Consider the following 72089-nt stretch of genomic DNA (forward strand, 5'->3'; position numbering starts at 1 on the left):
GTAAAGGAAGCAGGTGTGGACAGAGGGAGAACTTGAGCTGCTAAGACGTTCCACAGGGAACTCTGGAGCATCACCCCAAATTGCGAGGAAATGACCCAGGCCTTTGTGCCCCACATTAACTAGTCATAGGATGTGATTTGCCCCATGGAGGGGTTGAATTTTGAGTAAGTAAAGATTCCTTTGGGAGCAATTTTTGAACAGGAACTCAGCTGTGTGCTACCATGAAGCAGAATTCCCTGCAGGAGCAATGAGGCTCTAGATTCTTAAGGAAGCCTCTACATCACAGAATCTACCATACAGGGAAGTTGATAAAACTGGGTTTCATGTTTTCAAAATCCTGATTTTCAAGTCTATTTTTTAAGGAAAATTTCCCTTCCCTTTCTTTTCTATGGTGGGCTAAATAAGGAGTTCAAATCTTTGATGTGTCTCTAATCAAGAAGTGAAAGGCTCCCTCTTTTGGAATCTGGGAGTAGCCTCTGACTGCTTTGACCAATAAAATACAGTGGATGTGACACCCTGATGATTCCAGGCCCAGGATTTAAGAAGATGGGCAGGTTTTGTCTCGTTTCTTAAGCACCTAAACTGTCATTTGAAAAGTCTAACTCTCTGAGGAAAACCTCACAGAGATTTTCTAAACGTACTCTTAAGCAGGGTTTCCCCAACCCCCAGGTTGTGGACAGGTACTGGTCCGTAGCCTGCTAGGAACCAGGCCACACAGCTGGAGGTGAGTGGTGGGTGAGCGAGCAAAGCTTCATCTGTATTTACAGCTACTCCCCATCACTTGCATTACCCCCTGAGCTCTGTCTCCTGTCAGATCAGCAGTGGCATTAGATTCTCACAGGAGCACGAACCCTACTGTGAACTGCATATGGGAGGGATCCAGGTTGCACACTCCTTAGGAGAATCTAATGCTTGATGATCTGAGGTGGAGCTGAGGTGGTGATGCTAGCACTGGGGAGTGGCTGCAAATACAGATTATTATTAGCAGAGAGGATTGACCACACAGACACCATAATAAGTCAATTGCTTGCAGACTCATATGAAATCCCTATCAGTAGTTGGGACCTTAAAGATGGCAGAGGAGTAAGATGTGGAGATCACCTACCACCCCACAAATACATCAAAAATATAGCTACATGTGGAACAACTCCTACAGAATACGTACTGAATGCTGGCAGAAGACCTCAGACTTCCCAAAAGGCAAGAAAATTCCCATGTACCTGGGTAGGGCAAAAGCAAAAAGAAAAAACAGACACAAAAGAATAAGGATGGGACCTGCACCTCTGGGATGGACCTGTGAAGGAGGAAAAGGTTCCACACACTAGGAAGCCCCATTCACTGTCAGAGAGAGTGGGTGGGCTGTGGGGAAGATTTGGAGCATGGAGGAGAGCACAGTAACAGGGGTAAAGAGGGCAAAGAAGAGAGATTCCCACACAGACGATCATTGCCAACCAGCACTCATCAGCCTGAGAGGCTTGTCTGCTCACCCACTAGGGTGGGTGGGGGCTGGGAGCTAAGGCTTGGGTTTCAGAGGTCAGACCACAGAGAGAGGACTGGGGTCAGCTGCGTGAACACAGCCTGAAGGGGGCTAGTGCACCACAACTAGCTGGGAGGGAGTTGGGGAAAAAGTCTACAACTGCCTAAGAGGCAAGAGACCATTGTTTTGGGGTGCATGAGGAGAGGGGATTCCTTCCCTCTCTGCCCACAGAAGGCAGAGCACTGCCTAAACGAGCTCCAGAGACAGGTGTGTGCTGTGGCTATCAGCTTGGACACAAAAGATGGGCATGAAATGCTAACACTGCTGCTGCAGCCACCAAGAATCCTGTGTGCAAGCACAGGTCACTATCCACACCTCCCCTCCTGGGAGGCTGTGCAGTTAGTAACTGCCAGGGACCCATGATTCAGGGACAACTTACCGAGGAGAACACACAGCGTGCATCAGGCTGTTGCAACGTCACACTTGCCTCTGCTGCCACAGGCTCACCCCGCATTCTGTACTCCTCCCTCCCCCTGGCCTGAGTGAGCCAGAGGCCCCTAATCAGCTGCTGTTCTAACCCCCTCTTCTGTGGGCGGGAACAGATGCCTGTTCTGTATGTAGGGCAACCTACATGCAGAGATGGGGCCAAAACAAAAGCTGAACGTCAGGAGCTGTGCGAAAAAAGAACATAAAGGGAAATTTCTCCGTGCAACCTCAGGATAAGTGGATTAAATCCCCACAACAAACTTGATGTACCCTGAATCTGTGGAATACCTGAATAGACAGTGAATAAACCAAAAAAATTGAGGTGGTGGACTTTGGGAGCAACTGTAGACTTGGGCTTTGCTGTCTGTGTCTGACTTGTTTATGATTTTTAGGTTTATCTTAGTATAGTTTTTAGCTCTTTTTCTTGCTGGTGGATTTGACTATTGGTTTGGTTGCTCTCTTCATTTTTTATTATTATTACATTTTTAAGATATTTTTATTTTAATAATTCTATTTTTAAATTTATTATTATTTTTTCTCCCTTTTCTTCTGAGCCATGTGGCTGACAGGATCTTGGTGCTCCAGCCTAGCGTCAGGCCTGAGCCTCTGAAGTGGGAGAGCCAAGTTCAGGACATTGGACCACCAGAGGCTTCCTGGCCCCATATAATATCAATCGGCGAGAGCTCTCACAGAGATCTCCATCTCAAGGTAAGACCCAGCTCCACCCAATTGCCAGCAAGCTCCAGTTCTGGATGCCACATGCCACACAACTGGCAAGACAGGAAAAAAATACCCTACCCATTAGCTGAGAGGCTGTCTAAAATCATACTAAGTTAACAGACACCTTGAAACAAACTACTGGAGGCAGCCCTGTCCACAAGAAAGATAAGATCCAGCCCCACCCACCAGGGCACCAGTCCCCTCCATCAGGAAGCCTACACAAGCCACTGAACCAACCTTACCTACTGGGGGCAGGCACTAAAAACAATGGGAATTACAAACATGTGGCCTGTGAAAAGGAGACACCAAACACAGTAAGTTAAGCAAAATGAGAAGACAGAGAAATATATAGCAGATGAAGGAGCAAAGTAAAAACACACCAGACCAAAAAAGGAAAAGGAAATAGGCAGTCAACCTGAAAAATACTTCAGAATAATGATAATAAAGAGATCCAAAATCTTGGAAATGGAATGGAGAAAATACAAGAAACATTTCACAAGGACCTAGAAGAACTAAAGAGTAAACAAATAATGATAAACTACACAATAAATGGAATTAAAACTTCTCTAGAAGGAATCAATAGCAGAATAAATGAGGCAGAAGAATGGATAAATGGCCTGGAAGATAAAATAGTGGAAATAACTACTGCAGAGCAGAGTAAAGAAAAAAAAAAAAAAAAAAAGAAAGAAAAGAATTGAGGACAGGCTCAGAGACCTCTGGGACAACATTAAACACACCAACATTCAAATTATAGGGGTCCCAGAAGAAGAAGAGAAAAAGAAAGGGACTGGGAAAATATTTGAAGAGATTATAGTTGAAAACACCCCTAATATGGGAAAGGAAATAGTTAATGAAGTCCAGGAAGCACAGAGGTACCATACATGATAAATCCAAGGAGAAACATGCCAAGACACATATTAAGCAAACTATCAAAAGTTAAATACAAAGAAAATATATTAAAAGCAGCAAAGGAAAAGCAACAAATGACACACAAGGGAACCCCCATAAGGTTAAAAGCTTATCTTTCAGCAGAAACTCTGCAAGCCAGAAGGAAGTGGCAGGAAATATTTAAAGTGGTGAAAGGGTAAAACCAACAACCAAGATTACCCAGCAAGGATCTCATTAAGATTCAATGGAGAGGGCTTCCCTGGTGGCGCAGTGGTTGAGAGTCCGCCTGCCAATGCAGGAGACACGGGTTCGTGCCCTGGTCCAGGAAGATCCCACATGCCGCAGAGCAGCTGGGCCTGTGAGCCATGGCCACTGAGCCTGTGCATCCGGAGACTGTGCTTCATAACGGGAGAGGCCACAACAGTGGAGAGACCCACATACCGCAAAAAAAAAAAAAAAAAAAAAAAAAAAAGATTCAATGGAGATATTAAAAGCTTTACAGACAAGCAAAATTAAGAGAATTCAGCACCACCAAACCAGCTTTACAACAAATGCTAAAGGAACTTCTCTAGGCAGGAAACACAAGAGAAGGAAAAGACCTACGAACCCAAAACAAGAAAATGGTAATACATGTATACATATTGATAATTAGCTTAAATGTAAATGGATTTAGTGCTCCAAACGAAAGACATAGATTGGTTAAATGGATACAAAAACAAGACCCATATATATACTGTCTACAAGAGACCTACTTCTGGCCTAGGGACACATAAAGACTGAAAGTGAAGGGATGGAAAAAGATATTCCATAAACGGAAATCAAAATAAAACTGGGTAGCAATTCTCATATCAGACAAAATAGACTTTAAAATAAAGACTATTACAAAGAAGGACACTACATAATGATCAAGGGATCAATCCAAGAAGAAGATATAACAATTGTAAATATTTATGCACCCTACATAGGAACACCCCAATACATAAGGAAAATGCAACAGCCATAAAATGGGAAATCGAGAGTAATACACTAACAGTAGGGAATTTTAACACCCCACTTTCACCAATGGACAGATCATGCAAAATGAAAGTAAGTAAGGAAACACAAGTTTTAAATGACACATTAAACAAGATAGACTTGATTGATATTAATAGGACATTCCACCCAAAAATAACAGAATACACTTTATTCTCAAGTGCTCATGGAAAATTCCCCAAGATAGATCATATCTCTTGTCACATAACAAGCCTTGGTAAATTTAAGAACTGAAATCATATCAAATAACTTTTCCAACTACAATGCTATGAGACTAGATATCAATTACAGGAAAAATAACTGTAAAAAATACAACACATGGAAGCTAAATAATATGCTACTAAACAACCAAGATAACACTGAAGATATCAAAAAGGAAATCAAAATATACCTAGAAGCAAATGAAAATGAAAACATGAGAACCCAAAACCTGTGGGATACAGCAAAAGCAGTTCTAAGGGGGAAGTTAATAGTGATAGAATCTTACCTCAAGAAAAAAACAAAAATCCCAAAGAAACAACCTATAGTTACACCTAAGCAATTAGAGAAAGAAGAACAAAAATACCCCAAAGTTGGTGGAAGGAAAGCAATCATAAAGATCAGATCAGAAATAAATGAAAAAGAAATGAAGGAAACAATAGCAAAGATCAAAAAAACTGAAAGCTGGTTCTTTGATAAGATAAACAAAATTGATAAACCACTGTCCATTCAGACCCATCAAGATAAAATGGGGGAAGACTCAAATCAATAGGATTAGAAATGAAAAAGGAGAAATAACAACTGACACTGCAGAAGTACAAAGGATCATGAGAGATTACTACAAGCAACTATATGCCAATAAAATGGACAACCTAGAAGAAATGGACACATTCTTAGAAAAGCACAACCTTCTGAGACTGAACCAGGAAGTAATAGAAAATATAAACAGACCAATTACAAACACTGAAATTGAAACTGATTAAAAATCTTCCAACTAACAAAAGCCCAGTACCAAATGGCTTCACAGGCGAATTCTATCAAACATTTAGAGAAGAACTAACATCTATTCTTCTCAAAGTCTTCCAAAATATAGCAGAGGGAGGAACACTCCCAAACTCATTCTAGGAAGCCACCATCACCCTGATATCAAAAGAAAACAAAGATGTCACCAAAAAAGAAAACTATAGGCCAATATCACTGATGAACATAGATGCAAAAATCCTCAACAAAATATTAGCAAACAGAATCCAACAGCACATTAAAAGGATCATACTCCATGAACAAGTAGGGTTTATCCCAGGAATGCAAGGATTCTTCAATATATGCAAATCAATCAATGTGATACCTCATATTAAAAAATTGAAGGATAAAATCCTTATGATAATCTCAATAAATGCAGAAAAAGCTTTTGACAAAATTCAACACTAATTTATGATAAAAAGTCTCCAGAGAGTAGGCAATAAGTTCACTTTCCTCAATATAATAGAGGCCATATATGACAAACCCACAGCCAACATCATTCACAGTGGTGAAAAACTGAAACCATTTCCTCTAAGATCAGGGGCAAGTCAAGGATGCCCACTCTCACCACTATTATTCAACATTGTTTTGGAATTTTTAGCCACAGCAATCAGAGAAGAAAAAGAAATAAAAGGAATCCAAATAGGAAAAGAAGAAGTAAAACTGTCATTGTTTGCAAATGACATGATACTATACATAGAGAATCCTAAAGATACTACCAGAAAACTACTAGAGCTAATCAATGAATTTGGTAAAGTAGTAGGATACAAAATTAATACAAAGAAATATCTTGCATTCCTATATGTTAACAAGGATAGATCAGAAAGAGAAATTAAGGAAATAATCCCATTCACCATTGCAACAAAAAGAATAAAATAGGAATAAACCTACATAAAGAGACAAAAGACCTGTATGCAGAAAACCATAAGACATTAATGAAAGAAATTAAAGGTGATGCAAACAGATGGAGAGATGAACCATGTTTTGGATTGGATGAATCAACATTGTGAATATGGCTATACTACCCAAAGCAATCTACAGATTCAATGGAATCCCTATCAAACTGCCAATGGCATTTTTCACAGAACTAGAACAAAAAATTTCACAATTTGTAAGGAAACACAAAAGACTCCAAATAGCCAGAGAAATCTTGTGAAATAAAAATGGAGCTGGAGGAATCAGGCTCCCAGACTTCAGACTATACTACAAAACAACAATAATCAAGACAGTATGGTACTGGCACCAAAACAGAAATATAGTCAATGGAACAAGATAGAAATCCCAGAGATAAACCCATGCACATATGTTCATCTTATCTTTGAAAAAGGAGGGAAGAATATACATTGAGAAAAGACAGCCTCTTCAATAAATGGAGCTGGGAAAACTTGACAGCTACATGTAAAAGAGTGAAGTTAGAACATTTCCTAACATCATACACAAAAATAAACTCAAAATGGTTTAAAGACCTAAACATAAAGCCAGATACTATAAAACTCTTAGAGGAAAGCATTGGAAGAACACTTTTTAACATAAATCTCAGCAAGATCCTTTTGGACCCACATCCTAGAGAAATAGAAATAAAAACAAAAATAAACAAATGGGACCTAAGGAAACTTAAAATCTTTGCACACCAAAGGAAACCATAAACAAGACGAAAAGACAACCCTCAGAATGGGAGGATATATTTGCAAACGAAGAAACTGGCAAAGGATTCATCACCAAAATATACAAACAGTTCATGCAGCTCAATATAAAATAAACAAACAGCACAATCCAAAAAATGGGCAGAAGACCTAAATAGACATGTCTCCAAAGAAGATATACAGATTGTTAACAAACACATGAAAGGATGCTCAACATCACTAATCATTAGAGAAATGCAAATCAAAACTACGTTGAGGTATCACCTTACACCTTTCAGAATGATCATCATCAAAAAATCTACCAAAAATAAATGCTGGAGGAGGTGTGGAGAAAAGGGAGCCCTCTTGCACTGTTGGTGGGAATGTAAATTGATACAGCCACTATGGGGAACAGTATGGAGGTTCCTTAAAAAACTAAAAATAGAATTATCATATGACCCCACAATGCCACTACTGGGCATATACCATGAGAAAACCATAATTCAAAAAAATGTCATGTACCACAATGTTCATTGCAGCTCTTTTTACAATAGCCAGGATATGGAAGCAACTTAAGTGTCTATCGACAGATGAATGGATAAAGATGATGTGTCACATACATAACAATGGAATATTAGTCAGCCATAAAATAAACGAAATTGAGTTATTTGTAGTGAGGTGGATGGACGTAGATCTGTCATACATAGTGAAGTAAGTCAGATAGAGAAAAACAAATACCGTATGCTAACACATATATATGGAATCTGAAAAAAAAAAAAGGTTCTGTTGAACCTAGGGGCAGGACAGGAATAAAGATGCAGATGTTGAGAGTGGACTTGAGGACACAGAGTTGGGGGAAGGGTAAGCTGGGAAAAAGTGAGAGAGTAGCAATTTCATATATACACTACCAAATGTAAAATAGATAGGTAGTGGGAAGCCACTTCCTAGCACAGGGAGATCAGGTCGGTGCTTTATGACCAACTACACGGGTGAGATAGGGAGGATGGGAGGGAGATGCAAGAGGGAGGGTATGTGGGTATATATATATATATATATATATATATATATATAGAGAGAGAGAGAGAGAGAGAGAGAGAGAGAGAGAGATGATTGACTTTTTTATACAGCAGAAACTAGCACAACATTGTAAAGCAATTATACTCCAAGAAAGATGTTAGAAAAAAAATAAAGAAGAAAAAAAATCCTATCAGTGAGTGGCAAGTGAAAACAAGCTCAGGGCTCCCACTTATTTTGCATTATGGTGAATTGTATAACTATTTCGTTATATATTACAATCTAATAGTAATAGAAATAAAGTACATAATAAATGTAATTCGCTTGAATCATCACCAAACCACCACCCCCCCAGTCTGTGGGAAAATTGTCTTCCATGAAACCAGTCCCTGGTTCCAAAAATGTTGAGGACCGCTGGTCTTAGGCACAGATGATTGTTTAATTTATCATGTTTTCATGAATTCTCTTTCCGATATTACTTAAGCAACACTAAATCTTTCTGAGCCAGGATAGCAAAAATATGCTAATAAGGATACATTATAATTATCCCTCATCTGCCCCCTTGCTGACTGACCCTCTTTTCTGCTGATCCAGTAAAATATATTGCTGAGAACTGTATTTTTTCTTATCAGTTAAACTGGAGCCCTGTGATAGAGAAAGAGAGGAGGAGAGAGAGAGGAATAAAAAGAGATAGAAAGAGATAGAGATAAATATAAATTGTATTCAGTGTCTCATTTTATTTGCTGATTCTTACTTATCCAGTCTCAATTTACTTTATGTGCTGGATACGTGGCCTAGCTCTACACAGCCATGTCTTCCAGAATCATATTGAAGTTAATTTATTTTCAAGTTGTCGTTTTTACATAATGTTTTCATAAACCTTAATGTGCAAGAGCAGTGATATTTCAAACAGAGTTTTACACAGCAAATTTTTTCTTTTCTCAATTTCTCACAGTTTTTCTCTTCACAGTGTATAGTTATCTAGTGTCCTAATTCCTACACTCTCTGCAGGCAGACTCATCACTGGCTCATGATTGGTATGAAACAGGGGTGTCCCAATGTCTTTGGGTTGAAAGCCAACTCTAATGTGTTGGAGACAAGAAAAAGAAGACTCACTTTTGGTAAGTATTTTATTATGCAATCCTTTTTTGAGATTTGAATATTTGATGATAGGATTTGATGTGTAATAATTATTGAGTTTAGTAAAGGATATATTACTAATGTTGCCAATAACTTGAATGCATCAAAATTAAGTGTGAAAGATTACTTAAAATTTTACTTTAGAAAATTGTATTTTAACATTTGTTATGGAAAATTTCAATCATATACGTTAGGAGAAAGAATAGGTCAATGAACTTCCATATACACATCACATAGATTTAGTAATCAATAAATTCAGCCATTCTTTCTCCTTTTTATGCTTAATCTGTTCTTCCTACCCCAGAGTATTTTAGAGAAAATCCAACACTTCACATCATTTCATACATGAGTACAATATTACAGCATGCACCTCTAAAAATAGTTCCTTCTTAAAATGATAGCCATAATATCATTAGTATACATAAAATAACTATATCATGTAATATCTAGGCAGTACTCATAATTTCTTGTTATCACATTATTGTTAGGTTTTTTGAATGTTTAGTTGAATCACGATTCACGCAGTTTAAATATATATTGTCTTTTAAATCTGCATATATCTCTCCTCTTTTCCTTTTTCAGTTTATTTGTTGATAAAATTAGATCAATTTCCTATAAGGACAACTCCTTTCCTAGAGGATAAAATAAAAGTGACTCAGCAGGTTTACATTCCAATCATCCATACTTTCATCTATCCATATATTAATTTAACACATATGTGTGAATGTCTTTATCTATCTTAGTTATTGTGTATCAATTAATATTTTAGTGTGCAGAGAAATCTATGACACAACTCTAAAGGCAATGGCAGATTTTGTTCTGGTGATATGATAAGGTTTGTGTTTGTGAGAGCAAAGCAATTATAATATAAATATTCCTAGGCTTTCCCTTAACCATGCCAAACAAGGAAGTTTCTGCCTTTGATTACTTAATATTTTTTCTTATTTCTCAAATGCTCAGAAAAGTTACCCTTGACAATTTTTTGAAGGGGACCTCTCTGATGCAGAAACTGAAAGAAATGATAAAGTGTAAAAATTAAGTGTTTAAAGTCTAAGGATCGAAACAGCATAGTCCAGGTGATGGATTATAGTTAGAAAATTATTAAATGCAGTAGGAAGCTAGTATACAGTGATAAATTGGTGAACAAATAAATACTGGATAAATAATGCTATTTTAAATTTCTAGTATATGAGGAAGAGCACCTCTATATGATGACAAAATATTGATTGAATGTGCATTTGAGAGATATAAATGGAAATAAATTGAAGATCATAGAATTTGAGCAAGTCAAGGATTGTGAGCTTCTACGCTGAATGAATCATCCATGGGAGAGTAAAGGCTCCCATAATGATGCACGAGCCAAGGATATAAAGGGAGACTGTAAAGATTGTAAGCCCAGATACAGAAGCTTTCCAAAATAACAAGTTGAGGAAACATTTAGAACCATGTGTTTCTATAGACAAAATGAAATGAGATAGAGAGTATGCAGCAAATGATATGAAAGTACAAAACAAAAAAAACAAATTGTAGGTAAGTTTAGGACAACAGATTAGGAGAGGAATGGAAAGATAAGTCAACTCTATCTCTTTGCTTCTGAGAGAAAATAAGTGTAGAGACATCAATGGATTCCACCTAAACTGAGATTTCAGAAGAGCCTATTTCTTCACACTAAAGGCAGGATTCAATTAAGGTAAGCAATTATAAGAAGCACCAATTAAGACACTGAAGATGTGATTAAATTTATGATGAAAGAATCTTAAGTCTAGCCCTTCCTGCATCATTCCTACTATCGTATTCAATTGATGAGCCCTGGCTGTTGTCATTTCACCAGAACAACAGTTCTCCACTTTCACTGTACCTTTGAATCATCTGATGATGTCTGATTCCCATTCTCAGATTCTGGCTTTAACTTATCTGGGAACAGCCTGGAACTCAGAACCACTGAACCATTGTGAGCATTCCTAGTGACTAATGTATGTCCTGAAGATCTAACATCAGCCTAGAATAAAATAATCATTAAATATATGTGTTTTTGAAATTATTACAGAAACCAAATCTAGATGAAACCCCAGATCTATTGTGTACTGAGAATGCAATGGTTATTATGATTAATGAGATTGTCACTTTCTCTTTTGGATTATATTGGATTGATTTAAGAGAGACATGGACATATATACACTACCAAATGTAAAATAGATAGTGGGAAGCAGCCGCATAGCACAGGGAGATCAGCTTGGTGCTTTGTGACCATCTTGAGGGGTGGGATAGGGAGGGTGGGAGGGAGGGTGACACAAGAGGGAAGAGATATGGGTATATATGTATATATATATAACTGATTCACTTTGTTATAAAGCAGAAACTAACACACCATTGTAAAGCAATTATACTCCAATAAAGTTGTTAAAAAAAGAGAGAGAGTCTTTCACTCTATCAGTATATACTTTTGAAACATTGCACTGAAAAATCTATTTTAGTACTTTCTGCCTAAAGCTAAAAGATTGGTTTCAGCTCCTAAGCTTTTGAAATTTTGAAAGATGCACACTGACTGTAACAGAGCTTGCCAGAAAAAAAAAAAAAAATGTTCATAGAACTCCAACCCAGAATCTAAACTATAATGTTCTAAATTGGATATAATTATTTCCAAATTCCACAAAGTATGGAACTTTTATTATAGAAAAGCTGGTGTTTACAGAAATTTAGGTTAAAACATAGTGGACATTTAACAAAATCACTAAGAATATAGATTTTGGAGTCAGACAAATCTATTTAAACTCAGCTGTGTTCCTTTCCAGGTGGAAAAGTATTTATCATATCTACATCTTTATTTCCTAGCTTGTAAAATAACAATATGAATACATCATTCATTTAATTGTTGTGAAAGCTAAATGATATATGTGAAATAAATTAGTATTTTGATTAATAATTATTAAATGCTCAATATTAAATATGTATACAAAAGTTAAATAAAAATCTAAGCGCTAAAAGCAAGTAACAAAATTACAGTAATATTTTCCGAAAGATTCCTTATTAACTCCAAAAACATTTATAAAGTACTTACACAAAATGTGCTGTTTTCATGAAGCTAAGTCCTAGTGAAGAAGACAGAAAGTAACCATAAAATCATACAAACACATGTATAATTATAAATTCAAGGAAAAAACCTTAATGTAAGAAGAAGAAAAGGATTTCTATAATAGAAGATAACAAAAGAACCTGAATTGAGCTATGTGTGGGTGAATGAGAAATTTTCCCCTAGGAGGTAATGCTCAAATTAAAGTATAAAGATGAATAAGAGCTCAATAAATAAGGGACTGATAGTGTGTGTTTGTGTGCGTGTGTGCATGTGTGTGTGTTTAACTCATTTAATTTTCCAGAAAGAACTTGAGACTTGTTTTCTGCAAAATAACTTTTCATAATCCACACAGACTCAGAAATAAAGTTAAAGAATCCTGAATTAGAAAATTTCCTATCTGAGTAATTTTCATGACTGATAGACAAAGCAGAGGAAGATAGATCATCAGGAAATGGAAATCTTAATTGGAAAATAATTGAGAACATTCACAAAGACAAGACTATGATGTGAATCTAAAGATAAGAAATATGAGGAGAGAAAAATAAAATGGTATTCACAATGGGAAAATACAAGTTAATATATAAGCTGAGGTGGTTTTAAATGATTTAAATTAATTCTCCCAAAGTGATGGAAACCAAAATCTAAATACTAGATAAGACTTACAAATTTAACTCTTCATGACTTGAGGGTGAATATCTATGCCCATCATCATGCAGATCTGACCATCACTTTCATCTAATCTTCATCTATGTTTTGAAAACCATTTAAAAAAAATTTTCCCCTACTCTTTGCCTTAAAAGAGACATATTCTCATTATATAATAGAAATCATTCATAAAAAGTACTTATTATTATTTTTAAACTTTACTGTTAAATGGCTTAGATGTTGCAGGTTTTGTACAGAAGATTGTCTGATATGCAGATGATTTCTTTTTCCAAGGCAGCTATTGATAGTATTGATTCCTATTAACTCTTCAAATAAATAAAGAAGAAAGGGCCATTTTCTTCATGACAGAAATTGCAGCCATCACTGGGATAACATATAACAGCTGCTAATAACTCTGCAGACTGGAAATTGCAGTTCAGGGAGAAACTTGGCAGGTGGAATGCAATTACCCAAAGTGGACCTTATCCAGATATGTAGGGTAAACACCCTCCCCCCCCCCACAGATTGATTTCAAATCTTTAACGGCCATAAAAAGACTAGTTATTTCATTTTTTTCTGTCTCACTCAAAATATATCTAGCTTTGTCACATTAAAATAAAATTAAACTTAACTGTGCCAAAAAAAAAACAAGCCTAATAATACTATTTCACTTTTGGAGTGTGCTCATATAATATTGACTTATTTTATGCTTTTAATTAAATACTGAATTTCTCTCTCATTCCATATATATATGATATGGAAACAGTATATGATGAATTACAAATAATTTTCTTTTCTTTTTTTGAGGTTGCAAAATAAGCTATTTAAATGAAGTCACTCTCCACAAGGGGTATATTTATTTACCTGATATTAATATCAAACTAATGTGTTAAAAATTACATATACATTTATTTTATTGTGGGACATTAGGTTTCATGACTTGATAGGTGGCTCATATTTTTACAATGAATTCTCTCTTCTTCTGTACCATTACCAGTTTAATCCTAATTTGGGAAATAAATATCTGATGACTGGATTTAAAAAAAAAACAAACAAACAAGAACACACACCTTGGTTTTGATCCAGCTTCTGTCACAATGAGTTTAGGGCAGACTTTTCAGATTCTTTTCTACTTTGCAATGTTGCCTCAGAAAATCTTTTAGACTCTCTCATTTTATGTACTGAATTCTATAATTTGCTTATTTTCAGGGGAATACAATCAATGTTTTTTGGTTTATTTTGATTTTGTGGACAATAGTTAACAAATATTTGTGCTCAACAGACTTTTTAATTAATCTTAGAAATTAAAACAATTAAAGATTTCATACAGATATTTGTCTCTCATTGGATTTAAAATCAAGTGTTCCTCTTTATTCTTTTTCTTTTTTTCCCATACACAGTATCTCATTTGTCTGACCATATCTCACTTAGATTTCTTTGGATGTTGTCTTGTCCAGCATTTGACCTTCATTTTACACTTACTTAAAATTTTATTTCACCTGATATATGAACTTGTACTTTCCCAGTATGAATTTCATTTTGTTTTCCTCTACTCATATTTGTTATATTTACTTTCATTGTATTCCTGTCTATGTCAGAGTTCTCAATTCTTCTCATTTTCTTATTACATGAAATTTGATCATTTTAAGTGCAAGTCATATTATCTCATCAGCAACTTCCTAAGATTTTCCTAAATTGACTTCATGTATAGGATTTATTATTTCTATTTAAGTTTTGAACAAATCTCTATCTCTAAGAGTACCATATATGAAGTAAATGTTATTTTAACATCTAGAATGACTACTGTAATGCTCACAGCAATTGCATTACAATATCATTAATATTACCATAACACAGACTTTTTCCCCATTAAAAATGAATTTGATTGTTTTCTTTCCTCTCAAGTTATGCTTCATTCTGAACTTTCAAAAAATTTTTAGAACTTTAAGTGGTCCAGGATGTTTACCAGTTCCCTTAATATCCAAAGGTGCCTGTCATCTAGATCTCCTAATTTGCAAGTATTCAAATTTCCCAAGTATACCCTTACATGTGTTTATATTCATTACTCTCTAATTGCTTCAATTATTTCTTATTGTCAGAAAATCAGATAGGCACAAAGTCATCATTCTTTCTAATCCTAACATCATTGAAATAGATTTTAAAATGGAATATTCCAACTAATTTATGAATAACTCTACACAGTAGTATTTTGTTTTGAATTGAGGACCTTTGAACAACGATGAAGGAAATTGATCTTCATGTTATCATGATCTTAATAAATGTTTTTAAGAATTAGCCAAACCACTTTGATATGAATTTTTTGTCATTGTAATATGGAATTACATTGTATACAAATAAATATCTCACTATCATGAAAATTTTTTATTTAAACACTTAAATTATGGTAAATTAAAATACACCAAATTCTCTGTTTATTATATCATAGATTGATGAGGATACTATTACTTATTTGGAAGAAATTGTTTTACTAAAGAAGGATTTAAGGAAGCTTTCTACTTATGAATATCAATGAGGCAGGGATTTATTATTAACTATTTAGTATATGATAGGCTTTCTACTAAGCAATAAAGATTCAATGTTGAAGAAGAGAGACTCCTTTTTTATTTCACCTGTAGCCTTCATTCTCTTGGATAAACAGATTATTAATAAGTAAATAAAATGACAATATGAAATTATGTATGTATCTATGTGGCATCATTACACAAGTGCTGCATTTTTATGACAATGTTAAAAAGAATGAGCACATTCTTTTCGATATGGTATCAGAGAAGGTCTCCCTGAAATCATGATATTTTCAATGATGCTTTAACAACAAAAAAAGGGGGGGTGTTTGTGATGTTGGGAACATACTGAATGTCCATGAAATAGGAAAGAAATTTGATGTGTTCTGGAAACAATGGGGACGTGGCATACAGATGGAGCTTACAGTGATTGAAGCTACCAATGTTTGGAAAAATAGGCAGACATGGATCAATCAACTGATTTATATTTTAAAGTTAACTTTAACTGCTCTTAGAAGATGAATACTAGGAAACAACAATTGCGAAAGGAAAAAAAAAAGAAAATGCTTAGTGAACCCAGATGAAAATTTACTGGGGCTTCTACTAGGATTAAAAACATATGGAAGTGAGTCAGACTGCAAATTCCCTGTGGCAATGGATAGGAGCAGGGTGGCCACTATCACCACTTTTATTCAACATAGTACTAGCAGTCCCAACCAGAGAATCAGGCAAGATAAAAAACTAAAAGTCATCCAGATCAGAAAGGAAAAAGTAAAATTGTCTTTATTTGCAGATGATGCAACCTAAAGACTCAACCAAAAAGAAAAAAAAAAAAAAGTTGTAACTAACAATGAACTCAGTAAATTTATAAGAAGTAAAGTGAGCATATATCAATCTACTGAATTTCTACATGCTAATAATTAAACATCTGAAAAGGAAATAAAGAAAACAATAATATTCACAATAGAATCTAAAACAATAAAATACTTAGAAATAAATTTAACAAAGAAAGTCAAAGATGGCAATGAAAACTATAAGACTTTAATGAAGGAAACTGAAGAACACACAAACAGATGGAAAAATATCCTGTGTTCATGTAACAGAAGAATTAAAATGACCATACAATCCAAAGCCATCAGTAGATTTAATGCAATTCACATCAAAATTCCAATTTTTAAAACAGAAAAAGAAAAAGTTCTGAAATTTGTATGGAATCACAAAAGACCCCAAATAGCCAAAGCAAGTCTTACAAAGGGCAAAGCTGAAGGCTTTGGTCAATGAATCTATGACAAAGGAGGAAAGAATATACAAGGGGAATAAACAGTCTCTTCAATAATTGGTACTGGGAAAACTGGACAGCTGCATGTAAAACAATAAGATTAGAACATTTCCTCACACCATTTACAAAAACAAACTCAAAATGGATTAAGTACCTAAATGTAAGACTTGAAACCATAAAACTCCTACAAGAGAACAAAACACTCTTTGACTCTTTTAATTGAAGCAATATTTTTTTGATCTATCTCCTAAGATAAACAAAATAAAAGGAAAAAAATAAATAAATGGGACCTAATTAAACTTAGGTTTTGCACAGCAAAGAAAACCATCCACAAAATGAATAGACAAATTATAGAATGGGAGAAAATATTTGCAAATGATATGATCAACAGGGATTAATATCCAAAATATATAAAAAGGTCATACAACTCAAAATCAAAAAAAAAACAACCAAGCAAATATAAAATGGGCAGAAGACCTGAACAGAGACTTTTCCAAAGAAGACACACGGATGGTAAACAGGAATAGGAAAAGATGCTCAACATCCATAATTATTAGAGAAATGCAAATCAAAGCCACAATAAGATATCACATCACACCTGTCAGAATGGCAGTCATCAAAATATCTACAAATAACAAATGTTGGTGAGGTTGTGGAGAATAGGTAACTCTTGTACCCTGTTTGTGGGAATGTAAATTGGTGCAGTCACTATGGAAAACAGTTTGGTCATTCCTCAACAAATTAAAGATATAACTACTATATGATTGAGCAATTCTACTCCTGGGTATATAACCAGTAAAATGAAAACACTAATTCAAAAAGATACATGCACCTCAATGTTTATAGCAGCACTGTTTACAATAACCCAGATATGGAAGCAACCTAGGGTCCATCAACAGATGAATTAATAAAGAAGATATGATATCATATATCATATACATATATATATACTCATATACACACACAATGGATTATTACTCAGCCATATAAAATAATGAAAATCTGCCATTTGCAGGAATTTGGATAGACCTAGAGAATATTATGCTTAGTGAAATAAGTCAGACAGATAAAGACAAATACTGTGTAATATCACTTATATGTGGAATCTAAAAAATAATACAAAGGAGTTATATAGCAAAACAGAAAGAGACTCAGATACAGAAAAGAAACTAGTGGTTACTAGACGTGAGAGGGAAAGTGGGAGGGTCAAGTTAAAGGTATGGATTAAGAAGATACAAACTAATATGCATAAAATAAATAAGCCACAAGGATATATTGTATGAGACAGGGAATTATAGTGATTATCTTTTAACGACTTTTAATGAAGTAAAATCTGTAAAAATACTAAATCACTATGCTGTACACTTGAAACTAATACCATATTGTAAATCAATAAAATTAAATAAATACATAAATAAATAAATCATCTTTAAAAGTAACAAAATTAAAAAGTTGGAGGATGGACTGAGGGGCTAATGGTGATTATCTAACGTACAAGCCAGCAATCTGACATCTCTGAGAAATTTTAGACAAATTTTCTTGTGTATAGAAGGGGAATAAAACCTCTCATAGGATGTGGAGAGAGTAAAACAGAATGAACCCAGATGCCTTATTATTAGTTTTCTGAACCTGGTAACTATTTCTGCTTCCCCCACATTTTACCCTCTCTGTGTAGCATAAAGCAACACGATAGAAGACCTACTGAAAAAGCTCTACAAATAATATCCATTTGATAATGTTGTAATTCATGATCTCAGTGTAGTTATTGGATTGCTCCCCCTTTTTCCTGAGTTATGATATTTATTTATTTCACCAATCATTCCTAATTCCAAGAATGATCTATAGGTTGTTGATTGACTTTGGACATTACCACGTAAACCTTGACACTTCTGGCAGTGTTACCTTTTATTACTGAGTTCTCAACAGGTGGAGACATCCTTTCCTTCTTTTTTTCCTTCATCTCTTTCATCTCTTCCTCTGCCTTTCTCTCCACCTTTTCTATCTCTTCCTTTCTCTGTCTTACCTTTGTTTATCAAGCTGAGAGAATAATGTTAACCATAAGGAAGTGATTGAAAAAGTTTAAATATTATAGGACTCTGAGAAAAAAAATGAGACTTTTTCTCCCTGTAAGCCTGTCAAACTACAGCTTTGGGAGTAATAGAATCCAAGCCCTCCTATTTTTTTTAATGTACAGCCATTTTCTGATTGAACTAATGGAGACATTAGAGTGATAGCTTATCAGGTGAGCATATTCCTGCTGTGTGTCAAGTCATTTTTCTTCTCTAAAAATGCTATGGATTAGTCCTGCAGTTTCATTTGTAAAATCAGTGAGAAGATGAATAGTGATAATTTTGATTCATATAAAGAGAAAATGTTATAAATATTTAATACAGCAGCCTGTGAAATCTCCCCTCAAAAACAAATATTGTGAATATGAAGCAGTCAGATTAAGGCTCAAAATAAATTAATTTCAGCCATATTAAATAAAAGTGCAATATATAAGATTTTTTAAAAACTGATCTGTTTCTCTGTGCCTAATATTTTCCACAGGATTGTGCCCTGTTTCAAATTCTCCCTCAGTGTGTAATATTTTAAGAATAGGGATGAAGCAAGTATAAATGATTATCATCTTCTCTTATCAGGCTTCATATGTAGAAAAGTTCCCTTAAGATATCTGAGTATAACAATTTAAAATACATATTATTGTGAGTTTAATCCAAGATATAAATTAGCATTAATTTATGGTAAGTCTTTAATTAAAGCTAGTGTTCAGTACATTATTACCAATCTGGGTAAATGAAGAGTCTGTGTGGATAAATTTACACGCAACAATTAAAATTTCTCCTTCCTTCTCCTACTCCCCACAAACTGTGCCCCAAATTCCAGTGTCTACTGGCTTGTGACTTCATATGATACCTCTTCTTTTACCTGCCCTGGGTGCTCTCAAGATATATTACTCACTTCACATTGTTTCTCATGGTAAATAAGTTAACTACCTTGCATCTGTTTTTCTAGGCTCATTTTCCAACCTTTACTAAATCTCCAAAATTCTTCCATAAATAAAGAAAAAAATTAAAATCACCAATAAACTCCAAAACACTCCCTTGAATATAGGTAACATATTTTTATTCCATGTAACATTATAATATGGTCTAACATTTATAACTGTTAACTTGCCCACTAGATTCATTCACTATATGTATGCTATAAAACAGACATCATGTAAAATTTATAGACAAGAATATCCAGTTGCATAACAAATAGAATCTTAATCTTTTGCTCCTGAACTAAGAGTCAGGAACAAAATAGAGGACAAGTCATTAAATGAGCAGCATAATTCATGCTGTTACCATTCCATGTAAAATTATCCTATCTAACATTGATGGAATATCATATCTACTGGCCTGATAGGACAGTGGATATGACAATCCTCTTGGATGGCAAAGAAAATTGTGTTATTTGAGTGCATGAATTGTATAACTCATTGCCCCTGGTGAACCAGTTAATAAGTTGAATTCAGAAAACATCACGCCTGAGGTGTGTGTTAGTACTACCCATAGGTCAGTATTGGAGGATGGACTGAGGGGCTAATGGTGATTACCTAACATACAAGAGACATGAGACAATCTAAAAAGTCAAAAATTCTAAATAGTCACTACAAATTTTAGCAGGAGAGACAAATTAAATCATAAGCCATGAAACTTGACCAGCTGCCAGAGAATCAGGTCAAAAAAGAGGTCAGCAATGGAGTTGAAACTGAAGCAAGCATTAATTTAGAATATTGAAAAGGGGAAGTATGAACATGCAGAGAAAGAACAGAGTTCTGGTGAATTCATTAACAACCAGTATATCTTTATATTTGAAATACCTTACATAGTCCTTACCAAAAAGTTTTCACTATTCAATGTATTCGGTCTATATGTACTGACCACCTATATAGACCAGACTCTGTATAAGGAAATGTATAAAAAATAAAAATCACAGGACGTAATAGGATATGCTGCTTGCTTGTCCTTGTGATTCTTAAAACATAAGTTAGATGAGGCACATGGAAAACAAGTGATACAAGTATGGAACAAGTTTAAGAAGAAATTTCAGAAGAGTATTTGATATTTTCCAAGTAATCAAGAATTCACCCTAAGTATTCCATTTTAAAATCACTTTAAAAAGTAACAGGATATTGTCTGTAGATCAGAGCCCTGCACACATCTGGTAGTCCAACCTCTTCAGTAACAGTCACTAAAAGAAAGCATATCAGCATGGAAAGTCTCAGTACGTTCCTCTCAATTTTGCTGTGAACCTAAAACAGGTATAAAAGTAAAACTTTTATTAGAAAAAAAATTAACAGGATATAGGCTGTAAAGAAGTAAAGAGATAGACTGGTGTTCTATGAACAGAGAGAATAATGTACAGGAGAAAGAGGAATAAGTATCATATAACAAATTGATTTAAGCACAATATTTATATTAGGAAATACTGAAGTTTAATGAGTCCTCTTCTCTGAAATGTCACATATTGTGATAAAAGAGATGACACCTCACTCTCAGCCCTGTTTTCTCCAGAAACAAACAAATTAAAACAAAACACTTAGCGATGATCTTATATGTCCACCAAAGGCCTACGTAATCAACCTTACATCCAAGAATGAAACAATGTACTAGTGAAGTCAAATTCAAAATTCACAAAAATACTTGGTAATAATCATTAAAAATGGCTATCAACAGGCTTTTGGTCTACAGGTTGTTTATGAAGCCATTATTTTTTCTTTCATAATTATTTTTTTTTCATTACAGCTAGGATACCATCTGGATAGTAGGGAAAATATTAATAGGGGATGAGAAGAAGAAAGTATTAGCCATAGCCACATGTACATCTATCTATTCTGCTTTGGCAGCAAGTGACATATTTGAATCCTCTCTACCCAACAGCAGCGGTATGTCGATCTATGTATGTATGCACCTTCAGAAACAAATCTTTTTCAGTTTAGGAAATAAATAGCACTTCAAGGTCTTTTAGAACACGCTCTGATCTTTTAACTCTAGGTTTAGAGTTTATGTCATAGGACTGGAAGACTAAAACCAAAAACAAAAGGAAACAGAAAGAAAAAAGTGATCATTTTAAATCCCTTGCTTAGAAATGTGTAATCTCAAGGTTGGAAGAAATGGACTTGGTCTATTGTGTGTGTGTGTGTGTGTGTGTGTGTGTGTGTGTATTAAAAATGCTGAAAAAAATGGCCAATCTAGTACTTCCCAGAAAAGTACTGAATTGTTCCAGTCTATGGAAGCTAATGAGCTCAACAAGAAAAACCTACAATTATAGAGAGCTGTGATTCCTTCAAGGAAATAGCTCAACCACATCACAATGCAGCGAGGCTCAGCACTTTGATAAGCTTGACATATTCACAGAAAACTTTCATCCAAGTATAACCACACATTTGATAAAAAACATTAACTTGAAAAGGAGAGAAAAGGAAACAAACATGGTGAGGGGAAAAAAAGAACTTGGTGGAGATTGAAATATAGAAACAGGAAGAGTGGAGGAACCCATATGTCTTCTCCTTTAAGACATGGCAAATTGGAGATGCTGAAAATCTCTCTGTCAAAACCACAATGAAATGTTTTAGATAAAATAATAAGAAAATATACTTTTGAAAGTATAGATGACTTTCAAGAAAGCAAACAAAATTATTTGAGGTTAAGGAAAGAGCAGGAGTGAGGTATCTGGAAACAAGAATACTAAAATTTTCAGATGTTTCAGGGGCAACTGAGAAATTATCTGCTTGGAGGTTGCTAAGAAATTCTATGTCTTATGTTTCTTTCTGGGCAGATTCAGAGAACATTTTCTAGAAAATCCTCCAGAAAAACAGAATGTGGGATGGGATATGCCTTTCTGGAATACTTTGAAATAGGGGGAAAATATTTCCTAGAAAGGACTACACAGAAAATGCTCTGTCTTGAATTTGATTCTGAAAGAGGTTATGAAAGATGTTTTTCATAGCAATTCATTAACTCTGAGGACTATGTAGGTGTGTTTGAAATTGTCTACAAAAATTTAAAAGGAGGAAATAATGTAATATATGTTTGTACTAACCTGTAAAAAAATCAATAATTAATTATAAAAAGAAAAAGAAAAAGCTAGGATTTGACCAAGTGTGACATCCATTCTTTATTTTTTTTTATTTTTATTGGAGTATAGTTGATTTACAATGTTGTGTTAGTTTCCAGTGTACAGAAAAGTGAATCTGTTATACATATACATATATCCACTCTTTTTTAGATTCTTTTCCCATATAGGCCATTACAGAGTATTGAGCAATTACAGAGTTCCCCGTGGTATAGAGTAGGTCTTTATTAGTTATCTATTATATATATAGTAGTGTGTATATGTCAATCCCAGTCTCCCAATTTATCCCTTCCCTCTTTGCCCCCTCCATTCTTTTTTTTTTTTTTTTTTTTGTGGTACACGGGCCTGTCACTGTTGTGGCCTCTCCCCTTGTGGAGCACGGGCTCCGGATGAGCAGGCTCAGCACCCATGGCCCACAGGCCCAGCTGCTCTGTGGCATGTGGGATCCTTCTGGACCGGGGCACAAACCCGTGTCCGCTGCATCGGCAGGTGGACTCCCAACCACTGTGCCACCAGGGAAGCCTTACCCCCTCCATTCTTAACAAATATTCTTAGCAAACTAGCAATATAAAAAAATGTCCTTAATCTGATAAATTTTTCTCCTAAAAAAAAATTAATGTTTAATGGTGAAATATCAAAGCTTTCTCCCTGAAATCAGAATGAGAAAACATGCCAACTCTCACAGCTGCTATTAACAATGTACTTGAGATCTGAGTCAGTGAAATAAATCTTCATTATGACTTTGAGTTAGGTAATGATAGCTTAAATGGGACACATGTATTCCTATACATGTAAATAAATCTATATCAAGAATGGGAAAGAAGAAATAAAATCTAATTATTCAAAGATGGCATTATCCTATGGGTTAAAAATCTAAAAAGAATGTAAAGGAAAATCATTCAAAATTAATAAATAGACCTAATAAGGTCAATGACCGGAAGCCATATTTTTTCTTCCAGTTTTATTGATATGTAATTGACATACAGCACTGTATAATTTAAGGTATACAGCATAATGATTTGACTTACATAGATCATGAAATGATCACGACAATAAATTTAGTGAACATCACATATTACATGCCTAAGAGTAAATTAAATACCTAGTAGAGATATACTGAAGACCTCTATGAAGGATTGAAATAGCCACAAATGAGTTGATCCTTTTCTCATTTAGGTGAGCTTATGTCTCTTCCCCTTCATCCTGGGCGACTGCTTTGACATATACAAAATGGTAGGAGTGACATTTTACCAGTTTCCAGATTCAGGCCTTAAAAGACCGGCAGCTTCTATTTCCTGTCTCATGGAACACTGGCTCTTGGAATCTAGCTGCCTTGCTGGGAGAAAGACCAAGCACCCCAGTGGAGGGAAATAGAGCCAACAACCTCAGCCACATCCTCAGCTGACAGTCATCAACAACTAGGAAGCAATGTGGTCAAGCCACTTTAGAAGTGGCCCAGATGAGGTTACATTGAGGAAGAGCAAGCTCTCTTCACAAAGCCTTGCTCTAATTGCAGATTCATGAGCAAAATAAATTACTGTTGTCTTAAGCCACTACAATTTGGAGTAATTTATTATGCAGTGCTGAATAACTGGAAAATGTTAATGACTTGGAAGATTCAATATTTTAACAGTATTCTCTCCAAATTGATCTATAGATTAAAGACAATCCCAGTCAAAAATCCAGACACAAAATGAGTACATCCCATGTGATTACATTCATTTAATGCTTAAGATTAGTCAACACAAATATATGGTATTAGAAATTATGATACTGGTTATTTTGGCTTAAAGTGAGATGGAAACAATTTGGAAAAAGTGTAAGTATAGCTTTGTGAATGGTAATATATATTCTGAGTGCTGTTTACCTGGTGTATATACTTGCTGTGAAAAAAATCAAGCTGAATATATATAATTTGTACTCACTTCTGTGTACTTAATAAAAAGTTTAACATGTTGAAAAAGCATTACAGAGAAACATTTGCAAAAATGAAAATAGCCAGACAAGATGGCCCTTGATTTACTAATGCAATATAATATTATTATGCAGTATATATTTTTATTTTGGAGTATGTAGACATGTGATGAAATATATATTTTTGTATAGGTATAATAAAAATCAAATCGAAGGTAATAATTACTTCTAGCATGCAAATTTGGGATGTGTAGTTTTCAATCATTTCACTAATATTTTATTTCATGAAAATGTTCTAGAAAATGTGGAAGAATTACCAGAATTGATAAAATGGTAATAGTTAAACAAACGTTAGATTTATTATATGCTATACTTTTCTATAGTATTAAGTATTTTATAATTTTTTAAAAAACATGAAATAAAACTGGGATCCCAGTCTTTGGATTGTTGACTAATTCCAACTAACAAACTTGGTGCATTCTCCATCCTACCTCTGAATTTGGGTCCCCATTACTATTTTGCACCAAAATCTATGCACTATACAGATGACAATACTAGGGCAGATCTCATAGATCTTGGATTTTTTAATCTCACTGCTACAAGTGAAAGAGAAAGGAAGAAAAGAACAAAATTGCGGGGGGCGGTATTTAGATAGCTTCTTCCTCCCAACTACCTTAACTAAATTTTTTCTGTTGAAATGGGAAAGAGGAGACTATCCATACATAGTTCTCAAGCAGTACAAAGTCTTGTTCTGGTTCCCATCACACCAGTGTCAAGAGGAATGTCTCTGTACAGAGTGCTACCAAAAACTCCAATAGGAGAACAGTTCAAATACATAATTATTTTAGCTCTCCTTTAGAAATTTTAGCTACCTTTCAGCTGGGTCTTATATTTTCCTTGCCTGATCAAACCTAATGCTCTCCAGGGATGGAATGTGGTGGAGGAGGTGGAGAAGGATAGGAAGGGGTGGTAGGGGCGGGGTGAGCTTTATACTTTTACTAGGATCAGAATGTGTGCTTAACATATTAGTAATTGCCCATTACATACCTAATAAATTTTAAGTAATAATTTCACTTTCATAGCCATTGACATATATTATGGAGCTTTAATTTTACATATACAAACCTGACAGGTTTTATTTTATTGTGGAATTCATCCATTTATGTTAAAACTACTTTCCAAATATACTCAGAAGTAAATCAATAAGTTGACAATAATGCTTGATTAGTCTTATAAACACATCCCTGAAAAATATATTTTTGTAAGCCTGATTTTTAAAATGCTTCTCCTTTTTAAGTATAATTTTCAAATTAATTTTATTAAACATTTTGTGTTTTAGCTTAACTATGACTTCTTAAACTACCTAATTATGCTTTGTTTAAGTAAACCCAGTATGTGAAACTTTAGATTGATGTAAAATACAGTTTTTCAGATCATAAAGATATTCAGTAGAAATGTTTTCTTTAAGTGACCATTTCCCAAATACAGTTTGATTGTGTTTTCATTTCAAAATTATTCATAGTAGACCTTTATAAGAATATACTTATTATTTAAGGTGAGTTATACCTACACATAGATTATTTATTAGAAACATCCTGGGTTTGTTTTCTACATGTTTTTGTAACATTCCTACCCCTAAGGTTTATCAACTGAAGAAATATTTTGTTTAATTTGGTTTATCACTACACAGAAAAATGTGCTTTGGGAATTTTTACTTTGTCTCAAATATGAAAAATGAGTTAGTGCTGGAGGCAGCAAAGCAGACTAAGTGGACTAAAGATCTTCCCAAGGAATAATAATAAAGGGAATTCATTACAGCATAATTGGGAATTCTGTACTATCTTTGCAAATTTTGGGTAAATCTAAAAGTGTTCTAAGATTTTTTTTTTAAAGTTAATTTATAAGGCTCTTTTAAGTAAATAATATTTTAGAGCTTAATCAGTTAATGCTGATTATATATAATCACAAAAATGGGAATAAAAATAGTATCCATTAATTGAAAACTTACTATAAACCAAGCTATGTTCTAGGAACATTATAGTCATGAATCAAATCTCCGAAACAACTTTGCAAAAATAGATAAAATTATAAAATATATTGAATATTGATGTATCAGTATATGTCAAGAACTATTCTAAACTCTTTATACACACTATCTCATTTATTTCTCACAACTCTATGAAGTTCATTTTATACATTTGTTAATGAAGGCATTAACACTCTGAAAGCTTAAAGAAACAACATTATAAAATGGGCAAGTAGATGTACATAATTCAAATAAGGCTGTCTGATTTCCCTCTATTCTTAAAACTTGTGCAGTACTATCTCATTTAATGCTATAACATTCCTATAATTTAGACATTAATATCCTCAATGAGCTTTATATAGATTTAAAGTGAATTTTTCAATAACACACTCAGTAAGAGGTGGAAGTTGTTTAGTTCTAAAATTCTTGCTTTTTTTCCATTACTATTTTGGTCTCAAACCATTATGCAGAAGCCAGATATCTCTAATCTACAAAATATTCTGCTATGTACTTTAAGGAATACAAAGAAATATACCAGCCATAGATTTTGCACTAATGAAACATGTGTGTGTTTGTGTGTATATGCACATACATACAATATATCAGTTACAATTAAGTTTACTTACAAATGACACAGCCTAAAATAATAGTACCATAAACAAAATAGATGTTTAATCTCTCTTAAATAGATGAGATAGAAATAAACAGTCAAAAACTGAATGGCACTCAACAGTGTGGGATTTAAAACTTCTTTCCATCTTGTTTTTCTCTCATCTTCACCTTATAGTCTGAGATAGCTATTTTGGCTCAAGCATTCACACCTCAAATTCCAATGAAAAAAAATTAGGAACAAGAATAGAAAAGTGCAATGTCTTCATTTAAGCATACTTGCTGAGTTTGAGATGATTATGGTGCATTTTGGGGGAATAGTTAATGGTTAGATTAACTCAGGAAAGGGATTAGGCCTAGAAACATAGCTGTCAGAGTTAAGGCTAAGTTTCAGGCATTAGCTAAAACCCTGTTTAATAGAATTGACCATAAATTAAACAGATAAACTAGAAGGAACAGTGCTAATTTAATATGTATTAGGGTTAGACTTTTAAAATTACAGTGTAATTTTTGGAACTCTGAGGCTCAATGTGATCTGTGATTTCAATGGATCTCTAGGTTTCTGTCAAGAATGAGAGGACACAGCCTAAAGAATCTGTTAACCAAATTGACTCTGAGATTTAGTTTATTGATTCCAACCTTTTTATATTATTCATTTATTCAACAAAAATTATTTTTTGCCTACTATGTGCAAAGCACTATGATAGTTATTAGAAATATAAACATGAAGAAGACTGTCAAAAATCCAGAAATATAAAAATTAAAACTGCTAGGTCAATAAAATAGTATTTAGTTAGAGTTTATTGTGCATATAAGAATATTTAGTAAACTGAGAACTTTCAAATTCAAAACTAATATGAATTTCAGGGGCGTGATGTTACAGGATGGCTTATGAAGTGAAAATGCTGAAGCTGTTTAACTCTTACAATGATTGGTTATTACAATGGGAGTTCCCAGATGACCAGAGATAGATTAAAAATGATTATCTTATACTATTTTTTGGATGATGTCTTAAGTTTCTTTTATGATTATCAGAGGTATTTACAAGAAATAACCTCAGTTAAGTTTCACTTATGTTCATGACATAAGCTAGATTTAGTTTTACTTACCTGGCTTAATGATTTCACCTACTGAGGGAATTTACAAGTCCAGTCTCCATTTTGTATTTAATGTTAACAATTGAAATAATCCCTATTTTTTAATGTTCATATTCTTCAGGGTGCAGAGGCAGGGTGGACTTCAGGGCTACTTAGAATCAATAGCTTATTGATAACCACAAAGTTACCAGATTTATTATCATTTTCATCTTTAAAAAAAATTATTTATGTATTTATTTATTTATTTATGGCTGTGTTGGGTCTTCTTTGCTGCATGCAGTCTCTCTCTCTAGTTGCGGTGAGCAGGGGTTACTCTTCATTGCAGTGCAAGGGCTTCTCATTGCAGTGGCTTCTCTTGTTGTGGAACACAGGCTCTAGGTACTCTGGCTTCATTAGTTGTGGCATGTGGGCTTAGTTGCTTCTCAACATGTGGGATCTTCCTGGACCAGGGCTCGAACCCATGTCTCCTGCATTGGCATGTGGATTCTCAACAACTGCACCACCATGGAAGCCCCGTAGTATCATCTTCATCTTATAGTAGATTTTCTATTGTTGTGGGTCTGTCAAGCACATCTCAGGCTACATGGTTCCTTGACTTTGTCAAAGTCAAGATCCAGTGAAAGAAAAAGAAAATTAAAGTCTTCGCATAATTTTAAGAAATTATTAAATAGAAGAGATAGAAATACCTAGGTTAGTATCCATATATATAAAGAATGACTGTGGTGAGAATTTTGTATAATTATAAGCTTAGAGAAAAATCATGACTTTAACTTAGAGTGAAGTCAAATACTCATAACGTGTGGATGAGTATTAGAAATTATATTTAAATTAAAGGAGAAGAAGAAATTCCTATTGTTACAGCAAACACAATGTTCACTATCAATGGTGGGTGAAGGCTCTCTGAATAGGTGACATATAAGTTGAGATCCTAATTACAAGAAGGAACTATGTAAATAAAGATCAGGTGGAATAGGCAGAAAAAAGAGTTATTGCCACCAATAAGGGAGGAAAGAACTTGGTGTTTTGAAGCAACCCAATAAAGAGCAGCATTGTGAATGAGGGGGAGGACAAAGAGGTATGCAATGAGGCTGGATATGAAGGAAAAGATAAGTCAGTTAAGCCAACACAAAAAGTTGGGGTTTTTATTCTCATTGTAATAAGACACCAGTGGAGAATTTCAAGGACGATGACAGAATCAAGGGATCATGTTGGTTACTCACGTTGGAAATATTGACAAGTCCCAAATGGCATATATTTCTTGAGAGGTGAAATAATTATCTGAGGAGTGATCATATTCAGAAAGCAGAAAAAAATTTAATGGTGCTTCAAAATTTTTTTTCTTCTACATTTTTTCTCTTTAATTGATTATTTTTCTTTTTAGTTGTCAGCAACTTGTCTCACTCTATACAAAATTATTGTTAATGAATAAGTAAATATTAGAGAAAATAGTGTTGAAAACCTAAGCATACAAGTCCCGACTTATTTTCAGTATAAGCCTAGCTTTTCTATAGATACTTTTAAAACCTACATTTTCTATGTCTCAGAATATGTAGTTGTATATAATCCACACAATATAATATAATGAAAATGCAAGCAACTGCCTCTTTATCATGTACTGGAATTCATTTTAGGTTTTATTTTTTCATAAACATCTTGGAACAAGAATAAGATTGGGAATTAAAATCCATGGAAACTGCTGTAAAGTCATCTTGTCAAAGTAAGAACAAATATAAACAACCTACCAATTAGAGATTTACCATACACTTGCCAGTGATACTAAAATAATTAGTTCAATGTAATATGATTTTTCTCCAGGCTCTCAACCAGATATCTACATGAGGTAAACCATCAAGCAGAAAAGAGCTTCTTCCTAAAAAATACTCAGTGATCTGGTGGTTGAAAATAAGTACAATGAAAGCTAGGTCACTTTGAGGACTTTTTGGACTTTTAAAAACAGATTTAAGACTTTGACAAGATAGCATTTTGTTGTAAAAATGTAGCATCTGAAGATTATTTTTCATAGAGTTCACTCGCAAGAAACTGATTCACACAAAATACTTTCTTTGTTGACATGAAACACATAATTCAGATCCCACATCCACATATATCATAAAACTTGTTATAACTGCTTATGTATGAGGATTCCTTTATTAATTGAATATAGAAATTATTTATAATTTTAACTATGTCATTATTATTACAAAATTATTATTAAATATGTACTTTTATATTATGATAATAATATAATTTTAGATAACCAAAATAAAATGCTTTATAAATCAAACTGGAAATGATGAAATAAGCAAGGTGGTAACTTTGTTTTAACTTCTTTTAATGGAATGTAAAATAGTTTAAATATAATGAAATATTCAATTAATCATTTCTCAAAGTAACTTTTTTATTTAGGAAATATTCAGCACAGATGTTAGGGTGAATATGTTATACATATCTGAAATTTCTAGGCTGTTCACACAATGTAACTTTCTATAACTGAATCTGCCTTCATTCAGACTTCTGCATTTTGCTGTTTATGACAAAATTATTTCCTTTTACTTCCACACACATTTAAATGTGTGGTAATAAAACATGATGAGGGAAGAGCACAGTAATTATGAATGAGTAGATGTAATATACAAACCAACTAATTACATATGTATCTGCATGGATTATAATCAGACACACAGAAATAGGAACAGTTACAAAACACTTCTAAACAGCTCTGTAGATATTTTTATGCTTCAGCCATGTGAAATCCACTCATTTTTATATTTATCATTAATTTATGGAGATCATCACATGTTTAGTTTTTTCTTTATTATGATCATTTTGATTAAAGTTTATACTTCACTTACAGTCTTATACCAAGTTGATTAAATGGCAAAATGTCAAGATTTTATTTTAATCTTTCAAGCTGAATCACTCAAAACTTTGTTTAAATGTTTACAAAGTATGTAAGATGAAAGCTTCATTAGTAAGATATTTTTTCCAATTATATTCCTACAGTTTTACAACTTGGGAATGGTGTAGAAAATGTAATTGGTTCTTTGTTGGTTCTCATGGGGTTAAATGTTAAGATTTTGCTGCCAGATAGACCCAAGTTCAAATTCTCAGTGGTTCACTTTCTATTGTGTGTAGATATTAGTAATAGACCTAATTTCTTTTGCTTCAATTTTTTCATCTGTATAATGGGGATGGGATCTTAGACACAGTAATAAGTGAACAAAAGAAACTTTAGGCATTTATATTGGAATGGAAGAAATGAAATTATCCTTATATGCAACCATGATTTTCTAAGTAGAAATCCCCAAGGAATCTACAAAAAATGATTAAGTTTAGCACTAATAATTAAGTTTAGTAAGATTGCAGGATTCAAATTCAACCTCCCAAGCCCACATTTATTTCTATACACTAGCAGTGAGAAATTAAAAAATAATTATTTAAAAAAAACATTTAAAAATAACCAACAATATAAATCCTTACTTATAAGTATAACTTGGTTTTTCTTTATTAAAACATCAATTGGAAACAAATATTATACATGTACAATATAATACACACACATATACACAAACACACAAATGCACACAGATTGTCAGTATCCCCTTTACTTTTGGAAATTAGGTCTGGGTGCTCTCATATTTAGACATTTTCTCACCCACTAAGTGAAATACACACAAGTCACTTGGGAAGATGAATGAACTATTTTATTTATTTTAAATTAATTTATTTAAATGACAGTATATCAGATTTAGAGACTCAGATCAAGATGGTGGAGTAAGAGGATGTGGAACTCACCTCTCCCAAACAAACACATCAAAAATACATCTACTTAATGAAAAATTCTCATTGAAAACTAAGGGAAAACTAGGTGAAAGACTCCTCTATAACTCAGATTATAAGACATGTACACGCAGAATCAGATAGGAAGGAAAGAGAAGTGATCAGAATAGGACCTATACCTCTGGGAGGGACTCAGGAAAGGAAGATTAGACAGGCAGAGACCCTCCTTGGGGAGTGAGCCATTCGAGTCATATTGTGCACCACAGCCATAGGGTCCAGCAAAGGGAAGACGAAAACCCTTGGCTGGTTGGAAAGTACGTGGGACTAACAGGCAGGTTTTCTTGCTCTGAAGCAGAGTAGAAAGGACAATTTGAAACTACACGGCTGGTTGACTTGTTTCTTGCTACCACATACACTAGCCAGAACCTAGTGAACACTTCAGCACCCTTTGCTTCATTTTGCAGCTCCACACTAGAGCAAGGACTACCACAATTGAGGAAAAATCTCAGCCATGAGACACTGAGGTGGCTCAAACCCTAAGCAGCATCTGAGCATAAAAGTGGTAGCCGTTACTGGTGATTGCACAGACAGTGCATCAGAGGAAGTCTAGCTCTCTGATGGCAGCCAGATTGACACACTCCATGACCTGACCTTCACCAAATACCCACATCAGCTCCTCTTGCTCCAGCACTGCTCCCCTCTGGGGTTGAAAGTGACAGTGCTGGGTGAAGGAAGAAAACACACTTGAAGGGAATCAAGCCAACTTAGGCTCAACACCCAGGGCTTCTGTTCTAGCAGGTTGAGATCTGATACTGCATTTCACAGCATGGTGACAACAACTAAGAAAAGGAGAAGCCCCAGGCACCCAGCTATAATCCTAACCTCTCCTTCTCCAATCTACTCCTACCAAGGTGATAGATGCCAGCACACCCAGGGGAAAGATGTGACTTTTTATCACATCAAATCCAGCTTTCCCACCAAAGCCACAGGGCATGTGCAGACCATATAGGAATTCTCCCACATAAGGACACACCTTCAAGACCACCACAGGTATCTGTTCACCTAATATCCTAGACAGTGTAAAATGAGAAAACTGAGAAGACAGAGGTATTTGTCTGAATTGAAAAATCAAGAGAAAACCCCTGAAAATACAACTAGTAAAACAGAAACAATTTACTAGATAAAGGAATCAAAGCACAAGTAATAAGAATGTTAAATGAATTAAGGGATGGACTAGATGAACACAGGGGAAATTGTAACAAAAAAACTAGAAAATATTTTTAAAAATGTCAGAACTGAAGAATACAATAGCTGAAAAGAAAAACACACTAGAAGGAATGAACAACAAGCTAGGTGATACAGAAGTGATCTGGAAGATAGAATAATGGAAATAACACAATTAGAAGGCTAAAAGAGAAACAGATTTTAAAAAATAAAAACAGTTAAAGGAATTTGGGGGATAACATCAAGCATACCATCATTCACATTAGGGTTCCAAGAATGAGAAGAGAGAGAGAAAGAAGTAGAAAATGTATTTAATGAAATTAAGGCTGGACCATCCCAAGCCTGAAGAAGGAAATGGATATCCAGGTATAGGAAGCACATAGGGTCCTAAATGAAATGAATCCAAAAGACCCACATCAAGACATATCATTAAATAGCAAATATTAAAGAAAAAAGAGAGTGCTAAAATATGCAAAAGAAAAACAAAAGTAACATAGAAGGGAACTTATACTACAATGATAAAGTAATCAAAACAGTATGATACTGGCATATAGACCAATGGAACAGTACAGAGATCCCAGAAATAAATCCATGCACTCATGCTCAATTAATCTATGACAAAGTAACCAAGAATAACAATGGGAAAAAGGCAGTCTCTTCAATTAGTGGTGCTGAGAAAAGTGGTCAGGTACATGTAAAAGAATGAAATTAGAACATATTCTTACAACACACAAAAAATAAACTTAAAATGGATTAAACTCCTAAATGTAAAACTGTAAACCATAAAGCTCCTAGAAGAGAACATAGGCAGAACACTCTTGACATAAATTGTCTCTTCAGATGAAGGGAAAAAGGTAAAAATAACCAAAAGGGGCCTAATTAAACTTAAAAGTTTTAAGCAGTAAAGAGAACCATCAACAAAACGAAAAGACAACTTACTGAATAGGAGAAAATATTTGCTTATGATCTAACTGATAATGATTAATGTCTAAAATTTATAAACAGCTCATACAACTCAATATCAGAAAAAGAAACAACCCAATTAAAAAACTGGCAGACCTGTATGGACATTTTTTCCAAAGAAGACATACATATGGCTAACAAGCACTTGAAAAGACACTCAACATCACTAATCATCAGAGAAATGCAAATCAAAACCACAATGAGATATCCCCTTACACCTGTCAAAATGCTTATCATCAAAAAGTCTACGAATATGCGAGATGTTGGCAAAGATGTGGAGAAAAGGGTACCTTAATACACTGTTGGTGGGAATATAAATTGGTGCAGCCACTATGGGAAACAGTATGGAGGTTCCCTTAGAAAACTAAAAAATAGAACTACCATATGATCTAGCAATTCCACTACTGAGTATATAACCAATGAAAAGGAAAACATTAATTTGAAAGATACATGGGCCCCAATGTTCACAACATAACATGATATGCAAACAACATAAGTGTCCATCAACGTATGGATACATAAAGAAAACATGGTGTATATATGCAATGGAATATTACTTAGCCATGAAAAAGAATAAAATTCTACCATTTGCAACAATGTTGATGAAACAAGAGAGTATTATGCTTAGTGAATATGTAAGACAGAAAGAAAAACACTCTATATTATTACTTATATGTGGAATCTAAAAATAAAACAAAAGATTATATATTAAAAAGTAACAGGAACAGACTCACAGATGTAGAGAACAAATTAACATATATTAGGGAGAGGGAAAGTGGGAGGGTTGAGAGAGGGGTATTGGAATTAGTCACAAACAACTATGTAAAAAGTAAATAAGTAAGGAGGATACATTGCACAGCACAGGAAAATATAGCATTATTTTGTAATAACTTAAAGTATAATGTATAAAAATATTGAATCACCAAGCTGTACACCTAAAACTAATATAATATTGTTAATCAACTATACTTCTTTATACTTAAAATATTATACTTGATTTACTATATTATATTATATTTTGCATGTATAATATATTGATTTTCCTTCATTCAGTAGATACTTACTTTTGCTTTTGTTTCCTTTGCCTGAGAAGGCAAATATGAAAAATAATAAAATACATTAAATTAAATTAAATTAAATTAAATACTGCTATGACTTATATCAAACAGTGTTCTGCTTAACATTTCTTCTAGGAGTTTTATGGTTTCCTGGTTTACACTTAATATTTTAATCATTTTGAGTTTATTTTTGTATATGGTTTAAGAAAATGTTCTAATTCCACTCTTTTACATGTAGCTATCCAGTTTTCTGAGCAGTACTAATTGAAGAGACTATGTCTTCCCCATTGTATATAATTAGATTATTTGTCATAGATTAATTGAGAATAAATATATGGGCTGATATCTAGCCTCTCTATATCCATTGATGTATGTGTCTATTTTTGTGCCAGTAACATACTGTTTTGATTACTGTAACTTTGTAGTATAATCTGAAGTCAGGAACCTTGAAACTTTCAACTTTATTCTTTGTTCTCAAGTTTGCTTTGACTATTTGGAGTCTTTTGTGGTTTTATACAAATTTTAGGATTACTTTTTTCTACTTCTGTGAAAATGTCATGGGTATTTTGACAGAGATTACACTATAAATTCATAGATTGCTTTGTATAGTGTGGACATTTTAACAATATTAGTTCTTCCAATGCAAGAATATGTGATATCTTTCCATTTCTTTATATCATTTTCAAATTCCTTCACCAGTGTTTTATAGTTTTCATAGTATAGGTCTTTCACCACTTTGATTATGTTTATTCCTAGGTATTTTAAACTTTTTGATAAGATTTTAAATGGGATTTATTTTTCTTTCTACTTCTGATAATTCATTATTAGTGTATAGAAAACGAATAGACTTCAGTATGTTAATCTTGTATTCTGCAACTTTACTGAATTCATTTATTAATTCTAACCATTTCTTGGTGGAGAATTTAGAGCTTTTCTATATATAATATAATATGTCATCTGTAAGTAATAACAGTTTTACTGTTATACATCCACTTTGAATGGCTTTATTTCTTTTTCTTGTCTGATTGCTGTGGCCGACCTGACAATACTATGTTAAATAGAAGTGTTGAGAGTAGGCATTCTTTTCTTGTTTCTGATTGTACAGAAAAAGCTTTCAGCTTTCACCATAGAGTAAGATGCTACCTCTGGGTTTGTCATAAATGGCTTTTATCCTGTTGAGATATGTCCCCTCTATACCAACATTAATCAGAGTTTTCATCATGAATGGATGTTAAATTTTGTCAACTGCTATTTCTGTGTCTACTGAGATGATCGTGTGTTTTTTTTCTTCCTTTTCTTAATGTGCTGTATCACACTGATTTATTTGTGAATATTGAACTATCCTTGCATCCCTAGAATAAATTTCCCTTGATCATCATGTATGATCCTTTTTATATATTGTTGAATTTGGTTTGTTAATATTTTGTTGAAGATTTTTACATCTATTTTTATCAGAAATATTGGACTGTAATTCTTTTTTTGTGGTGTTTTTGACTTGTTTTGGTATTAGGGTAATGGAGGCCTTGTAAAATTAATTTGGGAGTGTTTCATCTTCTTCAGTTTTGGGGGATGGTTTGAGAAGCATAGTTTTACTTTTTTACATGTTCAATAGAATTCAACTGTGAAGCTGCCCATTCCTGGACTTTTGTTTAATGGGAGTTTTTTGATTACTGATTCAATTTCAGTTCTAATAATCAGTGATTCAGATTATATATGTCTTCCTGATTCAGTCTTAGAAGTTTTTATGTTTTAGGAATTTATCCATTCCTTCTAGGTAGTCCAATTTGTCGGCATATAACTGTTTATAGTATTCTCTTACAATCTTTGTATCTCTGTGTTATTGTTGTAATTTCCCCTTTCTTATTTTGTTTATTTGGGTCCTTTCTCTTTTTATTTTAATGATCCTGACTGAAGGCTCACAAATTTTGTTTATATTTTCAAAAATACGCTCTTGGTTTCTTGATCTCTTTTATTTAAAAAAAAAGTTTTGGCCTCTATTTTATTGATTTCCTTTTAGATCAGTATTACCTTCTTCCTTCTGCTGACTTTAGGCTATGTTTGCTCTTCTTTTTTGTAATTCCTTTGGTAGGTTAGGCTGTTTATTTGAATTTTTTTTCTTTCTTTCTTGAGGTAGGCCTGTACCACTGTTAAATTCTCTCTTAGAACTGCTTTTGCTGTGTTCCACTGACTCTGGAAAGTTTTGTTTTTATTTTCAAGGAATTTTCTGATTTCTTTTTCATTTTTGGTTGACCCATTTGGTTTTTGATAGCATGTTGTTTACTCTTTGCATGTTTGTTTTCCCAATATTTCTAGTTTCCTACCATTGTGTTCAGAAAAAACAATTGATATAATTTCTATCCTCTTAAATTTGAGGCCTAGCATGGGATTTTGTGGCCTAGTGTAGGATTTCTCCTTGAGCATTTTCCACGTGCACTTGAAAGGAATGTGTATTCTTCCATTCTTGGTTGCAATATCTTGTAGATACCTTTTAGGTCCAACTGGTCTTTTATGTCATTTAATACCACTTCTGCCTTATTGATTTCTGTCTGGATGATCTATTCATTGACATATGTGGGGTGTTGAAGTCCCCTACTATTATTGTCAGTTTCTCTCTTTATATCTATTTATATTTGCTTTGCATAGTTAGGTGTTCCTATATTAGAGGTATATGTGATAATAAATATTATATTCTCTTCTCTTATTGATCCCTTTATCATTATATAATGCCCATATTTGTCTTTTTATTATTGACTTTGTTTTAAAGACTACTTTGGGGCTTCCCTGGTGGTGCAGTGGTTGAGAATCTGCCTGCTGATGCAGGGGACACGGGTTTGTGTCCTGGTCTGGGAAGATCCCACATGTCACGGAGCAGCTAGGCCCATGAGCCATGGCCACTGAGCCTGTGCTCTGGAGCCTGTGCTCCGCAACGGCAGAGGCCACAACTGTGAGAGGCCTGCGTACCGCAAAAAAACAAAACAAAGACTACTTTGATATATGTATTGCTACCAGCTTATTTTTGTTTCAATTTGTATGAAATATAATTTTCCATCCCCTCATTTTCAGTCTGTGTGTGTCTTTAGCTCTGAATTGAGTCTCATGTAGGCACCAAATAGATGGGTTTTGTTTTTCTATCCAATCAGCACACTGTGTCTTTTCATTGGAGCACTTAGTCCTATGAAATTTTGGGAATTATTGATAAGTATGTACTTAATGCCAAATTTTTACTTGTTTACTGGTTGCTTTTATAGTTCTTCTCTGTTCTTTTCTTCTTCTTTTAGTTTCTTCCCTTGTGGTTTGATGATTTTCTTTAGTGGTGTGCTTGTGTTCCTTTCTCTTGTGTTATTGTATATTTTTGATTTGTGGTTACCATGGGGTTTATATATGTTGACTATATATATTTCTACTTGTTTTAAGCTGATAGTCATTAAGTTGAAATATATTCTAAAAGATACTCCCCTCTCCCATGTTCCGTGGTTTTGATATCATATTTTACATCTTCATGTTTATCCCTTAATGGTTTATTTTAATTACAGTTTATTTTACAATATTGAGTTTTAATCTTCATATTCACTTATTTAAGTGGTTGGCTCACAGCTTTTACTATATATAAATCTTGTTTTTATTAGTGGAATTTTTCCTTTTGTATAAATTCTTTTTTTTTTAAACATCTTTATTGGAGTATAATTGCTTTACAATGGTGTGTTAGTTTCTTCTTTATAACAAAGTGAATCAGTTATCATATAAATTCTTTAGTTCTTGTTATAGCATTTTCTTTTCCTCTTAGGGAAGACACTTTAACACACTTCATAGGGTCAGTTCAGTATTGATGAAATCTTAGCTTTGACTGTCTAAAATTTTTTTTCTCTCTCCTTCAATTCTGAATAATAACCTTGCTTGGTAGATTATCCTAGGTTGTAGCGTTTTCCCTTTAGCACTTTAAATACAGCTTGCCACTCCCTGTTGGCCTGCAAATTTCTGCAGAAAAATCAGCTGATAATTTTATAGGGGTTCCCTTGTATGTGACTGTTTTTCTATTTCTGCCTTTAGAATTCTCTAATTTTAACTTTTGTTCTTTTAATTATGATATGTACTGATTTGGGTCTTTTTGTGTTCATCTTGTTTGGGATTCTCTGTGATTCTTATACCTGGAAATCTGTTTCTGTCTTCAGTTTGAGATGTTTTCAGCTATAACTTCATGACATCTTTTTTTAACCCTTTGCTTTCTCTCCTCTCCTTCTGGGAGCTCTATCATTTGATTGTTAATAGAGTTGATGTTGTCTCAGAGCTTCCTCAAACTATCATCATTTTCTAAAATTTAATTTTCTTTTTTGTTCTGATTGATTGATTTGCATTATTCTATCTTTTAGATCACTTATATAATCTGGCAACATCACGTCCTCCTTAACATCCAGAGACCCAGGCCATTTCCAATGCACTGCCTCTGTGCGCTTGCCAGCAATGCCCACCTGAGTCCTGCTCAAGGGCAGGGCCAGGTCTTAGCTGGCTCTGCTTCCTCAAAGTGTGTCCTAGCAATGTCATTTTGCCCTAGTGAGGAGCAACTCCAGAACAAGAGGAGGCAGAGTGAGCACACAGCACAGGCAAGGGCATGTTTTGTGATGGTTCTTGCACACCACTCTAGAGTCTCATGTAACTCCCAACCCATCGCTTCTAGGTACACACTGGCAATGACAACCCATGCCATGGTCAGAATCAGGGCCATGTTCCAGCCTGCTTTGCTCATCCAAAATGTGCACTCTCTTGGGAAACTTCAACCTTCTCTCTGGTGGAGAGTTGTGCTGGAACAAGAAGGGCTAGAGCAGTCTCCCAGTGTGGGCTGGAGTGTGCACTGTGTTGGTCACAGGAAACCAGCAAAAGCCCCAGGAAGTTTTCAACCTGCTTCTTCTGCCTTATTCCTAGGAGTAAGCAAGCATGTGTGTTCATTCTTTATGAGCAGCATCTTGGTTTCTTACAGCCTTCCTGTAAGTCCCACTGCTTTTCAAATAAGCTAAGGAAATTCATCTTGCTGGTGTTAGACCCAAGGTCTGTGGTGCCTAATAGGAGACAGGAATCTCCCAATCTCCAGGGAGGATCCCCAAACCCATGATATTCCCCTCTTCTGTGACCTCCTGCTGGGGCATGGGTCCCAACCTGATTGCTTCTTCTCCATTCCTAACCAACTCTGTGTGGATCTTTCTTTACAGTCTTGGTTATAGTAAAGGATTTCTGCAAACCTCCAATTTGTTTGCATTGAGTGTTGATCCACATTTTGATGTATTTTTTTAAACATCTTTATTGGGGTATAATTGCTTTACAATCTTGTGCTAGTTTCTGCTGTATAACAAAGTGAATCAGTTATATGTATACATATATCCCCATATCCCCTCCCTCTGGCATCTCCCTCCCACCCTCCCTCTCCGACCCCTCTAGGTGGTCACAAAGACCCAAGTTGATCTCCCTGTGTTGTGCTGCTGCTTCCCAGTAGCTATCTATTTTACATTTGATAGTGTATATATGTCAGTGCCACTCTCTCACTTCATACCAGCTTACTTTCCCCTTCTCAATGTCCTCAAGTCCATTCTCTACCTCTACATCTTCATTACTGCCCTGCCCCGAGGTTCTTCAGAATCATCTGTTTTTAGATTCCACATATATGTGTTAGCATACAGTATTTGTTTTTTGCTTTCTGACTTACTTCACTCTGTAGGACAGACTCTAGGTCCATCCACCTCACTACAAAAAACTCAATTTCATTTATTTTTATAGCTGAGTAATATTCCACTGTATATATGTGCCACATCTTCTTTATCCATTCATCTGTCGATGGACAATTAGGTTGCTTCCATGTCCTGGCTCTTGTAAATAGAGCTGCAATAAACATTGTGGTACATGACTCTTTCTGAATTATGGTTTTCTCAGGATATATGCCCAGTAGTGGGATTGTGGGGTCATATGGTAGTTCTATATTTAGTTTCTTAAGGAATTTCCATACTGTTCTCCACAGTGACTGTATCAAATTACATTCCCACCAACAGTGCAAGAAGGTTCCCTTTTCTCCACACCCTCTCCAGGATTTAATGTTTGCAGATTTTTTGATAATGGCCATTCTGACTGGTGTGAGGTGATACCTCATTGTAGTTTTGATTTGCATTTCTCTAATGATTAGTAATGTTGAGCATCCTTTCATGTGTTTGTTGTCAATCTGTATATCTTCTTTGGAAAAATGTCTATTAAGGTCCCCTGCCCATTTTTGGATTGGGTTCTTTGCTTTTTTGATATTGAGGTGCATGAACTGCTTGTATATTTTGGAGATTAATCTTTTGTCAGTTTCTCATTTGCAAATATTTCCTCCCATTCTGAGGGTTGTCTTTTTGTCTTGTTTATGGTTTCCTTTGGTGTGCAAAAGCTTTTAAGTTCATTAGACTCCATTTGTTTAGTTTTGTTTTTATTTCCATTTCTCTAGGGGGTGGGTCCAAAAGGATCTTGCTGGGATTTACGTCATAGAGTGTTCTGCCTATGTTTTCCTCTAAGAGTTTTAGTGTCTGAGCTTACATTTAGGTCTTTAATCCATTTTGAGTTTAGTTTTGTGTATGGTGTTAGGGACTGTTCTACTTTCATTCTTTTACATGTAGCTGTCCAGTTTTCCCAGCACCATTTATTGAAGAGGCTGTCTTTTCTCCATTGTATATTTCTGTCTCCTTTGTCAAAGATAAGGTGACCATATGTGCCTGGGTTTATCTCTGAGTTTTGTATCCTGTTCCATTCATACATATTTCTGTTTTTGTGCCAATACCATACTGTTTTGATTACTGTAGCTTTGTAGTATAGTCTGAAGTCAGGGAGCCTGATTCCTCCAGCTCCATTTTTCTTTCTCAGTATTGCTTTGGCTATTCAGGGTCTTTTGTGTTTCCATACAAATTGTGAATTCTTTTGCTCTAGTTCTGTGAAAAATGCCCTTGGTAGTTTGATAGGGATTGCATTGAATCTGTAGATTGCTTTAGAGTATAGTCATATTCACACTGTTTATTCATTCAATCCAATAACATGGTCTCTTTCTCCATTGATTTGTATCATCTTTAATTTCTTTCATCAATGTTTTATAGTTTTCTGAGTACAGGTATTTTGTTCTCCTTAGGTAGGTTTATTCCTAGGTATTTTACTATTTTTGTTGCAAAGGTAAATGGGAATGTTTCCTTAATTTCTCTTTAAGAATTTTTGTCATTAGTGTATAAGAATGCAAGAGATTTCTGTGCATTAATTTTGTACCCTGCTACTTTACCAAATTCATTGATTAGCTCTAGTAGTTTTCTGGTAGCATCTTTAGGATTCTTTATGTATAGTATAATGTCATCTGCAAACAATGACAGTTTTACTTCTTTTCTGATTTGGATTCTTTCTATTTCTTTTTGTTCACTGATTGCTGTGGCTAAAACTTCTAAAACTATGTTGAATAGTAGTGGTGAGAGTGGGCAACCTTGTCTTGTTCCTGATCTTAGTGGAAATGGTTTCAGTTTTCCACCATTGAGAACAATGCTGGCTGTCAGTTTGTCATATATGGCCTTTATTGTGTTGAAGTAAGTTCCCTGTATGTCTACTTTCTGGAGAGATTTTATCATAAATGGGTGTTGATTTTTGTTGGAGCTTTTCCTGTATCTATTGAGATGATCATATGGTTTTTATCCTTCAGTTTGTTAATATGATGTATCACATTGATTGATTTGCATATATCAAAGGATCCTTGCATTCCTGGGATAACCCGACTTGATCATAGTGTATGATTATTTTAATGTGCTGTTGGATTCTGTTTGCTAATATTCTGTTGCATATTTTTACATCTATGTTCATCAGTGATATTGGCCTGTAGTTTTCTTTTTTTGTGACCTCTTTGTCTGGTTTTGGTATTCAGGGTGATAGTGGTCTCATAGAATGAGTTTGGGAGTGTTCCTCCCTCTGCTATATTTTGAAAGTGTTTGAGAAGGATAGGTGTTAGGTCTTCTCTAAATGTTTGATAGAATTAGCCTATGAAGCCTTCTGGTCATGGGCTTTTATTTGTTGGAACATTTTAAATCAGAGTTTCAATTTCAGTGCTTGTGATTGGTCTGTTTATATTTTCTATTTCTTCCTGGTTCAGTCTAAGAAGGTTGTGCTTTTCTAACAATTTGTCCATTTCTTCCAAGTTGTCCATTTCATTCTCAAATAGTTGCTTGTAGAAATCTCTCATGAACCTTTGTATTTCTGCAGTGTCAGTTGTTAGTTCTTTTTCATTTCTATTTCTGTTGATTTGAGTCTTCTCCCTTTTTTTCTGAATGCATCTAGTTAATGGTTTATTAATTTTGTTTATTTTCTCAAAGAACCACCTTTTAGTCTTTTTGATCTTTGCTATTATTTCCTTCATTTCTCTTTCATTTATTTCTGACCTGATATTTATGATGTCTTTCCTTCTGTTATCTTTGTTTTTTTTTTTCTTTTTTTTTGTTGTTGTTCTTCTTCTTCTTCTTCTTCTTTCTCTAGTTGCTTTAGGTGTAAGATTAGGTTGTTTCTTTGAGATTTTTCTTTTTTCTTGAGGTAAGATTGTATTGCTATAAACTTCCTTCTTAGAACTGCTTTTGTTGCATCCCATAGGTTTTATGTCATTGTGTTTTCATTGTCATTTGTTTCTAGGTATTTTTTGATGTCCTCTTTGATTTCTTCAATGATCTCTTGGTTATTTAGTAGTGTATTGTTCAGCCTCCATGTGTTTGTATTTTTAACCGATTTTTTCCTGTAATTTTGATATCTAGTCACATAGTGATGTCGTCAGAAAAGATACTTGATACGATTTCAATTTTCTTAAATTTACCAAGGCTTGATTCTGACCCAGATATGATCTATGCTGGACAGTGTTCCATGAGCATTTGAGAAGTGTATTCTGTTGTTTTTGGATGGAATGTCCTATAAATATCAATTAGTCTATCTTATTTAATATGTCATTTAAAACTTTTGTTCCTTGATGTATTTTTGATGTGTTTGTGGGAGTAGGTGAGCTCAGCATACTCCTACTTTACTATCTTGATTTCAGTCCCCTGAACAAACGGTTTAACTTTTCCTAAAAGGAATCATAATTCATCCAGCTAGGGAGACAAAATGTGAACAAAAAATTCATTAATACATAGCATCAGCCTGTCATGGTGAAACCAAACTCAAATCTAGAGTCAAATCATCTGACTTTCTCATTGCTTACTTTATATGTTACCTTGTATAAAAGATCATGTCTGCCATATAACAGTGGCTCTCCAATATTCATTGACCAAAAATTGCTGGGAAACAAGGAGGCCCCGGCATATATGAGATATGAGATTGGGACCCAGAGTCCAATGTCATCAAATGTTGCTTGTGATTTTGATGAAGTATTCCTAAGGTCACACTTTGGAAAACAGTGAGTTATTCCAAAAATAGATTGTGAGTATCCATCTCTCTATTGATATGAACTGTTTAATAATCTATGAACCATAACATTTTATTTACCCATTTAAATATCTGACTTTCTAAACAATCATCATATATTTATTCATTTATTTTTTTACAAGTACCTGGCATGTAACTTTCATATACTAGTTATGTAACATATGGGTTTTAGCCTGTATACAACTAATTTTATCTGCTCTGAAGTGCACTAATAAATATATAAAATAATTCAGTGGGAAAAATATTAGTTATAATTAGAGTGCTATGGAAAATTTTGTGAAAAAGTTGAGAGAACGATATATACGATTGTAGTTAGAAGAGATACTTGTGAAAGGAATTTTAGCTGAAGTTGGAAGTTGTGAAGAAAACACATGAAGGCTGTAATTCATATTCAGAAAACAAAAACTTAATATGCCTTGAAAGTAGCAAGCAAATGATAAATAGTGGAATCTATATACTAAGCACATTTCTATAATAAATAGTAAATGGTCTCAAATAATAAGTAAAGGAATTTATGATCCACTTCATTAGACAATTAAAGGTTTTTGTGCTGGAATGAATACATTTCAGCATTTATCCTCTGTTACAAAATCCTTCATAATTTAGACTACACTATATTTTAGAGCATCTCAAGTTGGGAAAGTAGGGTCAATATACCAAGCCTTAAATTGTTTAATTATAAGCATAGTCAGCAACAAGTAGGTTTGTCTCAAACTTACAATTTACAAAAGCATTTTCTCACAAATTGACTGAAAATTCATATGGTAGATGTTTTTAAAATGTACTTTACAAAACAATTAAGTGGCTAGCTCAAGATCAGAGAATGAAAATGGTAAGTAAGGACTGACACCTGGTTTCTCATAAGTTTTCCTCTGTGTTCTCTATATTTATGGACTTTTCTACCATTGCTATATTCTAAAGAGGATAGTATAACCCTTGCTTTTTTTAATTTTAATATCTATATTTGCTTTTCTGACAAGTGTTTCCAGAATGTAACCCTTGCTTCAGTCCTGGTGGTACTACAAACATTTATATTCTTGGTACAGTATGGCTAGCTAAGTGTTTTTGCCAAAAGTCTCACAGACAAGCTGCCTCTCACGGGCTGGAGGGTGGTAACGTTTGTAGCAAGAAAAGTGTACAGATGGAACAGTATAAACATTGTCAGGGACACTCTATGTTGCAATCAGGATGGCAGTTAGCATTCTTCCATAGGTAGTACCAGTGCTCACAAAGGTTTTTTTTTTTTTTTTTTTTTTTTTTTTTTTTTTTTTTTTTTCCTGTAACATAATCTAAAAAGCATCAGGAAGTATTAACTTTTAAAATTCTCTGTGAAACTATGGAGAAAAGGGAACAATCATTTTCTGACAGTGTTATCAGAACTTTGAATATACTTTTGTTAGTATCTGAGTTGATATTTATGGAATTTCAATTTAAACAACTCAAGTCCAAAAGTAGTTTTTTAAAAACAGTGTTTGCTGAAAGCATTAGTCATAACTTTTCATTTGCTTGGATTTTCCTCCTGGAAAATACCACCTCATTATTTTATATTTCTTAAGACAAATCTTTTGAAGACAGTTTTCCTAATCGGTTGTGAAAAACATTGTAATGCAATATTATCTTGGCATAAATATATTCAAGAAAGGAAATTAAAGGACAGATTCAGAACACCTGCCAGATCCTAATAAAGATAGTGAAAATGATTTATTCTGACTCATTACCTCCCACTCATGCCTATATAACTCAGAGCTAATTTTAATAGACAGCCAAATGGAGTCTGACACTTTACTTCATTTTCTATCAAATATTATTTTTTTCTCTCACTGTCAATCGGTAGCCTTCTTAGTTCTCATTTTACTAAGTCACACCCCATTTCAGCAGGTGTTTTCTGTGGTTATATAGAAACATGCAATTAAATTGCTCAGTCATTAATTATTAAACTGGTATTGGTGACTTATACTATTAAGTAGATGTTTTAGGATTAAACTGAACAAACTCCCCCTTCCAAGTATAGTTTGATAGATTTAAGCTGCAGATCAGATTCCCAACATATAGAAAACTGCTAGTTTTCAGAAGATACATTTACTCAGATTGCATATGCTGCTTAGCAATGTATCAGTATATGCAAGTGATTGCTGAAATACAGAGCTAATATTTTACAAAACCTTTTATGGGATCATCTGTAAGTTATTATAATTAATAGGAGTGGGTTTGTTTCTCTCCCTTACAGAAGATGTTAGTTCTTTCCCAGAGGTATCATAGTTGTAATTTGGAACAACAGATTTCAAATGTAATAAAGGATAAATAACAATTCTAGTATGTGTACATGTGTACACGTATTTTGACACCTCAATACAAACTATATATTCAGTGTCCAGTTCTGTGCTTTATAACTGCAGTGAATATTGATAAATGTAAGAGAAAAGAGGAATGTAAATGAGTAAATTTTAAGTCTCACACAAAATGTTTTCTTGTCTTATCGTAAATGTGATTGACACGAGCCAAATGACTAGGATAGAAGTAAATGATCTGACTGAGTATAATTTTCTACTCCAGGAAAATTAGAAGATTCATAGAATTTTTGCTTATTTGGCGGGAAAGTGGATATTAATAGATCTATATGATATGAACAAGTAGAGAATGTGGAATACTTGTTCTTTTACTTATTCTCTGTTTAAGTATAAACTAAAATAAATAAAGAGGACTTGTCATAAGATTTTCAGTGTGTCTTGACTTTTTTGGATATGGAGGGTATTGGTCAGCAACTTCAGGATCTTCCCAGGTGTAATCTGAAACCAGCACCTGTAGGGGAAAGCAGGAGAGACCAAAAAAGAGGCAAACCACTCCAGATTGGTAGGTGGCAAGTTTAATAAGCAAAGGAACTTACATAAGGAGGTGTGTCTTGGAAAGGCTGCAAGACAAGTAGATCTCCACACCTGCTTGCCAGAATCTTAAAGTTTATGTAGAGCCCTTAAAGTTATCATCAAGTATACAATCCAGCTGTATACATGACTAAGCAACACACTACCCTCTCAAGACGGCTTTATCAAAACAGCTCCAGCTTGGGAACAGTGGGTGGAATGTATATTCCAAGGATAGGGCAGAGGGTAAATTGTATCCAGTTGCCTGGTTCCAGCTCACAGATTAATCACCAGTCACATCCTCTCCATGACCTCCTCCAACACTCCAGCCCTACTGACTTCCTCTCAGAATCTTACAGGCCCCTGTCTTCTGCAATGTGCCCTGAATGGTCAGTAAGGGGTTTCACTAGCATGGACGTGCCTCATTTGGACACTGTCTACCTGCATTGAAGGGAGATGCCACAGAAACAATATAGGCACACGCAAGAGAAAGCACAGATTAAGGCAATGATTCCCAAATAAATAACAAATTTTTTCACCAAAAGCCCCATGATTTGGACCACTGATTTATTAAATCCCCTAGGCTGGGAGTTGGATCACTCAGGGTGTTCACTTGCATCCTTGGGTACCCAGGGGCATAAGTGCTTTATGAGCCAGGATGTGGCAAACACGTAGGTCTGCCTCAGGCTCTTGCAGGTGGGCCCAAATGCCTTTCCATACATATCCTGACCCCACAAGGGTTTATTCATGATCATCCCTCCCTTAGTTTCCCATTGTCCAGGCCATAAGTTTTAGAACAGCGCAACTGTCAGTCCAAAGCGTTAATGGCCAGGGCTCATGAGTGATCATCAGCCAAACTGCTCTGAGTTCAGTCCACTGAAGGCTACAGTTTGACTCTGTTTCTAGGCATCTGTATACGAGGCATCAGTAGGAGTTTCTCCCACTCCTTCCATAAAGGCCACGGGGGTTACCACAGGAATAGGAGCTGAGCCATTTGGAGGATCTACATACTTATATCCTAGTAGCACCTGCATTTCTATAGACAGTGGCCTGGCAGACAGGATGCTCCTCTGCTGCAAATAGGCTGCCACTTAGTCAAAGCAGGAATTTGAGCCATGGCAGAGATGGGTTGATGGAACATATTCTCAACTCACACTTTGATAGGAAGGAAAGGTTTTACCACGACATGCTGTTCCTTTATGAGAGGCTCTACCTGGAGGACTGCTATGTACACCATTAAGGGCTATTGCTCTATGGAGATATATTGGATTTCTACTGCCTTCCAGACCTGAGATCGAAATCCTACAAATTCTATCATTCAGATGGCTCTGCCACAGTCCGGAACTCATACCTCCTTTACTCACAGACACATATAACTCAAATGGTATTCTTGCTTGGGTGATGCCCAGAGCTTTGATCTGACTCACTGGTATCTTTGCCTTCTCAAAGGTTGATGGCTGCTTGATCCCCAGTCCCACACAGGTACTTAGTTTACCAAGCAGAATAAGGGATGGAAGCCCTATGCCAGATGGAAAATAAAAGTACTCCAAAACCCCAAAATCCCTAGTTTGCATCTTGTTCACATTCTTAAGTGTTGGATAGACTTATACCTTATCAACCACAGCTTCTGGGATAATTCAGGTCTTGAATTTCCTATGAATTTCCACTGCCCATCCTCTTCCTTGCAGATATTTCAGCAAAAACTTCAGAATGTCCTGCAGCAGAGGCAAATCTTCACATGTTAACATTATATCACCAATGTAACAGATCCATTTTACTGATGAGGAAAAGAGATCAGGCACAGGTCTCAGGCTACTGTACCATAATATTTTGTGGGGTTGTGTAGGTAGCCCTGGGGAAGCCTTTAAAAGTTCCATTATTGCCCCGCCAATGTGAAGGCAAATTGATCTTAGTTATCGGAAATGTGTACTTGTCAGAGTTTTTTCCATGAACCTTCTTGAAGAAAAAGCACTTTTGCAGGAACACTTTTGCAAAAGCATTAGAGAAAAACAATTATTGTAAATAAAAATAACTAAATATTTTTCGTTTTATGTAAGTACACTATTGATATTAAAGGCTTACTTGTCTTTAAGCCAATTAAATAGAGCTCTTTCCAAATTAATTTTGGCAATACCTTCTGGAGGTAGAAAAACATTACATACAGATAACATACATCTAATGACATACATAAACATGCAAACACAAACAGAGACCCTATAGCTTTCACTCCCAAACTTTAGCCCTTGATCAGTAACGTTATGGAGTCTGTGGACTAGATTTTGTGTAAGGGAGTTTCATGGTAGTCTATATTTTAAAAAGCCTCTCCCTCTCCCTCTTTTTTTTTTTTCTTTCAGTCTCAGTGGGCAGTATTTACATTTCAAAGGCATGATAAGATTTACAACTTTAAGGAAAGAGAAAAAATGCAAGGTTTCTCCTAGGAGTTTTGGGGGTATATTTCTCTATTATTGGAAGTCTAAGGTAATTACTACTTAGGATTTTATTTATGTTAGGGACCAGACAACACGAGCCATTCCATCTGTTTCATTGTCAATTATCGCAACAACCTCCCATTCTCTCTCCTCAGTTTCCCAAGGATTCTACCTTATGGAATCCTAATCAGGCTTTGCCATAAGCACTCAGACCTTAATCCTTCCTAGCTTTGCAAAATGGAACACTAATAAGTTATTATCCTACTCTCATACCTTCTCAGCTAAGCTTGAAGCTAGCAGAGTAGTGGACAAATCCTTCTTTAACCTCAGCACTTCTTCCAACTTTCTAAGTCACGCTTCAGCCTCTAGTTGGGCATCAGTGGCCATCTGAACTGCTCAGTAGAGGCCAGCTCACTACAGCAGCCATTTGTTTCCCTTCTTTGCAGTGGTACACTATGAGCAGTTCTGCAGACAGATAAATGAAAGCAGTCCGTATTTTGGGGGTGTCTCTGTACCCATGGGGTGGTCCATAAACATCTAAAATAGGTCACACCTCTCCACATACAGGTCAGTGGCTAATGTGAGATTTTCTTAAGGGATGCCGCTTTTCCAAAACCCATTTCTTTGGTCTCCTGGCTGGCTCACCAATTGTTGGTTTGAAATTTTGGGAGATTCCTGGGTGTAAGCTGAAACCAGCGTTCACACACAGAGAGAATGGAGGACTGAAGAAAGAGGCAGAACACTCTAGACTGGTAGATGACAATTTTAATAAGGAAGGGAACTTACTTATGAGGCTTGTTTTGCACAGCAGCAAGATTAGTAGATTTCCACACCCACTTTTCGAATCTTAAAAGTTCATGTAGAGGACTTAACTCGGTTCATTCAAGTATACCATCCAGAAAATCTCAACAGCACATTGCTCCCTCAAGTCTGCATCCTTGAAAATGCCTCTCACTGTGGGCACAGTGGAGGGAGCATCACTTTCTAAGTACAAAGGAGAGATGAGGAGCTTCCAATTGCTCAGTTCTAGTTCTCAGATCAGCTGGCAGTCAAGTCCTCTTGATGATGACCTCTGCCACCAGTGTGACTGAAAGGAATCACTGGGTTAAATACTCATTTCTAGAATTATATCTTTCTTCCCTGTATCTTGTTCTCTCAGGGCAAATATGATCTAATTTTAGTATTCAGCCTCTATTCTATATTCCATTTTTGCCTTTCAGTTAGAATCTTGAGAGGAAGGAAGATGATAGTCTAGCTAACAAGCCTAAAATTAAAAACTGAGTAAATGTATCCAAAGAGGGAATTAACACTTCCTAAAACAATAGTTGAAACAGAAGAGTGCTATAAATATTCATATCAAAATAAGAGCATCAATAAAAATGTAAAAGAACTTGAAAGGTACAGATCATATAACAAATGCCAACTACTTCAAATTCTAATTTTCATTATTAGACAGTGCTATTTAAACATTATACTTTCTTCATTTATGAATAGTAATTAGAATCTCTGAATTTGCCAATCATAGAAAAGTAGATGGCACATGTGTACATTACTTGCAACAATGTGCCAATCATTTTCTGTTTTTAATATTAGTGCTCAGAAAATCCCCAGATACTTTGAGATCTGGGAGAAAAATTATTTTAGAGAGTAAATCCAGATCCAAATTAAGGAGTTGGCTCTCCTGATAAGGTGGTGAAAATTCTGGAAATAATGGCTGGGTTTCTCCCACTACAAACTAGTACAACAGGGTAAATATACATTACACATACTCACAGATGCACACACACACGCACACAACACACACACACACACACACACACACATTTAGAGTGAGAAGCCTAAGTATAGCATATGTTAAATGGGAGTGGAAAGGAGTTCAGTTAAGTTCTGGTGACCCACTGAATCTGATAATTCAATTCTTCTTGAAAGAATAAATTTTTCGAATATCTAAAAATATTCTCAACTATAATACATAAACATGGCACACATAACCAAATTAATATTTTTGTTTTCTTTATGTAAGGACCGAGAAACTATGATAAAGGTAAAATCGCCATTATTTTTTTAAATGTACATAGAGAACATAAAATTATCTGTAAATTAAAAGCTGTTACTACTGAAGTTTATGAAAAAGAAAAAGAAGTACCATGGGGTTGCTTCTGAAAATTAAACATTTAAAAGATACTTAAGAAGATGTAAATATTTTTTCAATGCTAAAAAACACTTTTATAAATAAAATAATTGAGACATCAGTATGTTAATAATAATTGTATTTAAGTAGTTGGACCATAAGTAAGTGTCTTTTCTTTCTTTTTTTATTTCTCCTCTTTTATTCTTATGATATATTTTCTGGTTTAAGGCTTATATTCTAATTTTTAAATGTTTATATTAAATTTAATTTAAAAAAATGTAAACCATTTAGGATAAGATTTCTTTATATTTCCCTTTTCCTATCCATTCAAGAGTCTGGTGTATGCCAAAAATGAAATATTTTTCATGCATATATTACCTTTAGCTACAATTTTAACTTTAACACATATGTTTTAAAAAAAATTTTAATTTATTAAAACATTTTTAACATCCTTACTGGAGTATAATTGCTTTACAATGGTGTGTTACTTTCTGCTATATAACAAAGTGATTCAGCTATACATATACATATATACCCATACCTCCTCCCTCTTGCGTCTCCCACCCATCCTCCATATCCCACCCCTCTGGGTCACAAAGCTGATCTCCCTGTGCTATGCGGCTGCTTCCCACTAGCTATCTGTCTTAAATTTGGTAGTGTATATATTAGTCCATGCCACTTTCTCACATCATACCATCTTACCCTTTCCCCTCCCTGTGTCCTCAAGCCCATTCTCTGTGTCTGTATCTTTACTCCTGTTCTGCCCCTAGGTTCCTCATAACCATTTTTTTTTTAATTTAGATTCCATATATATGAATTAAGATACGGTATTTGTTTTTCTCTTTCTGACTTACTTCACTCTGTATAACAGATGCTAGGTCCATCCACCTCACTACAAATAACTCAATTTCATTTTTTATGGCTGAGTAATATTCCAATGTATATATATGCCACATCTTTTTATCTATTCATCTGTCAATGGACACTTAGGTTGCTTGCACGTCATGGCTATGGTAAACAGAGCTGCAATGAACATTGTAGTGCATGCCTCTTTTTGAATTATGGTTTTCTCAGGGTGTATGCCCAGTAGTGGGATTGCAGAGTGATATAGTAGTTCTATTTTTAGTTTTATAAGAACCTCCATACTGTTCTCTATAATGGCTGTATCAATTTACATTCCTAGCAACAGTGTAAGAGGGTTCTGTTTTTTCCACACCCTCGCCAGCATTTATTGTTTGTAGAATTTTTGATGATGGCCATTCTGACTGGTGTGAAGTGATACTTCATTGTAGTTTTGATTTGCATTTCTCTAATGATTAATGGTATTGAGCATCCTTTCATGTGTTTGTTGGCAATCTGTATATCTTCTTCGGAGAAATGTCTATTTAGATTTTCCACCCATTTTTGGATTGGGTTGTTTATTTTACTGATATTGAGCTGCATGAGCAGCTTCTAAATTTTGGAGATTAATCCTTTGTCAGTTGCTTCATTTGCAAATATTTTCTCCCATTCTGAGGGTTGTGATCTTGTCTTGTTTATGTTTTACTTTGCTGTGGAAAACCTTTTAAGTTTCATTAGGTCCCATTTGTTTATTTTGTTTTTATTTCTATTGCTCTAGGAGGTGAGTCCAAAAAGATCTTACTGTGATTTATGTCATAGAGTGTTCTGCTTATGTTTTCCTCTAAGAGTTTTATAGTGTCTGGCTTTACGCTTAGGTCTTTAATCCATTTTGAGTTCATTTTGTGTATGGTGTTAGGAAGTGTTCTAATTTCATTCTTTTACATGTAGCTGTCCAGTTTCCCCAGCACCAATTATTGAAGAGGTTCTCTTTTCTCCACTGTATATTTTTGCCTCCCTTATCAAAAATAAGGTAACCATATGTGTGTGGGCTTATCTCTGGGCTTTCTATCTTGTTACATTGATCTATATTTCTGTTTCTGTGCCAGTACCACACTGTCTTGATTACTGCAGCTTTGTAGTATAGTCTGAAGTCTGGAAGCCTGATTCACCCAGCTCCACTTTTCTTTCTCAAAATTGCTTTGGTTATTTGGAGTCTTTTGGGTTTCCATACAAATTTTAAATTTTTTTGTTCCAGTTCTGTGAAAAAATGTCATTGGTAGTTTGATAGGGATTGCATTGAAACTGTAGATTGCTTTGGGTAGTAGAGTCATTTTCACAATGTTGATTCTTCCAATCCAAGAACATGGTATATCTCTCCATCTGTTTGTAAATGCATTAATTTCTTTCAAAAGTGTCTTATAGATTTTTGCGTATAGGTCTTTTATCTCCTTAGGTGGGTTTATACCTAGGTATTTTATTCTTTTTGTTGCAATGGTAAATGTATTTCCTTAATTTCTCTTTCAGATATTTCATCATTAGTGTACAGGAATGCAAGAGATTTCTGTTCATTAATTTTGTATCCTGCTACCTTATCAAATTCATTAATTAGCTCTAGTAGTTTTCTGGTAGCATCTTTAGGATTCTCTATGTATAGTGTCATGTCATCTGCAAACAGTGACAGTTTTACTTCTTCTTTTCCAATTTGAATTCCTCTATTTCTTTTTATTCTCTGATTGCTATGTCTAAAACTTCCAAAGTTATGTTTAATAATAGTGGTGAGAGTGGGCAAACTTGTCTTGTTCCTGATCTTAGAGGAAATATTTTCAGTTTTTCACCATTGAGGGTGATGTTGGCTGTGGGTTTGTCATATATGGCCTTTATTATGTTGAGGAAAGTTCCCTCTATGTCTACTTTCTGAAGGGTTTTTACCATAAATGGTGTTGAATTTTGTCAAAATCTTTTTCTGCCTCTATTGAGATGATCACATGGATTTGGTCCTTCAATTTGTTAATATGTTGTATCACACTGATTGACTTGCATGTATTGAAGAATGCTTGCATTCCTTGGATAAACCTCATTTGATCATAGTGTATGATCCTTTTAAAGTGCTGTTGGATTCTGTTTGCTAGTATTTTGTTGAGGATTTTTGCATCTATGTTCATCAGTGATAATAGACTGTCATTTTATTTCTTTGTGACATCTTTGTCTGGTTTTGGTATCGGGGTGATGGTGGCCTCCTAGAATGAGTTTGGGAGTACTCCTCCCTCCTTTATATTTTGGAAAAGTTTTGGAAGGGTAGGTGTTAATTCTTCTCTAAATGTTTTATAGAATTCTCCTGTGAAGGCCTCTGGTCCTGGGCTTTTGTTTTTGGAAGATTTTTAATCACAGTCTCAATTTCAGTGGTTGTGATTGGTCTGTTTATATTTTATTTTTCTTCCTAATTCAGTCTTGGAAGGTTCTGCTTTTCTAAGAACTTGTCCATTTCTTCCAGGTTGTCCATTTTATTGGCATATAGTTGCTTGTAGTAATCTCTCATGATCCTTTGTATTTCTGCAGTGTCATTTGTTACTTCTTTTTCATTTCTAATTCTACTGATTTGAGCCTTCTCCCTTTATTTCTTGATGAGTCTGGCTAGTGGTTTATCTATTTTGTTTATCTTCTCAAAGAACCATTTTAGTTTTATTGATATTTGTAATTGTTTCCTTCATTTCTTTTTCATTTTTTTATGATCTGATCTTTTTGATTTCTTTCCTTCTGCTAACTTTGTTCTTGATTCTCTAATTGTTTTAAATGTAAGGTTAAGTTATTTATTTCAGGAGTTTCTTGTTTCTTGAAGTAGGATTGTATTACTATAAACTTCCCACTTATAACTGCTTTTGCTTCATCCCATCAGTTTTGTGTTGTCATGTTTTCATTGTCATTTGTTTCTAAGTATTTTTTGATTTCCTCTTTGATTATTTTCAGTGATCTCTTGGTTATTTAGTAGTGTATTTTTCAGCCTCCATGTGTTTGTATTTTTTACAGATTTTTTCCTGTAATTGATATCTAATCTCATAGCATTGTGGTCAGAAAAGATACTTGATATGATTTCAATTTTCTTAAATTTACCAAGGCTTGATTTGCAACCCAAGATATGATCTATCCTGGAGAATGTTCTTTGAACACTTGAGAAGAAAGTGTGTTCTCTTGTTTTTGTATGGAATGCTCTGTGAATAACAATTAAGTTCATATTGTTTAATGTGTATTTAAAGCTTATGTTTCCTTATTTATTTTCTTTTTGGATGATCTGTCCATTGGTGAAAGTGGGGTGTTAAAATCCCTTACTATTATCGTGTTATGGTCGATTTCCCCTTTTATGGCCATTAGCATTTGCCTTATAAATTGTGGTGCTCCTGTTTTGGGTGCATAAATATTTACAATTGTTATATCTTCTTGGATTGATCCCGTGATATTTATGTTGTGTTCTTTCTGTCTCTTGTAATAGTCTTTATTTTAAAGTGTATTTTGTCTGATATGTGAATTGCTACTCCAGGTTTCTTTTGATTTCCAGTTCCATGGAATATTTTTTTTCCATTCCTTCATTTTCAATCTGTTTGTGTCCTTAGGTCTGCAGTGGGTCTCTTGTAGACAGCATATATGGGTTCTTCTTTTTTTTTTTTTGTATCCTTTCAGCCAGTCTATGTGCTTGGGTTGAAGCATTTAATCCATTTACATTTAAGGTAATTATCCATATGTAAGTTCCTATTACCATTTTCTTAATTGTTTTGGGTTTGCTATTGTAGGTCTTTCCCTTCTCTTGTGTTTCCTGCCTAAAGAAGTTCCTTTAGCATTTGTTGTAAAGCTGGTTTAGTGGTACTGAATTCTCTTAATTTTGCTTGTCTGTAAAGGTTTAATTTCTCTGTCAAATTTGAACGTGATCCTTGTTGGGTAGCGTAATTTTGGTTGTAGGTTTTTTTCTTTCATCACTTAAATATGTCCTGCCACTCCCTTCTGGCTTGCAGAATTTCTAGCTTTTAACCTTATTGCGATTCCCCTATATGTTATTTGTTGTTTATCCCTTGTTGCTTTTAATATTTTTTCTTTGTATTTAATTTTTGATAGTTTGGTTAATATGTGTCTTGGCGTGTTTCTCCTTGGATTTATCATGTGTGGGACTCTCTGTGCTTCCTGGACTTGATTGACTATTTCCTTTCAAATATGAGGGAAATTTTCAACTATAATCTCTTCAAATATTTTCTCAGTCCCTCTCTTTTTGTCTTCTTCTTCTGGGACCCCTATAATTCGAATGTTGGTGCATTTAATATTTTCCCAGAGGTCTCTGAGACTGTCCTCAATTCTTTTCATTCCTTTTTTCTTTATTCTGTTCTGCAGTAGTTATTTCCACTATTGTATCTTCCAGGTCACTTATCCATTTTTCTGCCTCAGTTATTCTGCTATTGATTCCTTCTAGAGAATTTTTAATTTCATTTATTGTGTTGTTCATCATTGTTTGTTTGCTCTTTAGTCCTTCTACGTCCTGGTTAAGTGTTTCTTGTGTTTTCTCCATTCTCTTTCCAAGATTTTGGATCATCTTTACTATCATTACTCTGAATTCTTTCTCAGGTGGACTGCCTATTTCCTCTTTATTTGTTTGGTCTACTGGGTTTTGACTTTGCTCCTTCATGTGCTGCATATTTCTCTGTCTTCTCATTTTGCTTATCTTACTGTGTTTGGGGTCTGCTCTTTGCAGGCTGCATGTTTGTAGTTCCCGTTATTTTTGTTTTCTGTCCTCAGTGGGTAAGATTGGTTCAATGGGTGTGTAGGCTTCCTGGTGGAGGGGACTGGTGCCTGTGTTCTGGTGGATGAGGCAGGGTCTTGTTTTTCTGGTGGGCAGTACTACATCCAGTGGTGTGTTTGGGGGTGTCTGTGAACTTACAATGATTTCAGGCAACCTCTCTGCTAATGGGTGAGATTGTGTTCCTCTCCTGCTAGTTGTCTTGCATTGGGTGTCCAGCACTGAAGCTTACTGGCCATTGAGAGGAGCTGGGTCTTTGCCTTGATATGGAGATCTCTGGGAAACCTCTCGCCGATTGATATTACATGAGGCCGGGAGGTCTCTGGTGATCCAATATCCTGAACTTGGCTCTCCCACCTCAGAAGCTAAGGTCTGCCACCTGTCTGGAGCACCAAGACCGTGTCAGCCACACAGACAGGTACATGGGAATTTTCTTGCCTTTGGAAAGTCTGAAGTCTTCTGCCAGCATTCAATAGCTATTCTGTAAGAGTTACTCTACATGTAGATGTATTTTTAATGTATTCGTGTGGATAAAAGTGATCTCCACTTCTTACTCCTCTGCCATCTTGAAGGTCCTCCTGTAATTAAGTCTTGATTTGCCATTCTTGGGACAAGTCACTTCCCCTTGAACAGGTTGGTACTTTTCTCTTCTTATTATTATTTTTTAAACAATTCCCCATTTTGATCAAACTCTCAGTCTCTCTGAGAGATGTTATCAGATTTTAAGTTATTAACACCACTGTCAGCTACTGATCCATAGTTTTTGCAGATTAGTTATTGTTTGGTGTGGTATCCATAAGTCATACATCTTTGGTTAATCCCTGTGACATTCACAGGTCACAGTTCCACATTCATAATCCTTAAATTTTTCATTCTGTTTCTTTTCCTTCTTTCTTTTTTATTAGAGTTTTTTTTTTTTTTTTTTTTTTTTTTTTTTTCCTGGTTGCACAGTACAGCTTGCAGCATCTTATTTCCCTGACCAGGTATTGAACCCTGAAGTAATAACATGGAAGTAGTAACATGGAGTCCTAACCACTGGACCACCAGGGAATTCCCTCTCTGTTTCTTTTCTGGTGTTCTAGACTTAGAAGGATTGTTTGCTTGGTAGCTAGCTGCTGCAAATCTTCATTTAAAGCTTTTGAGAGAATACAATGAATTGTGATTATTAACAGGATAATTCCCAAAGTTTGGAGTGCACTCCATGTGCCCAAAGCCTCAAAAAAATCAAAAAAGGACACCATTGAAGAATTACCCTTTTAAGCCAAGTAGATTGCTCAGTGATCTTATGTAACTGCATTTTAACTTCTCTAGAAGTGTCAATTCATGTACAGCAGGTGGTGTTGGCAACAGCCCAGGTACATTTTGCTCAGCTAAAAGGTAATCAAAGTCTATCCTATTTTCAAGAGCAAACTTGGTCAAAGAGTCTATGGATCTCTGCTGTGAAGCTAATGTCTCAAGTACAGAATCTGCAATGTCTTTAAGAGTTAAGGACAGGTTTCTGATCACATCCTGATTTGTATCTATTCTTAACCAGGGAATGGATTTATTCACAGAGATTGCTACATTTACCTGTTTAAGACAAAGGTGAGTCAGGTTTTTAGTGCATGCAGAAAGAGAACCTCCTAGCCTGAAATAAAGTCTTTCTAAATGCCTTGCAAATCTTGGTGCTGATTGTGAGATCTCTTTATGAATGGGGCAAATCTAATCTAGATACTTAGGGATAGCTGAAAATTTAGATGATAAATCCAGCAGTCTGAAAGTTTGCCTCCCATTTTCAGTAATAACCTGGGGTATACAGATGAAGGCATTATATTTCCAAGTCAATGTTTGAGTAAAGGAAAGGATAAGAAAGAGACAGGGTTTCATGTTTGGTTAAAGTATGTCCATTGTCTTGGATGGAAGCAGTCTACCTTAATGTTAGCTATTTCTCTTCTTTGTCAATTTGATTTGGAGGTCTCTAGCTTTTGTACAGGGCCAGATGCTGGGTGGGGTCTTCTTCTTCAGTTGTGATATATACATATAAGTTTCAAGTCCCTCAAGTTTGACTGCCTTCTGGGTAGTGAGTAGGATGTGGTACATTCCCTTCTAAGGAGATTTAAAGGTATTTATTTTTGTTAGTGATTCCAAATAAGAAGGAAGAGAGAAAATTAGAAATGTGAGTTTTGTGAATCATAGATAGATACTTAAGAAAAGTAGAAGAATTCAGAATCTAGTCTAGTTTACAGGTACATAACAAACCACAAAGACAATTAACAGGACTAGACCATAATATCTACAAAGATACAAACATAATTTTTCTCTCTACAATTGCTCTCATTATTTTACAAAAGATAATCACAATAGGGCTTCCCTGGTGGTGCAGTGGTTGAGAGTCTGTCTGCCGATGTGGGGAACACGGGTTCATGTCCTGGTCCGGGAAGATCCCACATGCCGCAGAGCAGCTAGGCCCGTGAGCCATGGGCGCTGGGCCTGCGTGTCTGGAGCCTGTGCTCTGCAATGAGAGATGCCACAACAGTGAGAGGCCCGTGTACCACACACACAAAAAAAGATAATCACAATAATTTTTTTTTGTATTAAAGTTGGCCTAATGTTTTATGTAAGTGCAACAAGAATAGTGATTAACTATATAATTTCTTTTTAAGAATGCTTTGTTAATACTTTTTATAAGGATTTTTAGACTGAACTCTCAAAAGTCTGAGACCAGGAAACCAAGCCAAAACCAAGGCCATCAAATTTTACATGCAATGCAATTTCAGCCAAAGCCTTGGAAATATAGCCAATGTTTCCAATGGTGTCCTGTTACAAGGAGAACAGATTCTTGTTGAATTTATGCAAATAAATATATTGTCATGAAAATAAGAATACTCACTGAGATGAGCACTTAGGTTGCTTCCATATCTTGACTACTGTACATAAAGCTGCTATATAAACATTGAAGTGTGCCTATCTTTTCTAATTGGTATTTTTATTTTCTATGGATAAACCCCAGGAGTGGAGTTGCTAGGTTGTATGATAATTCTTTTATAATATTTTGAGGAACCTCTATACTGTTTTCCATAGTGGCTGTACCAATTTACATTCCCACTAACAATGTTCTAGGAATCCCTTTTCTCCACATTTTTGCCAACGTTTGTTATTTATTGTCTTCTTATGATAGCCATTCTGACAGGTGTAAGTTGTTATCTCATTGTGGTTTTGGTTTGCATTTTTCTGATGATTAGTGATGTTACACATCTTTTCATGTGCCTCTTGTCTATCTGTATGTCTTCTTTGGAAAAATGTTTATTTATGTCCTCTTCTCATTTAATTTTTTATATTGAATTGTATGAGCTCTTTTTATATTTTGGATATTAATCCCTTACCAGGCATACTATTTATAAATACCCTTAAATAGAAACAACTTAAGTACCCATTGATAGATGAATGGACAAAGAAAATGTGATATATATATAATGAAATATTACTCAACCATAAGGAAGAATGAAATATTTCCATTTTTGATAACAAGGATAGACCTGATAGTTATTATACTTAGTAAAGTATGTCAGACAGGAAAAAATACAAATACCAAATGTTTTCACTTACATGTGGAATCTAAAAAAACAAAAACAAATATAATAAATCAAAAATAGGCTTACAGATACAGAAAACAAACTAGGGGTTATCAGAAAGGAGAGAGGTGGAGGGAAGGGTGAAATAGGCAAAAGAGGTGCAAACTACCAGTTATAGAATAAAAAAGTTACAGACACAGAGATACAATGTACAGTATAGGGAACCATGTCAATATTTATAATAATTTTGTATGGTGTATAATCTATCAAAATATCAAACCACTATGTTGTATACCTGAAACTAAAATAATATCATTGGTCAACTATACTTCAATACACTTTTTTAAAAAAGAATACTCACTGAGAGTTTCTGAATTCTGAAGGGATAATGAGGTAGAGAGAAAAAGTAAAGGTCTCATCTTTGTTCACTGAAGTACATCTTACCAAATTGTTGATAGATTAAGAGAAAATATTTCTTTAAATCTGGAAAAACATTTAAAAAATTAAAATTTTAAACAGAAAAAAATCAAAATTATAAATTGTTTTAGTCCCATGTTCATTTAGTTCCATGTTATTATTTTTTCTTCTGCTTGAATACATCTTTTCCGATAATTCTCTCAACCTTGCCTGATTACAGAGGGTGAAAGGGACAGTGATAATTCCTAGAAGTTTGTAAGGTTCTTGTTAAGGCTTATGTGATTTGCCCAATGAAATGGATATCTTGATCACTGGAGATTGTGTAAGATATATCCCAAGAGGGAAACATATTTCTAAGTTTCTTTACCACCATGAGGGTATCACCCATGAGGCAGGGGAAATCTTCAATGAGTCTGGAAAATATGTGTAAGATAACAAAAGCATATCAAAACTTCATACTAAGTGGCCTTTGAATGAAGTCCAGGTGGTAAAAGATCCAGAGAAAGGAGGTCTGATATTTTAGGGACAAAAATAGATTTTCTTAAATACACTATGATTGGTGAAGAAATGCAAAAACTGAAAAATGGGGTTTGCCAAGGAGCCAGAAAGAATGCAGCAGACTTCTTGGTTTTCCCACAGTCCTGGCTGTTCCTTTAATCTCTCTGATTTAGGAGCTGACTCTTGCCATGTTACAAGAACATCCGAAGACAAAAATCTGGTATGAGGGTAGTTTTTTGCAAAAGCAGAATGGACTTCATCCACATGTGCCATAATCTTTACAGATTCTGTTGCTGCTGCCTTTGCATGAAAGTCAGTGAGGGCATTTTCCTGATACTTGGGTTCAGTCCTTTTGATATGAGTTTCAATTTTAAGACAGCCATTTCAGAATGTTACATAATTGTGAGCAAAACTTAACTCTTTTTTTTTCTTTCTTTTTTTTTTTTTTTTGCGGTACGCGGGTTTCTCACTGTTGTGGCCTCTCCCGTTGCGGAGCAACAGGCTCCGGACACGCAGGCTCAGCAGCCGTGGCTCAAGGGCGCAGGCACTCCGCGGCATGTGGGATCTTCCCGGACTGGGGCACGAACCCGTGTCCCCTGCATCGGCAGGCGGACTCTCAACCACTGCGCCACCAGGGAAGCCCTAAAACTTAACTCTTTTAATTTTGGGAGTACTAAGTTTAAGTTATACAGGGAATTATCTTGGAAAATTACAGAATCCTTGTTTTCTAGGCAGAATACTTTGAAAGGTAAAGATAAACATTTCATAATTTCTTATTATCAAGAGTAGACAAATAATAATTTGTCCTTTTAGGGGAGGAAAGAAAATTAATTTATAGTTTTACATAAGTACACTATTGATATGAAAACTCACTCTTAAACTCCCCACAATAACAATTTAATTTTAAATGGCTTGATTACACAAGATTCTTTCTCTATCTTTCTTTTTCTCTCCTTCCCAAATTTCTATGTCCATAGTTTGTCTTTCATTTTCTTCTTTCTAATTCTGAAGTAACCAGAAGTTTTAGTTTAGATAAAATCACCTGCATTTCCCTTAACAAGTATCTATCTTCATACCTCATACCTTTCTTAGCCCAAAAGTTCTTACTTTCCTTGCATATATTGTTGTTTCCCTTATTAATTCTAGTAGCTTTAATTACACTTACTAATTAGAATTCTTAACTTTTAGAAACTTTAATTTCTAGTGAAAACTAAGAAGTAAGCAATTGTGAAATGTATATCATACTGGTGATTTTTTATATTGGTAAATTTATTAATACATTTCATACTTTCTAGAAACACATTTCTCACAGTGCAATCTTTCAAGGTAACACAAGATAGATTTAATTAGAGACTTACATTTATCTTTAGTATCTCTGCAATAGGAATTCAAAAGTAGATAAACTCATGATCAGTACATAATGTTACACTATTTTATTTTATCTGGAAATAATTAGGCAAAACTCTAAAGTTTTTAGTCACCAAACATATTTTGGAAGGTTTTTTTTTTTTTTTTTTTTTTTTGGTGGTATGCAGGCCTCTCACTGTTGTGGTCTCTCCCGTTGTGGAGAACAGGCTCTGGACGCGCAGGCTCAGCGACCATGGCTCACAGGCCTAGCTGCTCCGCGGCATGTGGAATGGCATGTGGAATCTTCCCGGACTGGGGCACAAACCCATGTCCCCTGCATCGGCAGGCAGACTCTCAACCACTGTGCCACCAGGGAAGCCCAGAAGTTATTTTTAAGTACACATACCATAAAATATAATTGTTGCTAAAAAGTTTATCTATAAACTCTTATTCCACTTACATGTACCTAAATCATTTGCTCTCAACACGTTTGGATTACCAATGAGAATTATATGAGACATTAGATAAAATCAGCCTTTGTTCTAAGTTATTATTATTTATTATAATACTATTAATTTGCTGACAAATTTTGCTACAAAGATAACATGACTATGAGAGGTAAATCCAGGTTGAATAAAATTTCTTTATATGCATGATATTTAATGTTAACTTTAAAGATATCTGTTTTAATTAAACCAATAAACTTAAATTAGCTTTCAATAACAGAGGATTAGCCCAGATCATGAGAATTTGAATAACATTTGGGTTAGTTTCTGACATATTGCTGAGAAGTTTAGAATGCCTAATCCTTACAACCCTTGCCTTCAAAACAGCTAAATAGAGCTCTTTTACTAATTAATTTTGTCAATACCATCTAGAGATATAAAAATATAACACAACTACACCATACACATATAGGCAAGCAAACAAACATATAGATACATACAGAGACATAGTTACTAATATTTGTGCAGGAGATTTATAAAATTTCTCATTAGTGCAATTTCCAAATACCTCCTTTCTCTCTCTTCCTTATAAAAAAAACAAAAAACAAAACCAAAAAGCTCTTCTTAAAGTTTGCATTTCAAAGAATGACTCTTAGGTCCTAGAGAAGACTGGGGAAGAGGGCAGGAAATCTGCATCACAAAAACACAGATTAATTGCAGGATAATTCTGTTTCCAATGTCCTGTTTTTTTTTTTTTTTTTTTTTTTTTTTGGTACACGCGCCTCTCACTGCTGTGGCCTCTCCCGTTGCGGAGCACAGGCTCCGGACGCGCAGGCTCAGCAGCCATGGCTCACAGGCCCAGCAGCTCCGCGGCACGTGGGATCCTCCGGACCAGGGCACAAACTCGTGTCCCCTGCATTGGCAGGCGGACTCTCAACCACTGCACCACCAGGGAAGCCCTGTCCTGATTTTTTCAAGCATTTTGAGAGGGATAGGGGAGGGCTGGGGGTTTGGCCAAAGAAAGGTCAGGTGAACTTTGAACTTCTGTAAACACTCCTCACTCCTTTCAACCAGCAGAGATCTGCAAGACAAATAGTTGTTTCCAATTTCCCAAAGAATTGAGTTCAGCTTTGCTTTTATGTCTTTTATTTTTACTTTTTTGTTAGCTTTTTGCAATGAATCCTTCAAAGAAGCTATTTTGGGATTTCAAGAACTTTTAGAGGCTTGTGCATACTAATTAAAATAATACGTGTCCCATTTTATTTGTTTGATTTGGGAGCCCTTGCTTCTAGGTGCACTTCTTAAATGACCTTATCTATTCAGAATGTTCCCCATAACTGCCATTGAAATTTCCCATTAGAGCTGTTTGATAGGTCCCAGGCTACAAATGCAGTTCAACCCAAATGTCTGTCTAGTCATCTCTAGCCATAAATGGGGTGTAACTTGCATTTTTATCCAACCATATTTTGGAGCCCCCAACCTGATGGCTACCAGGCCAAGCTCTCAGGAGGCAAAACAAGCTTAAAAAGGTTTTGTTGAAACGCACCAACATTCGAATTATAGGGGTTCCAGAAGAAGAAGAAAGAAAGAAAGGGACTGAGAAAATATTTGAAGAGAGTATAGTTGAAAACTTCCCTAATATGGGAAAGGAAATAGTTAATCAAGTCCAGGAAGCACAGAGGGTCCCATACAGGATAAATACAAGGAGAAACACGCCAAGACACATATTAATCAAACTGTCAAAATTAAATACAAAGAAAGCATATTAAAAGCAGCAAGGGAAAAACAACAAATAACACACAAGGGAATCCCCATAAGGTTAACAGCTGATCTCTCAGCAGAAACCCTACAAGCCAGAAGGGAGTGGCAGGACATACTGAAAGTGATGAAGGAGAATAGCCTGAAACCAAGACTACTCTACCCAGCAAGGATCTCATTCACATTTGATGGAGAAATTAAAACCTTTACAGACAAGCAAAAGCTGAGAGAGTTCAGCACCACCAAACCAGCTTTACAACAAATGCTAAAGGAACTTCTCTAGACACGAAACACAAGAGAAGGAAATGACCTATAGTAGCGAACCCAAAACAATATATAAAATGGAAATAGGAACATACATATCGATAATTACCTTAAATGTAAATGGACTAAATGCTCCCACCAAAAGACACAGATTGGCTGAATGGATACAAAAACAAGACCCTTATATATGCTGTCTACAAGAGACCCACTTCAGAACTAGAGACACATACAGACTGAAAGTAAGGGGATGGAAAAAGATATTCCATGCAAATGGAAACCAAAAGAAAGCCGGAGTAGCAATTCTCATATCAGACAAAATAGACTTTAAAATAAGGACTATTAAAAGGGACAAAGAAGGACACTACATAATGATCAAGGGATCGATCCAAGAAGAAGATATAACAATTGTAAATATTTATGCACCCAACATAGGAGCACCTCAATACATAAGGCAAATACTAACAACCATAAAAGGGGAGATCAACAGTAACACATTCATAGTAGGGGACTTTAACACCCCACTTTCACCCATGGACAGATCATCCAAAATGAAAATAAATAAGGAAACACAAGCTTTAAATGATACATTAAACAAGATGGACTTAATTGATATTTATAGGACACTCCATCCAAAAACAACAGAATACACATTTTTCTCAAGTGCTCATGGAACATTCTCCAGGATAGATCATATCTTGGGTCACAAATCAAGCCTTGGTAAATTTAAGAAAACTGAAATTGTATCAAGTATCTTTTCCGACCACAACGCCATGAGACTAGATATCAATTACAGGAAAAGATCTGTAAAAAATACAAACACATGGAGGCTAAACAATACACTACTTAATAATGAAGTGATCACTGAAGAAATCAAAGAGGAAATAAAAAAATACCTAGAAACAAATGACAATGGAGACACAACAACCCAAAACCTATGGGATGCAGCAAAAGCAGTTCTAAGGGGGAAGTTTATAGCAATACAAGCCCACCTTAAGAAGCAGGAAACATCTCAAATAAACAACCTAACCTTGCACCTCAAGCAATTAGAGAAAGAAGAACAAAAAAAACCCCAAAACTAGCAAAAGGAAAGAAATCATAAAAATCAGATCAGAAATAAATGAAAAAGAAATGAAGGAAACAATAGCAAAGATCAATAAAACTAAAAGCTGGTTCTTTGAGAAGATAAACAAAATAGATAAACCACTAGCCAGACTCATCAAGAAAAAAAGGGAGAAGACTCAAATCAATAGAATTAGAAATGAAAAAGGAGAAGTAACAACTGACACTGCAGAAATAAAAAAAATCATGAGAGATTACTACAAGCAACTCTATGCCAATAAAATGGACAATCTGGAAGAAATGGACAAATTCTTAGAAATGCACAACCTGCCAAGACTGAATCAGGAAGAAATAGAAAATATGAACAGACCAATCACAAGCACTGAAATTGAAACTGTGATTAAAAACCTTCCAACAAACAAAAGCCCAGGACCAGATGGCTTCACAGGTGAATTCTATCAAACGTTTAGAGAAGAGCTAACACCTATCCTTCTCAAACTCTTCCAAAATATAGCAGAGGGAGGAACACTCCCAAATTCCTTCTATGAAGCCACCATCACCTTGATACCAAAACCAGACAAGGATGTCACAAAGAAAGAAAACTACAGGCCAATATCACTGATGAACATAGATGCAAAAATCCTCAACAAAATACTAGCAAACAGAATCCAACAGCACATTAAAATGATCATACACCATGATCAAGTGGGGTTTATTCCAGGAATGCAAGGATTCTTCAATATATGCAAATCTATCAATGTGATAAACCATATTAACAAATTGAAGGAGAAAAACCATATGATCATCTCAATAGATGCAGAGAAAGCTTTCGACAAAATTCAACACGCATTTATGATAAAAACCCTCCAGAAAGTAGGCATAGAGGGAACTTTCCTAAACATAATAAAAGCCATATATGACAAGCCCACAGCAAACATCATCCTCAATGGTGAAAAACTGAAAGCATTTCCACTAAGATCAGGAACAAGACAAGGTTGCCCACTCTCACCACTCTTATTCAACATAGTTTTGGAAGTTTTAGCCACAGCAATCAGAGAAGAAAAGGAAATAAAAGGAATCCAAATCGGAAAAGAAGAAGTAAAGCTGTCACTGTTTGCAGATGACATGATACTATACATAGAGAATCCTAAAGATGCTACCGGAAAACTACTAGAGCTAATCAATGAATTTGGTAAAGTAGCAGGATACAAAATTAATGCACAGAAATCTCTGGCATTCCTATATACTAATGATGAAAAATCTGAAAGTGAAATCAAGAAAACACTCCCATTTACCATTGCAACAAAAAGAATAAAATATCTAGGAATAAACCTACCTAAGGAGACGAAAGACCTGTATGCAGAAAATTATAAGACACTGATGAAAGAAATTAAAGATGATACAAATAGATGGAGAGATATACCATGTTCTTGGATGGGAAGAATCAACATTGTGAAAATGACTCTACTACCCAAAGCAATCTACAGATTCAATGCAATCCCTATCAAACTACCACTGGCATTTTTCACAGAACTAGAACAAAAAATTTCACAATTTGTATGGAAACACAAAAGACCCCAAATAGCCAAAGCAATCTTGAGAACGAAAAAAGGAGCTGGAGGAATAAGGCTCCCTGACTTCAGACTATACTACAAAGCAACAGTAATCAAGACAGTATGGTACTGGCACAAAAACAGAAAGATAGATCAGTGGAACAGGATAGAAAGCCCAGAGATAAACCCACGCACATATGGACACCTTATCTTTGATAAAGGAGGCAGGAATGTACAGTGGAGAAAGGACAGCCTCTTCAATAAATGGTGCTGGGGAAACTGGACAGGTACATGTAAAAGTATGAGATTAGATCACTCCCTAACACCATACACAAAAATAAGCTCAAAATGGATTAAAGACCTAAATGTAAGGCCAGAAACTATCAAACTCTTAGAAGAAAACATAGGAAGAACACTCTATGACATAAATCACAGCAAGATCCTTTCTGACCCACCTCCTAGAGTAATGGAAATAAAAACAAAAATAAACAAATGGGACCTAATGAAACTTCAAAGCTTTTGCACAGCAAAGGAAACCATAACCAAGACCAAAAGACAACCCTCAGAATGGGAGAAAAACATTTGCAAATGAAGCAACTGACAAAGGATTAATCTCCAAAATTTACAAGCAGCTCATGCAGCTCAATAACAAAAAAAACAAACAACCCCATCCAAAAATGGGCAGAAGACCTAAATAGACATTTCTCCAAAGAAGATATACAGAATGCCAACAAACACATGAAAGAATGCTCAACATCATTAATCATTAGAGAAATGCAAATCAAAACTACAATGAGATATCATCTCACACCAGTCAGAATGGCCATCATCAAAAAATCTAGGGCTTCCCTGGTGGCGCAGTGGTTGAGAGTCCGCCTGCCAATGCAGGGGACACGGGTTCGTGCCCCGGTCCGGGAAGATCCCACATGCCGCGGAGCGGCTGGGCCCGTGAGCCATGGCTGCTGAGCCTGCGCGTCCGGAGCCTGTGCTCCGCAACGGGAGAGGCCACAACAGTGAGAGGCCCGCGTACCGCAAAAAAAAAAAATATAATCTAGAAACAATAAATGCTGGAGAGGGTGTGGAGAAAAGGGGACACTCTTGCACTGCTGGTGGGAATGTGAATTGGTTCAGCCACTGTGGAGAACAGTATGGAGGTTCCTTAAAAAACTACAAATAGAATTACCATATGACCCAGCAATCCCACTACTTGGCATATACCCTGAGAAAACCAAAATTCAAAAAGAGTCATGTACCAAAATGTTCATTGCAGCTCTGTTTACAATAGCCAGGACATGGAAACAACCTAAGCGCCCATCATCGGATGAATGGATAAAGAAGATGTGGCACATATACACAATGGAATATTACTCAGCCTTAAAAAGAAATGAAATTGAGCTATTTGTAATGAGATGGATAGACCTAGAGTCTGTCATACAGAGTGAAGTAAGTCAGAAAGAAAAAGACAAATACCGTATGCTAACACATATATATGGAATTTAAGGGAAAAAAATGTCATGAAGAACCTAGGGGTAAGATAGGAATAAAGACGCAGACCTACTGGAGAAAGGACTTGAGGGTATGGGGAGGGGGAGGGGTGAGTTTTGACAGGGCGAGAGAGAGTCATGGACATATACACACTAACAAACGTAGTAAGGTAGATAGCTGGGGGGAAGCAGCCGCAAGGCACAGGGATATTAGCTCGGTGCTTTGTGACAGCCTGGAAGGGTGGGATGGGGAGAGTGGGAGGGAGGGAGACGCAAGAGGGAAGACATATGGGAACATATGTATATGTATAGCTGATTCACTTTGTTATAAAGCAGAAACTAACACACCATTGTAAAGCAATTATACCCCAATAAAGATGTTTAAAAAATAAATAAATAAATAAATAAAAACAACCTCAAAAAAAAAAAAAAAAGGTTTTGTTGTTTTCATAAATACCTATAGCTTCTGAGATCACAGTGTTCAGATATAAAATAAACAGGTGTGCCAGAAGGTGGTGTGCCCAACTCTTTAGATATAATAAACTCCAAATAAACAAAATTTTATTCACCTGAAGCCTCCCACTGGACTCAGTTTGGCATAACTAGTGTGATCCCAGACCCAGTCCAAATCTAGCCAGTATCCACCAACAATTTCTATGGAACCTGGAAATTTCAGCCTGCAAGGCTAAGGGCTTGGCTCTGGACAAAACCATCTGTCAAGTCAATTTGGCTTCAGGCAGAAACGTCTACTAGCTCGAGCTGACCTGCCCTGTAAAGGGAAGTCAATTATCCTGGGGGCTTGATACAAAGACAGCAGAGCTCAAACCAAGAGGTATTCACCAATGGTCCTTGGAAATGTCAAGAAAGTCAGAGAACTCAAAGGGTTCATGGGGAACCACCACTGCTTTTCTTGTCCCCAAAGCTACCAGAAGACTGCTTTGATCCCATCTCTGCCACCAAATCTGTTAAAAACAAAATTCAGCCAAGCAAATTTGAGAACCTAATTGGCTTTACTCAACAATTCATGAATTGGGAAGCACCCCATCTAGTAAATAGGAAGGCACTTCAAGGAGCTATATAAAATAAAAGGCTTTATATGAAATGGGACAGAACAAGGAGGTTATCAGCAAAATAGAAGCAAAGAATGTTTTACACAAGGTTACCTCAATAGTGCTGACCAGGAAATTGCAGGAATTCCATTCCTACTAGAACTTGAAACTGCAATAAAGTCTCATTTTTTCTGTCCTGAGGGCAAGTGACACCACCTTAGGCCTGTTGTTTCTTTTTTTTTTTTTAAACACATCATTATAGTATATAACTGAAATTGGGATATATATATAATATTTACATATAGTATATATATATATATATATATATATATATACACACACATATATATCTGTATGTACACATACACAAAAACAAACATATATACGTATATGTATATACACACACACATATACATGTGGATATATAGGCTCAGTGATCATGGTCTTATTTTCCAAATTTTCTATTTAATGAATGTAATAAAAAATACCTATTGAGCAC

The sequence above is a fragment of the Phocoena sinus genome, chromosome 8, assembly GCF_008692025.1.
Source record: "Phocoena sinus isolate mPhoSin1 chromosome 8, mPhoSin1.pri, whole genome shotgun sequence".
Classification (NCBI taxonomy): Eukaryota; Metazoa; Chordata; class Mammalia; order Artiodactyla; family Phocoenidae; genus Phocoena; species Phocoena sinus.